Genomic DNA, 72,089 nt, shown 5'->3' on the forward strand with positions numbered 1-72,089 from the left:
TCTTTTGAGAATATATATAATTTAATATTTCGTGGAATTAGAGAATATTATTTTTTGTTTTTGACGTTTTGTATGAGAAATAAAAAATATATATTTATTAATTATTAAATAAATGAATGTTTTGATGAAATTATTTATTGGGTTGTCGTCACAGCCTCACATCCTCACATTTTATAAATAAATAAATATATTATTTCAAAGGAAACTATATATAATCAATTGAAAAATCTACTAATATTAAAGAATAAATATGAAAAGAATAATATGAAGAGAATAATTCTAATTTAGTGGAGGAATAATTCAAATTTCATTCAATAATTCAAATCTACCAATATTAAAGAATAAGTATTTGTGGTTGTTTTAAGATGAATAAGAAAGTAATGGGTGATTCAAAAAAAAACCTAATGGGTTATTGGGTTGACTCTGCCAAAAACCTATTCAACCCTTTTATTATATGGATTAAATAGCTCAACCTCTTTATAATCCAATTCATAAAAGGGTCAACCCTAACCTATTTAAATGATGGGTTAAATGGGTCAATAAATGGATGATGACTCATTTTGACGGCTCTATATTTTATACACACATAGAGACATTAGAGTTCCAAACCCCCGATTCGTGGATTTCCTCTCTCTCCCCGACTCTGAATCTCTACTCTCTCCTCCTGACATAGATTGATCATTAAATTAAAAACCTCTTCACTTCTTTCTCTCTCTAAACCAACCAACCAACTTCTTCTCCGTTTTCCTCTCTCTAGGATTTCAAAACTTTGTTCAGGTCACCACTCCTCCCATAATCCTGGGGTTTTCTACGTACACACTGTTTTATAACATGCTTTCCAACAGTCTTCTGATCGCGCTCTTTGCTCAAGTTTCCCGTTACTGAAGATTTCCATTCTCTTCCCTCCTACTTTCGCTAGGGCACGGTATTTCTTCGTTTTGGCTTGAATTTGTCTGTTGATTGTATGCTAAATGCGAGCTTTCCTCTTTTCTCGATTGTTTTCGATTCCTCTTATTTTCTTTTTAGTTTTTGTTTTCCTTGCTGGTTGTCTTTGGGTGCTTGCAGCTAGTGTGTAACATTAGTAGTTAGGGTTCCAGTTAGTGATTGATTTGCCCATATTTCGCTAAGGAAGTGCCTAATCTTAATTTTCGAGTTCATTTTGGGCTTTAAGATGGTTCAATTTACAGTTAAATGGAGATTAACTACAATCCTGTGGAAAAAAGAGGGCGGAGCTTTAAGCTCCTTATTTCAGTCCTCTTTGTTTGCTCTTGCATTAGTTTCTCAGCTTCCTAACATAACAGTTCCACTGGAGTGAAAGACAAAGGATACTTTCAATTTTATTGACATTTGTGATTTCAAGCAATGACCTAGCTCTTTGCATTGATGAATTATATTAAGCTTAAATAACAATGCTGCTTCTCTTCTGTTTGGTGTGCTGTTGAAAATTTAACCATATTCTCTTTTGGTGTCAGACTGCTAGAAGAGGGAGCAACAGACTATTTGAGATTTTCATGTTGTTAAATGCTGTGTGGTGGCTGTTGAATGGTTGTGACGATGGACTTAAATGTATCGCCATTGCCTGAAGATGAAGAAGATAATTTTGAAGATCATGGAGATGAATTCAGTCCTCCAGAAGAACGTTTTGAAAGTGCTGTTGAAACTGCACGTCGGGTAATAATTCTCCCTTTTACATGCTTCGAAGTTCGAACAATTTGCTGTGGAAGAACTCGTTCATTGTTCTTAATTTCATCATTAGTCTTTAACAAGTCACCAGAATCTGGCAGATCATTGAGTTTTCTACCTCTTTGTAATGGAAACAAGTGTAGTGGTAACTTAATATATTTGTTTGATGTTCTTTGTGATTAGGACTTCTTTCCTTATTTTTTTCTTCTAGTAGTAATACTTGGCATTTTATTTTATCTAACATAATTTGCTAGTGGAAAATATTTTGGCAATAAAATGTAGTTTTCAGTTGTTTGTTGTGACATCGTGATCTGGGCATCTATGTCTTTTTTCTTAGAGGGATCTGACAAGACCTCTTGCAATCCTAGGAAAGAAGGTAGTTCGCTTAGGGAACCTAAGGGCTTCTCTATCGGTCACAACTTAGTAGTGAGATTTACAAACCAGGAGATTAGTGGCACAAGCTAGCTAAAATGCTTACCTCCAGCTTCTATTGATTTGGACCAGCAGATCTGTTTCATACGAAAATTTTAATCTTCATAAATGGGATAGTTCATCAAGCCACTAAAATCTCGGGAGTTTGCTCCCCGATGAAAGCCCTTCCGCTTGCTAAGCTCAAGAAAGACGCTTCCCAACTCAACCCACTCTACTCTTAAAAAAATGCTCGACTGTAATCCGAGTAACGAAGACTTGCTTTCGTCCTTCTTCTTTTTCTTTACCATGAATCGCTGCTCTCTGGCTTTTGCCGGCTATATAGTCCAACCAGAGTAGCACATCAGTTCGGCTATGATATGTATCTTCCTGTAAGAAGCATCAGCAAAGGTGTCTTTTTTGGACCTGCAGCCGATAGGGCTCGTTCAAAGCGAGTCCCAACAGCCTTGTTTTGGTGACGTCTTAACACTTTAATTTTTATCTCACCTTGACCTTGGAAACTCCTATCTGTGTTCCCCTCTTTTAGTTATCTATCAATAAGCCGGGAACTGATCCCGCAGTTCACAGTGCCATTAAGTTATTGATTCATCACAGAGTCTAAGACTAGCCATAGGGAGAGTTACCCCCTGACATTAACGAATCTTAAGGTCCTAGGTAAGCAAGATCCGCTGAGGCAGCGGACGTGATAGAAAGCTTATAAGGAAAATGGAAAGTGAAAGTATGATGGACCGATAACGAAAATCAGTGCTTTCGCTAGGTGAAGAGTTAGCACAGTCTCAAAGAGGCAGACCTTAGCGGATTGAACTACATCGAAGAATGGTAGGCGTACGGCTTCTCCGATGGGGAGGATTCATTCGCTTGTTCTAACTATATAAATATACAGTAAAACCTCTATAAATTAATACTCGATAAATTAATAAACTCTTTAAAATAATAATTTCTTCTGGTCCCGACTTAAGCCAGTTCAAAAAATGATCAATTTTAATAAATTAATAAGATAATAATTTTCTGGAACAACTCTTGATAAATACATTGTATTATTACCTCTATAAATTAATAATTTCTCAAATACATATGAGAAATATATATAGATATATATACTTAGGATAATTTAGCAAAATATGAATCTATAGTATTTTGTTTTTTCTTAAAATTTAAATCTAGTTGAATTTCATCTTTAACCATTCTCGGTGCATTCAAAAGTTCCAGGGTATCATTGTCAAATTGTAACAAAAAATTGTAAAGAGTGGATGATACTATAATTGCTTCATTTCTTATGACTGGTTTTAAAGGTACCGAATCATCATCAGCTTCATCCTTAATTGAATTTTGTATAATGCTCGACACAATTTCTTCTAAACTTTGGACTTGTGAGTATTCATTATTTTCACCTGGATAATCCAATATTTGATTGACATCCATTGGATTGTGGTAACCAAGCTGAACCATCATTCCCTCAAGTTTATAAATCTCTTCTGTAGTTGCTTCCTCTAAATTCGTTGTGACAGATTCATGAGAAGCCTATTTTTGGTATGGTTTGAAACAACACTCCCTATAAATTTATACAGTAATTCATTAACTATGATACATTGAATATTTTTAACATAAATACAATGAACTTCAAAGTTCAATTAACTTATATGATGCACATTTAATTTTATTTGTTCATTGATTTTAGACAAAAACTTTATTTAAATTAGTAATTTAAAATTTATTTTTAAAAAAATTTAAAATCACTCTATAAATTAATAATTATTAATTTATCGATTAATTAATAACTCTCTAAATTAATAAAATTCTATGGTCCCAACATTATTAATTTATAGAGGTTTTACTGTATACGGCCAGGCAGAAATGCATAAAGAGAGAGATTCCTCTTCTAGCTATGTCTCCCATTGGGATCCTCCGTTTCCAGCTTGGATTATTTGAATGAGAGCTCGTGAAGTGCACTTTCCTTTCTTAAGATAACAGGATTCGACTGATGTGATCGGGAGAACCAGTCAAAGTCTTTATTATTTGTTTGTGCGTTCATCTCTCCATCTAAGAAATGGGCTCTTCCACGAAAGATGCTTGAAGGAGAATCTTCGTTAGAGGGACATTCTTCCTAGACAAGTTTTATCCATCTACTGCTGGTTTAGCTGGTAGAAAGCGGTTAGCGCCCCCCTCCCAAAGAAAAGTCGATCAGTATTATGGGCATTGTTCTTGGAGTATACATATCTGCTGACTTTTTTCTTCAAGCTGTCGTCTTGCATGCCCTCATTGTTGTAACCACGGTCTGTACCTCGGTTTTTGTGGTCTTCACCTCTGTTATTCTCTTAATTGGAGAGAATATATCCTATATTCAATAAATATCTGAAGGGAAAGGCTATGCTATGAAAGTTCGGATCAGCTTCCTAGCGTATGGAATACGGAATGGATTCCAAAGCCCCTCTGTTTTAGTTTAGACTAATGGCATCGATTCTTAGTGCTATAACAGAAACTGCCCAACATGCGCAAATGAAATCACAACATGCTCGATTCCTGCAACTGCTCCTGCTTAGGGTAGTAAATAAACAGGTGGACATGTATCTGCAGCCTCTCTGCTGGTAGATTGACTGCTTTATATGGACCTGGGACTGCATTTCTTTCTTTTACACAAATCTGTGCTAGCATTCTCATTCGCTAGCTAGATTGCAAATATCATAAGATAGCATATTTTAAAAAATGATCGATTTTCATCGAAAAAATACGGGTTATAGCAACTTTTGACAGCTGTTTTGGGGAATAAAAAGTCATGCTTAGGAAGTGATTCACCTAGATTGCTCAGTAAGCTTTCTTGACTCATATACAATATTTCTTCTTTACACAGCTATAGTACTGGCTTGGCCGTAACAGCTTCTCTTTTTGATATAACCTCCTCTCAAGGGCCGCCTGCATAGCAATCAATCGTCGTTGGCGCTTCCTACTCCTTCGGCTAACACGAGTGCTCCATTCTCCTTCAATATATATTTCATCATATTTTGATAAAGATGTGGCATTGCTGATTTGAGAGCAGTCTTATATCAAAGAGCAGATAGGCTCACAGCGGATACGACAAGACCACTTAGGAAACCCAGTAATCAGACACTAGGGGATGCGGAAAGTCCCATAGCTTCCTATCGAAGACTTTTTCTGAGCTTGAATGCCCGGCCTTTTTATTTAGCGCAGCTGTACACTTTCTTTCGATTCAATCGTCAGTCCTTGTCAGAATGAGTATAGTAGTGTGCTTGAGCAGGTAGGTCGCATTCAGGAAGCCTTATATGATGATTATATATGGCTACAGTGACGGACATTAGGGACGACGGAGCATAATCTCTGTATGTCACAGGGACCGGCCCAGGGTTTTAGTTCGTTCACGGAGGCCCTTGGTTGCCCTCATGCGATCAACTCCAAGTTCCACCTCTTTGTGGTCCGTTTGCCTTGTTCAATTGAGGGAAAAGGCGGATATTCGCCATTGTTAACTATGTTAACCAGAGGCTCTTGTATCCTATGACTGGTAGGCAAATGTTCTTCAAGGCATCAGCCAGGATGTTACGTTTAACCAAAGAGCACCTCTGGGATTAAAAGAGTGGTCCTGCGAACTACCTTCACTTTTCAGTGAGCAAACAGAGTTTGGTAGTCGGACCGGTAGCTAACGGCTAGAGAGAGGAATAAGAGAGTTTTAGAGTAGGCCAGTTAACCGACCAATTCTTTTCCCTGGCATTGGAGCACATACTGGAAATCTAATTAGTTTTCAATAGAAAAAACCATGAGAATTTTGATGCATGAGGACCTGATAGCTTTCCCCTTCATTTTGTATGTGGTTTACATGAAAATAGTTGCTTTCTTTGATGGATTTAGGCCACTGTTTAACTTATGATTCTTTGTAATTTCCCCGTGAATTTCTTCCCCTTTGCAAGTTCGTACGAGTTTAGAAGATGACTGTCGATTTTAAAACCGACTTTTTTTCGTTGAAAGTGATTTATCTTTTCTTTTTGATGCATGATGACATGTTCTTCTATGTTTTCAGTTTCCCAAATTGTGGAAAAAATAGTAGGAAATGCTTTTGAAGGTAAAATTAAACATTGTTGGGAAATGATTCACATAAGCCCGAGATATGTGCTGGTTTTCAATCTTTGTATATATTCCAAGGTTCCCAATGCGTGGATAAAAATCTTACTAAGCTATCAATTTCTTGCCAAACTACTTAAGTAAAAAAGTAAACATAGCCACAAAGAGTAAAAGAATGGAAACTATGGCTTGGTTGTGGATCTTCTGCACAGACAATTGCTAGTTGAAGTCAAATTGAAGAGTAAAACTCCACTTTTGGGAATTCAAAAGGTTAGGTAAGGACAAGGTAACCCTTAATCCATAAGATGAGATGAGAAAATAGATGACGGATTAAGAAGTCACCTGTATTTGGGAGTTTTGAAAGGATTAGAAGGGATTATGAGTACTTTCTGTCTGATAGAATTTTATTATAAGAAAGGGCATTATGCCATTTTTTCCCTTACATTGTCTCCAAAATAAAGAGAGAAGTTTTTATGTTCTCATTGGTAGATTAATATAGAATGAGAATTTGTTTAGAAGTCTAACTTTTTCTTTTGACATCTTCTATTATGTCAAATTCTTACTGAAAATATTAAGTTAGAAAATGTTAAACTCCCTTTGAGTTAAAACTTGACATTTTCAGTTATGAATTTCAATTATTCTTTTTCTTCTCATAGGCCATTATGTTTTTTCCCCTTTCCAGTATCTTTCTATTCTGCATCGCATAAGTATTTAAGGTATCACTAATATTTTCCTCGTGATTAGTTCCTAAGAGAAGTTTCTATGATGAAATATGTTAGTTTTGGACAAAAATTGACATGTGCTTGGATACCTTGTTTTTATCATATTTAATATGGATGTGCAGGTTGGACTTATACAAAGTAAGTAGAACATCAGGAGAGATGTTGTTTAATCTTGATTTAATACACAAAAGTATTGGTTTAGTTGTATGCCTATCTTGAATGTCCCAAGCATGTGTACCAATGGCTGTGGCTGTATACTGAGCTGCTTTATTTGATTGTGTTTACAGCCTTTTTTTATTTTATTTCATCTTCATAATTTCATCTTGTTTGCATCTTTGTTAGGAACGCGAGGAAAGACGCAAGCGGCTGAGGACTGAACGTCCAGATGATAGAAATGTGCATGTGTCTCGGCAGCCAGCACATGATCAGTTTTTACCACCTAAACACTTTAAAACTTATGATAAATCTAAGCTTCCTCCGGGTAAGCTTGTGATGTAATTTCTGTCATCACAGATAGTTTACTTGCTAGATTAATTTGCTCGTATTTATCTTTTCAGGTAGTAGTTATATGTGCGTATTCTTTGTTTTATAGCGGTCCTTTGATGCCACCATTCCGTTGTCACAAGTTCCTTATATCATTGCATCATTGTTTGCTCTGGTCAAACTTTTGTCCAGGTGGACCTTAAATAGAAGGAAAAATTGCAATTTTTTATGAAGTGGTTTTAGATTTTTCTCTCTCTTCGGATTGTATCTTGCACTGAAATTGATGGTGCTAGCATGAATCTATAAATGTGACATGGTTTTCTTAATTTGATCAAACTTCTGTGGTTCTGGTTCATCTTGCTGTGCCAATTGGAAGAAATGCGGGTTCAGAGAATAATTTGCAGTAGCCTTATTCATCAGGTGTTCTTATTATGTATTGGTTATCGTCATTGTATTGTGGTATGAGACCATCTTTGTCCTCTATACTGTGCACTTTTTTGAGGATGATCATGCATGGGTCAAATCAAAACTAAAGCATGAACTAAACTGCATATTGAATGATATTTTGGAGCTAACAATTCTTGCAATCACAACTCTTGACAGAATATAAAAGGGATTTTTATTCCTTGGAAGACATGTTAAATTCTCATGGATAATCTCAAATCTGAGGAAGTTCTTTCAAATAGATGTGTCATGTTGAAATGAAATTACTTTCACTCAATGCTAATCTCTTTTTGTTGAAGTTCTGAGGAAGTTCTTCTCCTTGCTGATTGCTTTTTATGGAAGTTGCCATGTTGAAATGAAATTAGTTTCACTGAAAAAAACTTTTGGCTGTATCTGGTCTGAACTAGAGGGTTAATAGTTCAGCATTTAGTATGTTCTGATATTCACAACAAAAAGAACTTCTAATAAAAGGGCGGCCCGGTCGCATTACGCGTCCCCGCTGAGCGAGGGTCCGGGGAGGGGTCCCACCACAAGGGTGTATTGGGGGCAAGCCTTCCCTTGCCAATTTAATTGGCAAGAGGCCGCTCCTAAGACTCGAACCCGTGACCTCTGGTCACACGGCAACAACGTTTTACCGTTGCGCCAAGGCTCGCCCTCTAACAAAAAGAAAAAAAAAAAAAAAAAAAAAAAAAAAACAAAAAGAACTTCTAATATGCAAAAAAAATTCAAACCACGCTGGCTAAGCTGGAGTTATTATTAAAATCAAATGATATTAAACCGCTGAAAAAAAGACCAAAATAATGCTTTGTTCTGCATTATCCTTTGAAGTATCCCTTGTTATTTGAGTGAACTAGGATTTGCAATGCCAAAATAGTTTCAATTCTATACTTAGATCTCCTGAAACTAAAAAAGCGACGAGTGCATAACTGATATGCATAGGCAAGAATAAGGTGGTTTGCAAGACAAAAATATAGTTCTGAGTCCTGCATCTGTAGTTGGTATGCCATTTGTCAGAGACCTTGTCCCCCCACAATTTCTGTACTTGCATCAGACTATATTTGTGATACCAAATTCACTGCCCTGCATCACCTGAACCCATATCGGTGCTGAAACAGTGACTTCATGGTTGATAGATGAAGCATCAGCCTTTTCTAATCACCTGCTATTACCAGTTGGAAATTTAAAATGTTTACCTGGAAGATCAAATCAGGGGATTGGTGGCTAGCATTTCTTAATTGCAGTAAATTGCTGTTGGGCTGCCACATAAATGATTGAGTCCAGAGATTGTTCAAGGAAACTTCAATTATTTATATGAATGCAGATTCCACTATTGATTCTATTTAACCATGTTTAGAAAGTGACCATTATGTGGTTTTACATTACTGTATGATAATCGGAGATGGTCTTTTCCTTTTCTCCATTTTAGTAACTTGAGGATAATTATGTTTTGTCCTCACTCATTTCTTTTCGCTTTTGAGTCTAGACATTGTGATCATATTGCATATGGGGATTTTTCTCAACTATCTCCAACCCAGTTCTCAAAATTTGTAGGCTGGTTGGATTGCCCTCCAGCGGGTCAGGAAATATATGGTATTATTCCTTCCAAAGTTCCCCTTGGTGAAGCATACCATGACTGTATTCCTCCTGGAAGAAGATACTCCTTTAAACAAGTGATTCATCAACAGAGAGTATTACAGAGAAAGGTAAATAAATACTAGGAACTAAAATCCTTGGGTGACTTTGCTTGAATTCCCCACTCGTCCACATGCACATGCATGCACGGCTCAGTAAATTAAATATGCATTGTTTCCTAATGAACTGATGTTTCTATATTTTGTAGTTAAGTTCAGTTTCACTTGTTTTTCAGCTTGGTCTGGTGATTGATTTGACGAATACTTCCCGTTATTATACTAGGAACTAAAATCCTTGGGTGACTTTGCTTGAATTCCCCACTCGTCCACATGCACATGCATGCACGGCTCAGTAAATTAAATATGCATTGTTTCCTAATGAACTGATGTTTCTATATTTTGTAGTTAAGTTCAGTTTCACTTGTTTTTCAGCTTGGTCTGGTGATTGATTTGACGAATACTTCCCGTTATTATACAACGGGGGATTTGAAAAAAGAGGGTATCAAGTATGTTAAGGTAAGTCAGGTTATTTATTTTTGTTTCTTTTGGGTATCTGATGGTAGGATCTTAATAGCGAATGACTCTGTCATTTGCTTGCGTAGATTCAATGCAGAGGGCGTGATGCTGTTCCTGATAATGCGTCTGTGAATAGCTTTGTTAATGAGGTATATGCTTCTTAATACACTTCTTTTAAGCTTTGTGTGTATAGCTTCTCATGATGATTACTTGTGTACTATGTAGACCATTACTTGAGAAACTATGTTGCATAAAAAGAAACTGAAATGGATACCCGGAAATGTCATTTCTAAAAAAATATAGCTAGGAAACCATAATGGAAACAGTAAAGAAGTGGAAATGGGGATGGGGACAGGGCACAAAACGCGGAAACACTAATGAAAAAGAGTATCCGTGCAACATAGCTTAGAAATTAGAATGATATACGTGGTAACTTACTTTGTGGTTATGTAGATGCTCACGAATCACTTAATGACCTGAACCACAATTGTACTCAGTGTAGCAGTATATTAGAGCCTGCAATGGCTGTGCATATGTGATTTCATGCTAGAATGTGATCTGTGCTTGCTTAACTTTTCAGGTTATACAGTTTACTGCTCGTCAAAAGACTAAAAAGTATATTCTTGTTCATTGTACACACGGGCATAATCGCACGGGTTATATGATTGTACACTATATTATGCGCTCGACACCTATGTCTGTGACACAGGTTTGTTTTCTAAGTTCTATTTGATCACAATTCAAACTTACTAAGTAGCTTTGCTGCAAGCTACTTAACCTAAAATCTCTGTTTGTGTAGGCAATAAAATTGTTTGCTGATGTACGCCCTCCAGGAATCTACAAACCAGACTATATTAAGGGCTTGTATGATTTTTATCACGAAACAAAGCCAGACATGGTTGTTTGTCCACCAACGCCAGAGTGGAAGAGATCTTCTGATCTAGATCTTAATGGGGAAGCTGTACCGGATGATGATGATGATGGAGGTTCAGCTGCCCCTTTGCATGTATGCATAATTTTTTAAGTAAAATTAAATCTGCTTTTAACTGTTGATATATGTGTTAATGGCACATATAAGGCATTTTGTGCATTCTTAATCTATCTATGATTGTAGGCTTTTCTTTTGGTCTGGAACTAAACTTTCATGGCATGAATGTTTAGATGCATTTTCTTTTTCCGACATCCATGAATGCAACTTCTTCCAATATGTTGGCTGAGGTACTAGATGGTAGATCATTTTTTTCTTGTCAGTTATACAAGATGGGTAATTGGATCCCTGTAGATTATAGCATAAATCATTGTTGGCATTGGCATATTGAAGAAAATGCTCTGCCTCCAACATAAGATTCTACAAATTAAGTAGCAAAAGCAATTCAAAACGAAGAGAAGACATTCACAACATAGTAATGTTCACACAATAATGTCATTCAGTTTGGTGGTAAAGTCTGGTGGTATTGTACACAGGATCTGGTTTAAGTTTATCACTGAGTTCAAAAACTTGCCTTTAGAGTTGATGAAGGCCATACAGGGTTTAAATTCAACTCTGGTATTTTCTTATGCAGTAGTCAATGGTAGAGATAGGGATATATACAATTGACAGACTGTTGACTAAATTTTTTTAGTTGGTTTTGACTATGTTGGGAACAGAATGAATTACAACAGTCATTAATAATCTTAAAAGGAAATATTGTTCATTTTAATTAGGCAGCAGCGTTTTATTTATTCAAGGACTAATGTTTTTTTAAATAGGTCTGCTAGATAGTTTCTTTAGTAATCTTTCCTTTTGCAACTTGTTTCCTGTCTCCTATAAGAGGTATCATGTTCAATAAAATTGACCATGAACTTCCAGTCAAGAAATAACATGAGATGTATATACTCCAGATTACCATTTGAAATAACATATTTCTTTCCTTGAGAAAATGTCAAGAGATTAGTTTCTAATAGTTTCTTTTTTTTATTTACAAGTTCTTAGTATTAATTTGTTTTAGCATAGGTTTTTGCAGGGAAAAAAATCTCTTGGTCCCCTATGCTCCACTAGGTGGGCGCTTTAGTTTAATATTGTTAAAATAGAAAATTTCAAATTTGATTTTAATTTGAGGGAGATGAGTTGGAGCTATGGGTAGGGGCAGAGGTTCCTCTTATTTTTTAGCTAGTGTAAAATGGCATTGTTTTGCTTGACATGATTTTTGTATTATGTTTTTATTTCTTTAGGAAAATCATGAGACAGATGCACACATGACAAATGATGATGTTCTGGGAGATGAAATACCAAATGATCAGTTGAGTGCTATGCGGCATTTTGTCTACCAAACACTTAAGCTGACTATTCCGGTAAAGATGTTTTCAACAATTTGTATCTGCTGGCAATTCTTAATACTGTTAATATAATATTGTATTTGGTAGAGGGTTCCATTCCTTGAGCAAATTTTCCGTTATTTATTAATACATGCCTCAGAAGATGTCCCTCTTTTCTTTGATGTTGTATACTATATTTTATTCTGAATATGAATGCACAAGTCATGGGTATGAGATATATGGAGATCCTTCATTTCTATCTTTATATTTTTTGTTCCTTCAATTTCAGGCAAGAGCAAACCCGCAATTCCCAGGGTCACATCCAGTATCTCTTAACAGGTTTGAATCTGAACTTTCTTTTGCATGTTCTGCGCTCTCCCAACCACCTGAACAAAGGCTGTATGCTTGCAATTCCTTGTTATTCTGTGTTGGGCTGTGATTTTGATTCATAACACTTGAAATGCTAGTAGGAAGAATAAATTTTAAACTTCCATGCCCTCCCCCAACCTTCCTACCTCAAAAGACCATATAAACTCATTGAGTTTTAATGTCTTATTGTCGCAGTATTGTGATGCAATTGATTTTATATTAGAATTGACATTGAAAAATAGCACACCTTACTAATCTGAAAAAACTTGATCAGTTACCATTAGGTTGTTGTGGCTTTTTCTTTGTTTGAACGAATGCTAGTGATTATGGAGATAATTTAGATAATTTTTATTCAAATTTTCCTGTCATCGTGGTTATATAAAAGTAGAACTTAAATATTCTGGAATTTTCTGTTGTGGTGCGCAGGGATAATCTACAGCTATTAAGGCAGCGATATTATTATGCAACATGGAAAGCTGATGGAACACGCTACATGATGCTGATTATGATGGATGGTTGTTACCTAATTGATAGGAGTTTTAATTTTAGAAGGGTACAGATGAGGTTTCCTTGCAGAAGCACTAATGAAGTATGTATCTAAGAATCTGTTCTATTATGGTGGTTTCTGACATAGAGACCTCATTAGTATAGCTTCTTGGTTAATAACTTATCAATATGATTCTTTTCCTTATTTTTATGTGTGTCAGGCTATAACTGACAAGACACACCACTATACCTTACTTGATGGGGAGATGATCATTGATACTTTGCCAGATTCCCAGAAACAGGAAAGAAGATACCTCATCTATGATATGATGGCAATCAATCAAATGTCTGTATTTGAGGTTAGATTTGTTGTGAACAATAACACCCTGTATTATGTATCTAAAAGCAAATGAATGCCGTGTCATGCTTTTGCTTATGTACATTATTATTATTACTACTATTATCATTATGATTTCAACAACTCTTTTAGCAATAAGCACATGTTTGCTTCCTGTTCAATATCAAGCACAAAGTGCCTTTATGTGTCACGTTAACTTTTTGTTGAAAGTCTATGCTCAATTTTCACCCTTCAAATGGTCATGACCTATGTTGCATGGAAACTCTTCGTCACTAGCGTTTCTGCGTTTCGTGTCCGTTTCCTGGCTATATTTTTATAGAAATTTTTCCCGTGTCTGTTTCCGTGTCAGTTTCCGTGCAACATAGGTCATTACCCTTAAGTTGGGATGAAATTCTAGAGGTGCTTTTCACTTAATAAGTTCTCAGTTCAAGACATTACCAAATTTTTTGCTTTTGGTGTATCTGTAGAATGTGTATGTTTTCCTTGCTTGACTTATTGATCAATTATCTTTATGATATTGATTTTGGTTGAATTTCAAACTTCTCTCTCACTTTTTGCCCAAGCTGAGTGCTGATTCAATCAAACTAAATCGACTGCTTTTATGGATTCCCAAAAGGTCCGAACTCTAAAATTTGAGAATGTATATGACAATGTTTTGAAAATTCCAAGCATGTCAAGCATGGAATTTATAGATGATTTTTGCAGAACTGTGAAATTTATTAGTTCCAAACAGATAGAAGGATGAGATTAGTATGTAATTTAGATGATTTTTGCAGAGCTGTGGGTCTGTTTCTTTGATTGCCCACCCCACCAGCGTTACAAATTGAGTTTTGAAAGAAAAAGGACAAATTGGACTATGAAAACACCAACATATTTAACAATTACAAGGATGAGATTACTGAGACTGCCATTCGGCTGGCTATACTTTTTGGTTTGCCATTATATCGACTGGGTTTAATGAATACTAATGATGTTAATTTTTGTGTAAAATTGCATGAATGGATTTGGTTGAGGACTTCTTTAAATTAGGGGATTGGAATTCTTTACGGGAATGCTTTCCCATAATTGTTGAATCAAAGAAGAGGTTAGTTTTCCTCTTTGCTTGGCACAGAGAGAGTTAGAACCTTGCTTCGAGTTGGTATTTTCTGTTTGCATTTGATCTTTTCATATTTACTAGGATGAGTTTTAACTATTTTTTTGAACGGCTTGAATCATCCAATTTTTGGAATTGTCTCTATTTGATGAATTATAAGGTGAATGTTATATTGGTTATGAAAATACAGGTTGTACATAGGGTAACAAATTTATGCCTTCGCAAAACCTATAAATAATCTTTCAGAATTGCTGCAGAGGCCTTTTTATGAACGATGGAAGATGCTTGAAAAAGAAGTTATCGAACCTCGCAATTCTGAGCGGCATAATATATACCAGAGCAGGAATCCTTATTACAGATATGACTTGGAACCCTTCAGGGTATGTGATTGAAAACCCCAGTATGTTGTGTCTTTCCTGGTCCCTTGGTAGCTAACTCAGTTCTAGTAATGACCTGTTGGAAGTGTTTATCAGGTTAGGAGAAAAGATTTCTGGCCGCTTACTACTGTGACCAGGCTCTTGAAGGAGTTCATTCCAAAGCTCTCACACGACGCAGATGGCCTTATTTTTCAGGTGATTAGGATCACAGAGCACTATGAGTACCCTTCATGAGTAGAATTCTGATAATGTTTCAACTTATGAATTTTTTGCACTTGTTTCCAGTAAGATTATTTTGTCTACCCCTGAGATTTGACTATAACTACAAGAGAGTCCCTGTATTTCTTAAAAGTGAATCATGATATCCTTGAGGTTTAACTTCTTTTTACTATAAAATACTTCTCAGAATTCTTTTATATTATGGATATGTTATAATTTGATTCTAAGAATATAAGAATCTGGTAGCTGTATGATCAAACCGTAGGGAGTGTAGCAATCATTTTTGTTCCATAAACTAGCTATGCACTGAATTTAACAATTCTGACAGCTTTTTTAACAAAAGAACTTAAACATCAAATGCAACTGAACTTAATAGCCATTACCCTTTCATTCTAGGAATACTAGGATCCTTGTTAATTTTGATCGCCAATCAGTGGTACGTATTAGTTTCCCTGATCGTTTAGGTGTCAAGGTCTTGCCATGGGGTTTACTTTTTATACATTCAGCTCTCTACTCGGTTTGATGGTTCTCTATGTGTTTTGTATTATAGATTGTCATTTACTGCTTGTGATCTTAGATTTTATTCTGTTTTTAAGGCATGATGCAGTGATTATTCATTGTTCTGCATGCAGGGATGGGATGATCCCTATGTTACTCGCACCCATGAAGGCCTCCTGAAGTGGAAGTATGCTAATATGAATTCAGTTGATTTTCTATTTGAGGTTATTCGATCAACTTTACCTCTTTAACTTTTCTAATATCTTTTCCTATCTAGGCCCTTCCTTGTTAGCCTCAAATTTCATTTAAATACTTCACCCTGATAGAATTGAACCTTTTGACAGGTGGATGCTGATGGTCGTCAGTTCTTGTATCTGTTTGAACGAGGAAAAAAGAAGCTGATGGAGGGGAATACAGTTGTTTTCAAAGGTTTATGTCAATTTCAGTTTCATACTTGGAAAGTTTGAACAATTTGCACGCCTATTGAGAATTTCGAATACGAACTTTTTACTCCTTGCAAACTATACTTCAAAGGAGGAAAATGTTTGTGGTTTTCAATTTGATCAGCTTCGCATGGTGCTCTTTTCTAGGTGTCGGTGATCATACTGAAAGAATAGCATTTGGATTCAAAATAATGTAATTTGCAATTTGGATTATTCGTCACGGCAACCTCTCGTTAAGGAAAGTAATTGATTGGTATCAATTGCTTTCCATCTAACAGAGTTTCAATGGGCTAGAAATTTGCATCTAGTGATGTTATTAAGTATGTAGATTGTGTAGAATTATTAATTTCTTGGTTTACCATATTGTTTTGCTTTTATAAGTTGTTCTGTATGTTCTTGCTACTATGATGTGCTTCACTTAACCAAGTAGGATTTATTTTCTTGTCCTAATACCCACTCTCATTATACTTGCAGATGATTCAGATCCCGCTTCATACTCAGGAAAAATCATAGAGTGTTCTTGGGATTCAGAGGAACAGGTTTGGGAATGTATGCGGATCAGGACAGATAAAAATACACCCAATGATTTTAACACCTACAGGAAGGTTGGTCTTGTCATTGTTTGTTTTAAATGTTTCTATCAGCTCATGAGCTGTGAACTAAATGAGATGCTTCCTGATTTATGCAGGTGATGCGAAGTATCAAGGACAACATCACAGAGGAGGTATTACTGAATGAGATCGGGGAGATTATTCGTCTCCCTATGTACGCAGATAGGATAAAAAATGATAGTAAGCCTCACCACCAGCATGCAAATTCTGGACGGCGCAGGTGATAAGAGTAACACTCTTGGCCGTTATTATTTATTCGTTTTTCGCTGCTTTGGCCAAGATATGGCCCACCAAGTATGAAGTAGTTTTCAGAGGTTAGACAGATCAAGTCAGTGATAAAATTTTTGATGCTCATATGGATGGTTGAGTTGGAAGGTGGGTGAGAGCATAGGGTGATTGAGATGTTATGTAATTAGCTAGCTGCTATATAACCAACCCCATTGTGTGTACTTTGCTGGTGAGTTGTGTGATCCAGTTGGTACACCTGAAGTAGTTTTTTACATGAGATCCAAATATCATGTCTAAATGATAGTTGTTCAGATCAATAGAGAATTAGGAATAGGATCCACCATGTATGTTATTATTATTTCCACCCCCTATTGGTAGTGATTTTACTAGTTTTTTCTTCTGTCAAGTCTTATCAAACGTGGATAACGTCTTCCTTTTTTATTTATTTATTTATTTTCGCTATCGTTTTGGCAAGTTCCATTCCTTAATTCTGTCTACACAATTCCATCTTCATTCTGGTGTATAGCGTTTCCAAGTTAATGGGTCTTTTTTTTCCTCTTTACATAGAATGACTTAGCAGATAGCATGATAATTAATTGTTTTGTTTCACCTCTTTTTATTTCCTGGCCAAAGCAATATTTCAAACTACTGAATGCCTTTGGTTTTGAAATGCCCGTTTGATGTTCAATTTTATGGGGTTTATATTAAGGACCGGGTCCTTGATGTAAATTCCCCAATTTCAGGGTAAATTCTATAGATCAGTTCATAAATTATTAATTTCTGCTTAAAAATGCATTAACTTTGTAATTTTAATGCCAAGAAATGCCATCGAAACTTTTATGGGTTTAAAATGTTTGAATCCCCACATTTTTGAAAAAATACTTGCAAGAAATAAATCCCAACGGTAATAGCATTAGGTTGGGTAGCCTCTTAAAAAGTATTGCAGTTTTGAACTTTAGAAATAATAAACTGCGACGTGTCTGTAATCCAGGTCTGTAGAAATATTTTACAGTTACATTCAGATTTTTGTGTCTCATTTATCTCTCTTATTTATTCTTCAATCAACGGTTTAGCCCATCTAATTGCTTGCTAGACATGTAAATTTCAATGCGAACGGTTTAGTTCACCTAGTTGCAAGGCATGCAAATTTCAATGCTAATGATTTTGTTATTAGAATAATGCCTAGCTTACTGATGTAATTCATAAGGATTTGAATCTTTCATTCTAATATGAATTTCTTTTCTCTATAAAAAAACAAAAATGAAAAGTATAAACATTAATAGCAACCGTGCATATAATAAGTTAACACTTATGCCCAGAAGATAGGTTCAGTCTATTTTTCGGTAAAATAATCATTATTTTTCTATTTGTTTGATATTATTAAATCCAGAAGAAATTATGTTCTATTTATTAAATTAATTCATTAATTGTAGAAAATATTACTTAATATTTGATGCTCTTAATATTCATGTACGGTGATAATGACAAAATATGTGTCAAGGAGATGAGACAAAAGACTTCTGCTACAATAAAAAATCTCTCATACACCTTATCCAGATAGAGGAATTCAGTACGTATTAAGGAATGTAGTAAGTTTTTTATCAAATAGAAAAAAGAAAAAAAATTGACATTAGTGTACAAGAAAAGATTCCTATTCGACTAAAGCTATTAAAAATTTGACGAACAATCTCACCATGTCAACAATATTTTTAAAGTATCTCTTTCATCTTTATATGCATTTGGTTTTCTTTTTCTCCTCATCCTCTCTTTCTATCCTTTTTCCATTTCAATTCTTTTATGTTCTCATGCATCAACTAAGATTTTGTCTCTTCCTCTTTATCTCTTCTTTAAAGTTGAGGTCACGCATAAAAGATCAATATTGATTCAAAATCGGATTTAATATCGAATTAGATTTATAATTGTATTATGTCATTATTTGGTTGACTCGAATTAATGAGATGACGTGGTAAATGAATAATATATATATATATATATATATATATATATATATATATATAATAAAATTAATTTAAAATTACTTTTACGAATAGGAAATTATGATAATCAAATAAGTAAATTAGTTCTTAATATTTAAACAAAATGAATTATAATAAATAGGAAGTATGTTTATATACTTTTTTTTCATTCTTTTAAGGTTTTTCATATATATTTTCTACGTATAAAGCATTAACGTCTAAAAACTAATTTGAAGTCTTATTGAATGGGGCATCGTTGGGTTCGGTAGAGGACACTCTGATACTTAAATCAGTAATGGTTCTGAGAATAAATTATAAGCACAAAAGTTGGGAATCAGAAAGTTTACCTTGAATACTTCGGAGTGGGGATATTTATATTAGATTTTGTAACCATGGAAGTGGTAAATGGACAATCCTTCGTTTAGAGCCTTTAAGGAATCATTTAATGCTACTGATTGTAATGGTTTCTTGGGAAACAGCTTAGTGACACAAAGGACGGATCTATCTTGGAATGCGTGTCCATTCCAGCTTGGCGGACTAGGTCCTTCATGGCATATAGCCTTCACAGAATGTACCCACGTGGCAAGGTCCTTTATGGCATATAGCTTCTGACATATGTCATTGCCTTGACTTGGCGGGTCTTATCCTGCGGCGGTGCTCAGTACTATTTGATCCTTTCATTTATGGGTTTTTATGGTTTCGTCTCAAGGATAATATTTGGATGCTATCAAAAGCCCCCCAAGTGTCAATGAGATGGGGACGTGTGGCAACATGGGGCACGAATCCCTAGGCCGTCATCTACCCTATAAAAGCAACTTTTTTCATTTTTATGGGTTTCATCTACTATTCTTCCTGCTCTTTAGTTTACGTCTTTGTCTTCTTGTCTCAGACTTTTTGTTAACTCTTTCATCTTCCTGGGAATTCCTTTCCTCAATCAATCCTCAGGTCATTTTCATGTAGGTGTTCTTTTTGAGTTTATAACGTTCTTTACTTCATTTTCATATTCTTCTTTGACCATGAGTTCCAGTTCTATTTCATATGAGAGGACTTTAGGCCTCGATGAAACCCAAAGAACACAGGAGAAACTTTTGGTGCCTCTTCCTGTTTCAACTCCAGTTGTCACGGTGGAGGCACCAAATCCTTTGTCTAGGGAGGGGGGAAAAGCCAGTTCTTCGACCCCCAAGAAAAAAGGGGAAAAAGTCCCTAAGATGGAAATCACCCCATCTAGGGTAGGTTTTGGGGCTTTAGTTGCCCGAGAGCCTTGTATTCTTGGTTAGAGGCGGTTGAGTGCCTAGTTTCTGAACCCTATCACCTTCTGACTATACCCTCTAATGGATATTTTGCGGTTTATCAAAGCCATGTAGAGAGGGGATTTGAATTCCACGTTCCTGAGGTGATAGGCAGTGTCTTAGAATTCTCTGAGATACCAATATGTCAGCTTCATCCTAACGGGCGACTGGATCTCATTTGCAATTCGTACTTAGCGGCGAATCTAGGAATAATTCTAGCCTCATGGGTCTTCTGCTCTTTTCATACGCTAACTAAGCGTGGGGTGGAGGATCATATAACCTTCTCCAAGTTGAAAGGTTATTCGCCTTTCCATAGTAAAATGTCGAACTTCCACAACTGGGGAAGAAAATTCTTCTTCATCAAAGTGGCGGACGACATATCTTTAAGATTTCCAACGTCTTGGAATTACAATCCTAAAGAGCGGGCGAGTTGAGTTTTTATTCTGAACTCGACGGAAGAGGGCGTCGTGGAATTGTTAAGATCAGTTAACCCAAGTCATTGGGCATATGATCAAGATCTTGAATTCATGAGGGTGAGTATTGTTGAAACGCCTTTCCACATGATTTTGATTTGACAAAATTATTTAAGTAAAATTAAATATATTCTAAACACACTAAGTTTAAATGCTTTGAATTATTATACTAATGTGTTTGTTCAATGTTGAGTTAAAATTATTTATAAGACATAAAGAGTAAAAGGCCAAAGCCCAATACGGAAGTCAAAGCCCAAGTCAAACAGATCAAGACAACTCGGCCCGCGTGTGCAAAACGCTGTCGTTATGATCAAAACGCAACTCAACAAGAGAAGGATCTAGAAGACCTTCGTTGAACAACTTCGGAGTGAAGCCGCTGAGTTGAATCGACAAAGAGTATAAGACAGCAGCTGAGCAAGAGCAACTTCCAGACAAAGTAATTCCACTTTGGGTAAAGTTCAGAAGACACAGAACGCTGTCTAGTTGACCTTACCATAAATGGAGAGACATTCTGCCGAGCTGACTAAAAACTGCTCAACACTGACCGAGGACAGAAGATACTCAAATCTGATTGGCCGAGAGCTCTGAGCAAAACTGAGTGACAACGACAGGAAGCCATTTCCCTCCAACGGTTATTTCGAAATTCGAAATGACCGATGTCTCAGACGTCTCTATAAATAGAGCCCTTCAGTTGCTTCATCACACACAGAACTTGATCAAGCCATTACGCTGACCAAAATTCTACGCAAAGTTCTGCAAGAAAAAGCAAAGAAAATTCTTACACCAAATTTCATATCTTTCGTGTAAAAGTCTAGAGTGATTATTCAATCATCTATAGTGTCTTAGCAATTGTTGTTTAGGACAAATCGTTATCATTTCTAGAGATTAGAAAGGAGAGGCTGAGTACTCGGTTATAGTACTCAGCGAGAGTTTAGGAGTGAGTAGAGGTATAGAGGAATGTACTCTTGTTATACTCAGCTTCTAAGTTGTAAAAGGTTTGATGCTCTACCGTTAAAGAGCTCAATAGAGAATTCGAAATCTCAGAACGTGTTCCGGGGACAGGACGTAGGCTTGGAGGCCGAACCTGGATAAATCTGCTGAGTAATATCTTTCTAACCTTAAACTCCTTAATATATATTGCTTGCTTAAACAAAACTGACCAAGTAAAGAACTCACGCTGAGTTGTGTGTATTGAGTATATGAGTTCAAGAATAGACTCAAAGTGCTATCTCCTGACTCAACGAAAGAAGCTGACTTAGTCACCAGTTGACTAAGCTAGTGTCTTATTGACTCAGCGCGCTGTGTAATCCTTTTTCAAAGAAAAAGAAGTCAGCCTTAACGTACTTAAATTTTAAATAGTTCCTATCCCCCCCCCCTTGGAACTAACTTGTTACGTTATAAGGGACCAACAAGTGGTATCAGAGCTTAAAAGCTCGCTGTAAAAGGTTTAACTACCTTGAGCTGATCCCCACTATGGCTGAAAACAGCACTCGGTTTCTCCCAGGAAACCAAACAACTCAGATCTTACCTGAGGGGCTATCCATTACTCGGCCTCCCCTATTCTTCGGGTCTAACTATACCTTCTGGAAGAATAGGATGAAAAACTTTATTCAGGCAACAAACATGAGTGCATCGCTTTCAATAGTCCAAGGCCCGTTTGTTCCTGTTGAAGTTGTGGCTGGCCAAACAGTTGTCAAAGCTGAGGCCAAATGGACAGAGGATGATCTCAAGAAGCTACAAAATCACGCTTCGGCTATAAATATGCTTCACTGTGCGCTTGATGCTGCAGAATATAATAAGATATCAGGTTGTGAGTCGGCGCAAGAGATCTGGAAGAAGCTGGAAGTCACCTACGAAGGAACCAACAAAGTAAAGGAGTCCAAGGTGAACCAGCAGATGAGACTATACGAGCTGTTCGAAATGAACGATGATGAAGGAATATCTGACATGAATGCAAGGTTTATAAACATCATCAATGAGCTCAAGAGACTTGGGAAGATCTTCACCGAGGAAGAATAAGTCAAGAAGATTCTTAGGAGTCTTCCTAAAAACTGGCAAGCAAAGAAGACTGCTGTTGAGGAAGCTCAAGACTTAACCACCTATAAATATGATGAACTCATCGGCTCACTGCTGACCCATGAGATCTCGATGAAGAATTTCGAGGTAAAGGAAAAGTCTGAAGACAAGAAGCAAAAGTCTCTTGTCATGAAAGCTGACTCCACTGATGGGAGCTCAACAGATGATGAGGAGATGGCTATGTTCACCAGGAAGATGAAAAGGCTGTTCAAAAAGAATGACAAATATTCTAAGAAGCCCTACAGAAAGTTTGATAAGTATAAAGTTGAGTCCAGCGACAGCAAATACAAGAAGGACAACTCAAAGGCCATTACATGCTTTGAATGTCATCAAACTGGCCATATCAAGTCAAGCTGGCCCACGCTGAGGAAAGAAAGGAAGAACGGCAAAAAGGCAATGGTGGCAACATGGAGCGACAGTGATGAGTCTTCATCATCAGAAGCTGATGCCACTGAGTCAGCAAAGATCTGTTTTATGGCTGACGAACTTGCTGAGCCGTGCGTCTCTGAGCATGCTGACCCCTCCATTGCATCTGACGATGAGGAGCAATCAAATGAGGTAATACCACTTCCCTAGCTTAGAAATGAAATGGTTAATACCCTGAGTGACCTCTACACACTTGTCAAAAAGTGTAATAAGAAAATTAGAGCACTTAGCAGGCGATGTGACGAGGTTGAGGAGGTCAAACTGAGTGACCTTCGATATCTTCTTCAGGACAACTCAGATTTGCATAGTAACATTGGAATTATGCAAAAGTTTGTCTCTGAGGTCCAATCAGATTCCAAAAAACTGAGAAAGGACGTCACATCCATTCAGAACCATCTAAAGGTTCCAAACACAAGAAATATTCCTCTGAATGCTAAGTACCGGAGTACTGGTCAGCAGAGATGGAATCCCCGGCGGAATGTCCAGTGTGACTTCTGTGGGAAGAAAGGACACACCACAAAGGTGTGCTGGCACGCTCAGCACTGGGGTGCTGACCAGTCAGTAAGAAATCCTAAACGGAAGGTCAGCTGTGACTTCTGTGGAAAGAATGGTCATACTGTCCAAGTATGCCACCATAAAATAAAAATGATGCTTTACCTGTTGAACCTAACAAGCAAGGACCCAAAAAGAATTGGGTACCTAAAAGTAATTAGTTACATTGCAGGTAAGCCTGAGATGTGCCGAGAAGTAAAAAATGTGGTATATTGACAGCGCATGCTCAAGGCATATGACTGGTGATGAAACTCAGTTCATCACATTCGAGCGTAAACGAGGAGGAAGTGTAAGTTTTGGAGACAACAAAAAGGGTAAGATAGTAGGGTCAGGAACCATTGGAGGTAATCCTACTATTGAGTCAGTCTCCCTAGTCAGCGGACTCAAATATAACTTACTCAGCGTAGCTCAGCTATGTGACAATGGGAGAAAAGTTATATTTGATGACACTGGATGTAAAATATTCGAGGGTAAAACTAATGAGTTAATTTTAACTGCCCCTCGCATTGATAATGTCTTCATGCTGAGCTTGGAGAAAAAGTTTTCAAAAACTGTATGCTTAGTTTCAAAGGAAGAAAATTCCTGGCTATGGCACAGGAGACTTGGTCATGTAAGCATGGACCTCCTGGCCAAATTAGCAAGAAAGCAATTGGTTGAGGGACTGCCAGAACTTAAATTTGAAAAAGATCAACTATGCCACGCTTGCCAAGCTGGAAAACAAACCAAACAATCTTTTCATAGTAAAAATGTTGCCTCAACTAAGCGTCCATTAGAGTTACTACACTTGGATCTCTTCGGTCCAGTCCAGCCGCTGAGTCTGGGTGGAAGAAGATTTTCCTTGGTTATTGTAGATGACTTTTCTCAGTACACTTGGGTCATCTTGCTGAGTAGCAATGATGAGACCTTTGAGACATTTTCAAATTTGGTTAGAAAACTTGAAAATGATAAAGACCTAAAATTGGCTCACATCCGAAAGTGATAATGGTGGAGAATTCAAAAACCAACAGTTTGTTGAATTCTGTGAAGCCAGCGGCATTGACCATAATTTCTCTGCTCCTAGGACGCCTCAACAAAATGGGGTTGTTGAAAGGAAGAACAGAACCTTGGTTGAAATAGCCAGGACAATGCTGAGTGAGCATAGGCTTCCAAAGTACTTTTGGGGAGAAGCTGTTAACACAGCGTGCTATATTCTTAATAGGGCTCTTGTTAGACCTATACTAAAGAAAACCCCCTATGAACTTTGGAAAGGACGAAAGCCTAACATTGGATACTTTCGTGCCTTTGGCTGCAAATGTTTTATTTTAAACACCAAAGATAGCCTAACTAAGTTTGACTCAAAAGCTGATGAAGCTATCTTTTTAGGCTACTCAACAAACAGCAAAGCATACAGAGTTTTCAATAAACGAACTCAAGTTTTAGAAGAGTCAGTACATGTCGAGTTCGACGAAACTAACCCTGCAGGAAGATATCTGTCGCTGACCGAGGATGATCCACACTCAGTACCCGCTGATCAAGATACAGCCGCTGAGTCATTCCCTCAAGGGCTGACCAAAGGTAAAAGTGAACCAAATATTGTTTTCGCTGACCAGTCTTCACCTGCAGAGATTGTTGAAACACAGACAGCACAAGACATAAATCTACCAAAGGAGATAAGGATACCAAGAGGATACTCAGAGAGTGCTATTCTTGATGCCGCTGAGAATACCCTGATGACAAGAAACCAACTTAGGAGATACCTCAGCAACGTAGCCTTCGTCTCAGTTCAAGAACCTAAGAACTTCGCTGACGCTGAGGAAGATGAATTCTGGATGAGCGCAATGCAAGAGGAACTTGACCAATTCAGAAGAAACGATGTATGGGAGTTAGTGCCACATCCAAGGAGTCAGAAGACCATTGGAACAAGATGGGTCTTCTGCAACAAGCTGGATGAGCAAGGAAACGTAGTCAGGAATAAAGCAATGCTTGTAGCTCAGGGCTACAGTCAGCAAGAAGGTATTGACTACGGTGAAACCTTTGCCCCAGTGGCAAGGCTAGAGGCTATTAGAATTTTATGCGCTTATGCAAGCTATATGAACTTTAAAATGTTTCAAATGGATGTTAAGAGTGCATTCCTTAATGGAGTTATAAACGAGGAAGTTTATGTTAATCAACCTCCAGGGTTTGAGGATCCTAAATTCCCAAACCACGTTTATAAACTCAAAAAGGCTCTATATGGCCTCAAGCAAGCACCACGTGCTTGGTATGAGAGGCTGACCAGTTTCCTGCTGACTACAAACTATGTCAGGGGCAAAGCTGATACAACCTTATTCATTAAGAGAAAGGGTAAAGATACCCTGCTGGCTCAAATATATGTTGATGATATTATTTTCGTTGCTACTAATGAGTCAATGTGCAAGGAATTTAGCAAGCAAATGCAGACTGAGTTTGAAATGTCGATGATGGGAGAACTCAACTTCTTCCTTGGACTTCAAATCAAACAAGGGAAAAATGGCATCTTCATCAGTCAAGCTAAATATGCCAAGGAGATATTGAAGAAATATGATCTTGAAAATTGCAAGCCAATATCCACTCCTATGGGCACTGACACTGTCCTCTGCGTTGATGAGAATGGTAAGTCGGTAGACAGCAAATTGTATCGAGGTATGATAGGCTCTCTACTTTACTTAACAGCAAGTAGACCAGACATTCAGTTCTCAGTATGCTACTGTGCTAGATATCAATCTAACCCTAAGGAATCTCATTACATAGCTGTAAAAAGAATCCTTAGATATTTGCAAAGCTCAGTGAACGCAGGTTTATGGTATCCCAACACTCATGGCTTTACACTCGTTGGATACACTGACGCTGACTATGGACGAGACAAGCTAGAACGGAAAAGCACCTCTGGAGGATGTCATTTCTTAGGAAGCTGTCTTATATCCTGGTTCAGCAAGAAGCAGACGTCAGTAGCCTTGTCTACCACTGAAGCTGAGTACATTGCTGCTGGACACTGTGTTGCTCAAATCCTATGGATTAAGCAACAGCTTGAAGACTATGGTGTTCAAACAAAGACAATTGAGGTCAAATGTGACAACAAAAGTGCAATTGATCTATCAAAGAACACAATTCAACACAGCAGGATGAAGCATGTCAGCATAAGACATCACTTCATTAGAGACCATGTACTCAAGGGTGAGATAAAGCTGACCTACGTCCCAACGGATGAGCAGCTTGCGGATATCTTCACAAAGCCACTGGCTAGTGAACAGTTCAGTATACTGAAAGAAGCCATTGGTATGTTTAATCCTCTTCAGTAAATTCCAGCTCCTAATATAGACTCATGCTGAGTGAATTAACATGCTGAATGATCTATTGTTTGCTGAGTGAATAAATGTATGCTGAGTGTTTAATGCTAAATGAATGAATATCACATACTGAGCAAACATTGGCACCGAGTAGTTATCTCAAACTGAGAATTCATCCGTATGTATAAAACTGACCACTCAGAATATAAAACGCTTAGTATTCTAAACATTGAGTATAAGATCCGGTGCATTTAATGCTAGAGCACGCGAATAGCCACCTAGGATGACGTATGCGCCGAATGTGTCATAAAAGCCAGGATCATTATCGGTTCACAATCCCAAGGCAAAACTGACACATGGATTCGATAAGATCCACTTTTCACCGCTATAAATAATGGGCAAATCCCCATTGTTATCTCTTTACACTTACCGAATTCTCTGGCAAAGCATTCTCTCTCTAAAACTCTCAAAACTTCCAAGTTTTTCTCTGAAACTATGACTAAGGTTTCCGTTAATATCTCCGGTGCCGGTCACCCTAAGACCAGTTTCGATGAACCTTCCAGGCAAACTACCTCGCCTGAAACTACAAAGGTCACCACGCCGAGCAAAGGCAAAGCTGGCCAAGCCACCTCCTCCAAGAGAAAGCCGACCAAAGTCAGAACCTACACCAAAGTCTTTGCAGACGTTAGAGAGTGCAAAATAGACTTCTCACGATGGTTTTCTGAGGCCTTCGTAACATCCGAGCAACCATTCTGTGAATGGATATCGAAGAATGGCTGGACCGAGCTGTTTTCAATTAGAGATCCCACTTACCCTGACCTAGTAAGGGAATTTTATCACAATCTGCGGGTTGTTGATGACAACCAGGACTATCTGGTAACCGTGGTAAAGGAGAAGACAATCTTTATCAACCCTACCTACCTTGCCAACTTGCTGAAATTGAAGAATGGGGGAACAAAGCTGAGAAGGAAGGGTGATCATGAAGGAACTAGGTACGTTGCCACCTTCTGCAAGCCCGCTGGCCATTCTGGAGAGATCTCAAGTTCGTCAATGGGCCATCACCAAAAGATGGCACACTATCTGCTGACCAATTACATCTACCCCAAGATTAATTGCACCAGCTCAGCGACAAATTTCGAGCAATACTTTATATGGCATATGCTGACCTACAAGCCCATCAACATGCCAGTTTTCTTAATAGCCGGCTTCCAGAGGAGTACTGGAACTTTAAGGCTAGGCTCACTCATAACCAGAATCCTCAAAGACCATCAAATTGATCTCTTCGAGGAAACTGAGGCCCAAGGCTCTGAGATCACAGCTGCTTCACTGCGTGCCTTGAAGTATGACCAACCAATTAAGAAGGGCAAAAATGCTGATGAGGCTGATGAGGAGACAACTGTCCCAAAGAAGGGCAAAAGGACAAAGGCTCCAGCTGCCCGAAAAAGGAAAGCTGTTGGGACTCCTTCAAAGAAGGCTGAGCCTCAAACTAAGAAGCTAAAGTCAGCTTCTCAAAAAGGTCAGGAGAGACCTAAGTCAGCTGAGAAGAGAAGCAGGCAAGATGAGCCTGATACAGAGGAAAGACTGGAAGCTGAGCAACCTCAAAAGAAGCAGAAGTCTTCTACGCTGACCCCTATTGATGCTATCCCCACGGACATCATTGTTCCTGGTGATTCTCACTACACACAGTGTCAAGGAACTGAAGCTGAGCATCAAGAAGATGATGTGGAACTGGATGATCATTTCATCACTCAAGTGGAGGAAGAATTAGATAACTCAGATCAGGATGCTGAGGAAGAAGAAGAAGAAGACAGTGGTCAGGATAACACTAAGGAAACAACGAGTGAAGAGGAAGCTGCTGACCCAACTAACACTGAGTTAGCTGCAGATAAAGTACAAGTACAAGCTAATTAGCTTAATGCTGATCAAGAAGAGACTTCTCCTTCTCACTCAGGAGAGTCTATCCAAGCTGACACTCCTCCCCGCAGAAGAAGATTAGTAAAGGCAAGTCAGAAACCTGTCATTAACCTCCCTATTCAAAAGCCGACTAAAGATCCTTCTTCTCTTAAGTTCAAGTTTTTTAGTAAGCAAACACCTTCTTCTCAACAAGCTTCTCTTGAAAAGCAAGCCTCTGTTTCTTCACCAAAGGAACAAGCCTACTTGAATGCTTCCGCTAACTCAACAAGCCAAATCGAGCAAGTTCTCGTCAATACTGCTGCTCCAAGCACTGTGCTGACTCAGAATATTCCTGCACCAATCATCACTGACAACATTAGGATTACTACCTCACCGACCATCACTACTGCCGATCAATCCTCTCTTCCAGAAAATCAAGTACAGCTTGAAAACACACTTCCAGTCACTGACCCTGTCATAACACTGATTCCTCCATAAACTGGTCATACTGAGGAAACTAGGCAACATGATGATGAATCCCTCAACTATCTACATGCCACCGAGACTGGTAGAAAACTCATCAGCTCGGTGCAGTCATTCATTAAGGACATTCATCAATCTGCTGAACCTACTGCTGGGTCGAGTAACAATGCATCCACTCAGCTGTCCCAAGTCACTCAACTCTTAAATGAGGTTAAAGGACTGAAGGATCTGCTAAGTGATATGATTTCAATTCAATCACATCAGCCCAAGCAGGACTCAATAACCAAGCTGGCTGAGCTCCAACTGACAACGGTTCAACATCTTAACACTCTTCAAGGCCAATTCCAGACCTTGTCAGCTGCGAACACTCATTATGCAACTTCTGGTGAAGTTAAGATGCTCTTCGCCCAGCTTCACACTGAGCAAATCAAGACCAACAATCAGCTGGCCTCCTACTCTCAATGCTCGGTGGAGCAAATAAGCGAAGCAGTTCGTCTGCTGAACTTAAATAAACAAGAGATGAACACTGACCAAATGAAGCAAAATGAGATATTAGTCAACTCTCAAAGGATCTTCACCCATGTGCGTCATAACAATCTCCAGCGTCAATATTATGACACAGCCTTGCTGAAGACCTTTCATCAAGTTTTTGCTGCCTTGACAGATTCAATTACTTAGGTAGGTAAGTCACAAGCTTACATACTGAGCCTGCTCAGCGCCGCTAAAATCGGCATACCCAAAGAGGTCTTGAATAGGGATGGCAACGGGTACTCTACCCGAGGGTACCCGGCACTACCCGACCCTAATGGGACTACCCGTACCCTGTATAAAAGGGTATGGGATGGGTATGGGATCAAAACCATTACCCGTTAGGGTAATGGGACGGGTATGGGAAGACCCCCCAGGGTACCCGGTACCCGTTACCCGCCATAAATTTTTATATATTAAAAAATATTATTGTGTTTTAGATGTAAGATGTGAAATTTGAACACCAACCTTTTGTTTTTTGACTATTAAGTGATACAACTAAACTACTTTATTTTTATTGATTAAGGTTCAATTTGTTAAGTTTTTAGATGGATGATTTATTAAATTTATACTTTATTAAATTTGTAATATTTTTTGTTTTATTTATTGATTCTTAACGGGTAAGGGTACCCGCGGGTACCCGTGAATTAAATGGGACGGGTATGGGATGCAAAACATATACCCGTTAGGGTAATGGGAAGGGTACGGGTAATGAAAAAATAAACGGGTAAGGGTTTGGGATTGGCACTACCCGCGGGTACCCTACCCGTTGCCATCCCTAGTCTTGAATGAAGATGTTACTGTCTTTGACGGCATAAATGAAAGTGCCGACAAACTTAAGGAGTTGTCCACCGTGCTAACCGCCGCTGTCTTAACCGACTCTTTTAGAATTCCTGCTCCTCCCGATGCTGACAAAACGGGGGAGAAAGAACAGGCTAGAACTCAGCAGGAGGCTCCTAGAAGCAGTCAGTCTAAGCAAAAGAAAAAGAAGTAGAAATAGGCTAGCTCAGTTTTGTTTAACTTAGTCTGTAGTCTATATGCTCTTTTATGATCATCTTTTTTCTATGTATGCTGACTACTTCACTTAAATACTATACTTGCATCTTTTATTCTAACTTGAGTTATTTCATATGATGCTGAGTATTATGTTATTATGTATCTTCAATTACATCAACTGTGTTTACCGTCTATAATACTTGTTGTTTGTATCCCATGCTGATCATATGTTTGACATTGTCTTGTATGTTTATAAAACACTGTCTCATAAAACCCATTGAACAAAATGATTACTCAGTGCTCTCTGAATGTTACACCTTCCGCCTAATACTGAGTAAAATAGAATATGTTCCATGAGCTGACCTATATCTGAAAACTGACCTTAGACTTACTCGATTAAACCTTAAAATGTTTAGAGTTAAAACTAAGTCAGTAGCTCAACCCTGACGGGGGAGTTTGCTAAGTAATAATAGGTTAACTATCATGGGGGAGCTCAACACTGAGTTCCTCGCTGAATAGTTTTGCCAATATCAAAATGGGGGAGTTTGTTGAAACACCTTTCCACATGATTTTGATTTGACAAAATTATTTAAGTAAAATTAAATATATTCTAAACACACTAAGTTTAAATGCTTTGAATTATTATACTAATGTGTTTGTTCAATGTTGAGTTAAAATTATTTATAAGACATAAAGAGTAAAAGGCCAAAGCCCAATACGGAAGTCAAAGCCCAAGTCAAACAGATCAAGACAACTCGGCCCGCGTGTGCAAAACGCTGTCGTTATGATCAAAACGCAACTCAGCAAGAGAAGGATCTAGAAGACCTTCATTGAACAACTTCGGAGTGAAGCCGCTGAGTTGAATCGACAAAGAGTACAAGACAACAGCTGAGCAAGAGCAACTTCCAGACAAAGTAATTCCACTTTGGGTAAAGTTCAGAAGACACAGAACGTTGTCTAGTTGACCTTACCATAAATGGAGAGACATTCTGCCGAGCTGATTAAAAGCTGCTCAACACTGACCGAGGACAGAAGATACTCAAATCTGATTGGCCGAGAGCTCTGAGCAAAACTGAGTGACAACGACAGGAAGCCATTTCCCTCCAACAGTTATTTCGAAATTCGAAATGACCGATGTCTCAAACGTCTCTATAAATAGAGCCCTTCAGTTGCTTCATCACACACAGAACTTGATCAAGCCATTACGCTGACCAAAATTCTACGCAAAGTTCTGCAAGAAAAAGCAAAGCAAATTCTTACACCAAATTTCATATCTTTCGTGTAAAAGTCTAGAGTGATTATTCAATCATCTAAAGTGTCTTTGCAATTGTTGTTTAGGACAAATCGTTATCATTTCTAGAGATTAGAAAGGAGAGGCTGAGTACTCGGTTATAGTACTCAGCGAGAGTTTAGGAGTGAGTAGAGGTATAGAGGAAGGTAATCTTGTTATACTCAGCTTCTAAGTTGTAAAAGGTTTGATGCTCTACCGTTAAAGAGCTCAGTAGAGAATTCGAAATCTCGGAACGTGTTTCGGGGACAGGACATAGGCTTGGAGGCCGAACCTGGATAAATCTGCTGAGTAATATCTTTCTAACCTTAAACTCCTTAATATATATATTGCTTGCTTAAACAAAACTGACCAAGTAAAGAAGTCACGCCGAGTTGTGTGTATTGAGTATATGAGTTCAGGAATAGACTCAAAGTGTTATCTCCTGACTCAACGAAAGAAGCTGACTTAGTCACCAGTTGACTAAGCTAGTGTCTTATTGACTCAGCGCGTTGTGTAATCCTTTTTCAAAGAAAAAGAAGTCAGCCTTAACGTACTTAAATTTTAAATAGTTCCTATCCCCCCCTTGGAACTAACTTGTTACGTTATAAGGGACCAACAAGTATGCCCTTAGTAGAGATCCGCAACAGAGAGATCCACTATAACTCCTACCAAGACCGTTGTGAATGTATTTTTGTCTTCTTTGTATCTGATATTTTTTTTATCCTTTTGACAGAGGGAAGCCTAATGCAGCGACTGTGATTGTAGAATGGACAGAAAACCAAAGATAAGGTGGATGTTGTCTTAAGCAAAAAGGACGTAAAATGTCATGTAGCTGAGCTGACGGCTGTCTCTTATGCCTACTCTAGTTCAGCTATGAGGTGACAACCTTGGGGTTATTTATCTCACGAAAAACTCGGTGTTCCATGTTAGGATCAACCACATTGAACTTGGTTATCACTTGGTCTACGAACAAGTTGCTCATGGCTTCATCTATGTTCGATTTATTTTCATGGATGATCAAATAGTAGATATTTTGACCAAACTCCTCGATTACATGTTCTCATTACTTTGCTCTTTACGATATGTTCTCGACATGAGTTTGAGAGGGCGTGGAGGTGATAGCCGAGTAATACATGTGGTATTATCCAAATACAATATGATTCTGATGTTTGTGTCATTCTTATCTCTTTTGTCTAGATTTTTTTTTGTAACTATGAGTACAACTCTTGGGTTCAATGTTCAACAAAAGAAAAAAAGCAATTACAATATATTCATACTCTATCCTCCTTATTTAATATTTTATATTCTTCTCGTATAATACAGAGTAACGTTACACAATTTTATAGATGGAGTCTGAATATGTTTATCCAGGGTCGATTCCAATATTCTAAAGGCTCTAGGCAGGACCGGTCCTGATACTTTTATGGGGTTTAGGCGAAAAAAGAGATAAAGAAACTATTAATAAAAAAAATTGTACTTAAAAGTTTACAATATAAATTTGGGCATATTTAAGATCTAAAATATCATATTATTTGGTCATTTTCTAGTCATGAATGGGTATTATAACTACCTTTGAAAAATATATTATATATATAGTAAAAAACAATTTGGACCCCTTTTGGCTTAGGCTCTACGCGGTCGCACTCCTGGCCTATGCTCAGGGCCGGTCCATAAACATTTGGGCCTTCTTATGAATTATTGTCCTACTAAATTATAATTTTCATTTTGAATTTGTAAAAATACTCAGTATAAGAAATTTGATCCGTATAAATTGTTATGTAATTAACTCAATATGTTATATTACAAAAAAAATAATTTTTTATTAAATCACATCATAAAACTCATATATCGAGCATAACCCATATAAGCCCATAAAAAATACATATATTATTTTTAATGATAAGAAATGGTTTGCAGCGGTCCATAAATATTCAGACCTTCTTGTAAATTGTTGTCCTACTAGATTATAATTTTTATTTTAATTTTGTAAAAATACTCACCATTAAAATTTTGATCGATGCTGGTTCTTATGCAATTAACTCAATATTATGAGTAAATTAGTGAAAATTAATTGTGTCCTAAAATATATTATAACAAGTAAATCAATATATAATATATTAATCGTTTTAGATTGAATATATATTAACATTTTGGTTTAAGGAAACAATTATGATTATAAAAAATAATTATTAAAATTATATAAGAATAAAAATAAAAATAAAAATAAAACATATATGAAAAATAAAGAGAACGGAACTTTATATAATAATCATATAAGAATAATAATTATAATAATAAAAAGAACTATAAATAATAATAATAAGAAACATATTTTTCTTATTAGGAAGAAAATTAGGAATTAAAGAAAATGAGAACCAAAAAACATACATATATTATTTTTAAGGATAAGAAATAGTTTGTGGCGGTCCATAAATATTCGGACCTTCTTATAAATTGTTGTCCTACTAGATTATAATTTTCATTTTAATTTTGTAAAAATACTCACCATTAAAATTTTGATTGATACCGGTTGTTATGCAATTAACTCAATAGTATGGGTAAATTAGTGAAAATTAATTGTGTCCTAAAATATATTATAACAAGTAAATCAATATATAATATATTAATCATTTTAGATTGAATATATATTAACATTTTGGTTTAAGGAAAAAATTATGATTATAAAAAATAATTATTAAAATTATATAAGAATAATAATAAAAATAAAAACAAAAACATATATGAAAAATAAAGTGAACAGAACTTTATATTATTAAAGAATCAAACATACATGTCCAAGAATCAAACTCACACCCTCACAAACAACTTTACCATGTCTTTACCATTTAGCCTAGCACTACATTTTGTTATAAATCTAAGTCTACATACTTTTTAACCATAGTAATTTTAATAATTATTAAATTTGAAACAAATTCCGATCGGAAATCCCCGTAAATCGAAAGTCCTAGGCGACCGTCTATGCAGCTCACCCCTAGAGCCGACCCTGTGTTTATCTAATGATTAAATTTCTATCATGCGAGTCAAATCAATAGAAAAATGACTTATGTTTGAATTATTATTTTTTTTTGTTAATGGAGTATAAAATTGATTTATCTTTAACACAGTAGTGCTAACATTGCATGATTTTACTCGTGGATTTTAAATTTATTCACCTAATAATCATGAGTTGATTGCACCGATAACCAATGAAGTCATTTTAGACAGAAAATTTACCTAAAAAATGACATCACAACCGTATTGAAAATGATTGATTTTTATATATGATAGGGAATCAGATGATAAAAAAATATTTATTATTAACTTAATTCAACTGTTTCAAACTGTGGTTTGCTTCGTCTCTTTCTTTAAAAAATTGGACAAGACACCTTTCATCACTCACAGTAGTGACCGCTCTTGCTGGAATAAACGGTCTTTGAAAGAAGACTTATCTCGAATCCCTATCCCTAGAATCAGCTCTTAGTCTGAGTCTCGGGTTTTCAGGAATTGAATTCTTAACTGTGGCACTTACTTTTGGAATAGAGGAAGCTATAAATAAGATCTTCTCTAACACCCTATACGTATAAATTTTTTTTTAAAACTAAGCTATTCATTAGATAAAAGCATATATTAACAACTTATACTCGTAGGCATATCAAACATATACACGTTAATATATACATATATATATCCTTATACATACAGTTTACAAACTTATATAGTCCAAAAGTTTACTTATTCTACATGTTTATAATGAGAGGAGAGAGTGTGAGACGGAACCCAGAAGCCCGACCTTTCATCCATGGAATCTACAGTTCTTTAAGCGTCTAAAGTCCAGTCTAACCTTCACTTCAACTAGTTGGAAAATTTAGCGATTTATATGAGTTGCAACTCAGTGAATATAAACAATCAATGAATACCAATCACACACAATCACGTAAACAAAGTCTCTCACCCAAGTCATACAAATGCAAATGAATGAACCGTTTTATTAATGTTGTGACACTACCAGCCAGTCAATACCCGGGATCAAATAACAGGTAACAGGTATAACATAATCTTGTTTCGGTCCATGTAATCAAGTAGTCCACGTATTGGCTGTATAGGTCCAAGTAGTCCAAATATTGACCGTATAGGTCCAAGTAGTCCATATAAATTCAAGTAGTCATAACAGTGACTGAACTGGTATGTTACAACGTCATCCATTTATGTTTCATGCAATCGTGTACATATGTTCTATATCAATGAAATCACATTTAACATACACACATACTCCTCATTCCAATCCAACTATCACAAATAATATTCAACACGTATCACATTTAACATATACACATACTCATTTAAATCCAACTATCATAAATAATGTTCAACATGTATCAATTCATATCTATTCAAGTTAATTACAACAATTCACATCAATATGTATCCAATCAAACACCACAATTTTCAAATCACAAACACAATTAAAAATTAACTTCACATCATGTTTATACTCACTTCTAAGCCGCTAATTTTCTCGATGACGACTTGTACCCTCCTCCGGAATATCTTCAATATTACGAGCACCTATAATATAATTTAGCATATGATTAAATATAATTTACACCCTCTTTAAACCCAAAAACTATTTACTTATTACTTTTTATTTTCCATTTCATTACACTTGTTTCCACCAAATGATATTTGTACCTATACTAGTATGACCTCTTAACCTTAAAAGCTTTATAACTCCTCTTTCACTTATCTTAATGAACTAATTATAATTTTATTTTATCCTAGACTCATATATTCATATCATACTAAAGTTTTATAGAATGTCCAAATATACATAATTTATTACAACATTTCTCTTTAGGTCTTGTTTTAATCACAATTTGCCTGTACCAATTCCACGAAATCACTCATAACTCAAAAGATATAACTCCAAATGGTCTGATTCCTTTTTTTACTTAAACTAGACAAATAGGAGTATACTATATCCAAAATTCAGAATTTTCTAAGCTCTGTACAATTTATAACCGAATTTATAATCTGACCCTATGTCAACACATAGGCAACATAGCACATATGAACTTCTTTCCTATTTATATCTTAACATACAAATACAATAGGGTCAATTACATGAATATTATAACTAAGTACAAAATTACAACTAAGTCAAATCACCAAACTTAATTCTTAATTTGTCATTATTCTCTATATATTATGATTTTACACTATAATTTAAACATTGTAGACTCCAATTCATAAATCATAAACCCTAAAAAATATATTCTAGACTTTTAATTTATAAATTCTAATCCTTAAAATATATTAAAAGTACTGAATTTACTAGTTTGACATAATTCAAAATTATAACTTGACATAGTTGTAAATAGTTGTTAGAATATGAATTTCTGTGTAATTTTCCCAATACAATACCAACCAAACTTTCCAGATCACTAATTAAGACATATATGAATATTTCCTATTTTTAACACCTCTCCAAATGAAGTCTTTAAAGGCTTCAAAAACATACCATAAGAACAGCTTCATGTATAAGATTCAACTTAGAGCTAGTCTAAGAGATTATACCTTATCTCCTAAAATAATTAACCAAATTGCATGCAACAAATTTTGGGGTTTACCTAAGACATAGAATAAAAAATTTCCCTTCTTCAACTTCCTCCAAATCAGCTTCCAAAATTATGAAATAATTTGTGCAAGGTGGTGTATAAACATACATTGCTCTTCTTCTTCTTCTCATTCTTCTTCTTCTTCTTCTCTTTTTCTTCACTTTCTCATTCTTAAAGGTGTTTCTCTCTCTAAATTTTCTGGAGAATTTGAGATGAATGACTCACCTAATCTTTCCACAAGATTATCTTAAGGGTTTGGATACAATTCCTTATTTACCCATGAGTTTATACTCTTATTACCACTATTCTTGTTCTTATCATTATTATTATTATTATGATGATTATTGTTAATAATAATAATTTTGATCTGAAATTGTATGATATATTATTTAGATTACAATTTTAACAAATTACATTTAAATCCATATACTTTTAAGATCATTCAATTCAGTCCCTATACTTTAAAACACACTTACACATCTATTTCATATACTTTCACTTATCCTAATATTATTATCTATATGTATTCAATGACATAATGCCATGTAAAATACAAATATTATTTTCTAATGTCCCTAATAATGTCATGTAATGCATATGTCTATATGAAATGAAATGCATAAAATTGAGATGTTACATCTTCAGTCAATGCTGATTCATGAAGATCAAATAAAGACAGTGAAATTGTTTTTGTACGAGGAGCGGGAGATCGACTATTCCTAGTGCCAGACTCAGAAAATAAAGATAAGTACACGAAAAGGGATGAAAGACAGGACAAGACCGGCAGCTATTGGGTCTCCCCATCTCTCTTAAACTTCCCCCGATCTTCGGCCCAGACTGTATGAGACAGAAACTCATCTCATATACGGTTCGGAGGCCGAGCCCCACCCCAGCAGTAATGGTGCGACTTAGGCCAACTAACACCAAGCAGATACAGTTCACTCAACGATTGCTTTGGGTTTCAAACTCCATATTGGGAAGGAGCGTTGTTGTTTGTGAGGTATCGATCGTTTACATGGACTCACTTTTCATTTCATCTGTGGGAATTTTATGATCTATAAACCGTCCCTAACGAACGACCGGCTCATGTTTGAGCATAATGAATCACTTAGTGCCGACCTCTTGCTAATAAACTATCCGACCTCATATGAGAATGGAAAACTGGAGCTTTTTCTGCATCGGTGGATGAAGGATCACGAACATAATAATTTCTAGTTGACCATGTTCCCAGAAAAAAGATACTTTCGAGAAAGAACGAGCACGACTGAAGTGGCTATACATACAAATCTATTTACGGGTCTATATGCTTCAATTGGAACTGGAAGTTCCAGAACAGACTGCTGGTATACCATCATAATGAAACTGCCTTTTATTTTTTTTATTCGGATGGGATTTATGTTGGCTTCGTTAGGAGGCTCACGTAGTTTGTTACGTAAGGATAAATTGCATTGGCATCGAGAAAGTTCCGTGGATTTTGTAATTACATAAAAGGAGTCAAGTAGTGATTGCGGCGCGTTTAGGCCGACATGCAGGCTTGTGATAGAAAAAAACAAAAAAAACAAAGTAAATATGGGTGTTGGTGGTGCAATACCGCAATGTACCCCAATCACCATATATAGAGAGTTACCTAAAAGTTGGGTGAGTTTGTAGTAATTTCCCCTAATGTGAGACGGGAAAAAAATGGAATTGAAATCGTAGCATACGGTGTGTCGTTTGTGCTCAAGAAATGTCTTCGTCTCTGACTGTGTGTGTGTTCATCCACTCCAGCTCCAAACTCCAAATGCAAAATTTCAGAAATACGACATAGACAGATCCACACAAATAGAACCCTGTCAGGGTTTATCATCTCCTTCCTAATTCCTGCTTTTCACTATTCAACTAACCACAACAATCGTCTTCATCTTGCTCCAATACTTAACCTCATTCTCATTCTGCACAAGATCACATGAAATCCTCTGCGACGACTTGGGGTTTCTTGATTTCTTTGCTTTTGGCCGCTTCTTTATGTCCTGTTCATGGGCAGGAATCTGAGACGAATAAATTTCGGGAGCGGACTGCGACCGACGATGCCATTGGGCATATTGAAATGTGAGTTCACTTCCCCTTTCGATCTCCATTTTAATTGATTGGGCATTGATTCTAGCGGGTTGGAGGGAAATTTTCAAATTTTTGCTGAAAATATTGTTCTAGTTTAGGATACTGGTGTCTTTGGATGATGTTATGTTTGTGGATGTTGGTGTGTAGAGACGAGGATGCATTATTGAATACGCAGTGCCCTAAAAATTTGGAGCTGAGATGGCAGACGGAAGTTAGCTCTAGCATTTATGCTTCTCCTTTGATCGCTGATATTAACAGGTAATGCGCAGATATTCTCATTTGTTTCTTTGTAGCATTTTCTGTTATTGTTAGTCTATGGATTTTAGCTTTCCTTTAGGTCGTTTACTGGATGTATATGTACTTAATAACTATATTTTTGGTTTATTTTAGTGATGGAAAGCTTGATATAGTAGTTCCTTCTTTCGTTCACTACCTTGAAGTTTTAGAAGGTTCTGATGGAGACAAAATGCCCGGTAATTATTATCTTCTATTTTAACAGGCTCTCTCAATGATTTTCTGTTTGAATTGAATTAATTACATTCATGATTCACTGATATTTATGTAGAGATAGTTAATAAACTGGATATTTGATAATCAAGCTTTAGAGATTGCTTTTATTGATTTTGGTTTTCCAAGCCAAACTGCTGTACATGCTTGTCGAATAATATATCAGGTTGGCCTGCTTTCCACCAGTCAACAGTGCATGCCAGTCCTCTCCTTTATGATATTGACAAAGATGGAGTAAGAGAAATAGCTATGGCTACCTACAACGGTGAAGTTCTCTTTTTCAGGTAATTGAGAAGAATTTATATTATTCTGCTGATTTTTGTTATTAAACTGTAAGGGATTGACTTTGATGTTCCTAAACTCACACCTTTAGATCTGACATTGATTTTAGGGTGTCAGGCTACATGATGACAGAGAAATTGGTGGTACCTCGCAGGAAGATTAAAAAAGATTGGTATGTTGGTTTGAATCCTGACCCTGTGGATCGATCTCATCCTGACGTTCATGATGACCAAATTATCTTGGAGGCTGCTGAGAGGATATCAGCATCTCGTAAGTTCAACTTCTGCACAATGCAAACTTTTTGTACCTCACACCAATCACCATTTCTGCTAATTTATATTGTACTTATTGTGGCTTTCATCTTTCACTTGAATGAACTACTTGACTGTTGCCCAAAATACTAAATTTCTAGAAGCTGTCTTTAATAGGTTAAATAGTCTTTGTTTTTTTATTAGTTTCAAGTATGCTTAAGCACAGCGCTCATCCTGTCTTGATGGTGACAGAATTGATGTTAAAAAATAAGCTACTGTCTGGAGTTTGTAATCCTTATATTTAACTAAATCAACTACTAGAGCCTAGGTGGAGTTTCAATTGGATGTATACTGCGCCCTTCTACCAATTGTGCCTATTGCAGGCATGGTCAGTTAATATAATTGCCAAATTATATGTTTCTCTGCTATAACTTTGAATAGAATTTGAAAATTTGTTTTCTAATTATGTATCATTGCAAAAGTTGGATGTCTTTTACAAGAATTGAGCATATCACCAAAGGTTGGCCATTTTGCAGAAGAAGCTCAAAGTACGCATGGAAGTATACCACCAACAAACAATTCAGTTTCTGAATCAAAAGAAAGTCACCTTGTACCAAATTTATCCATTCCTGTGAATGAAACGAACCTGAACGAGCTCCAAACTGACCCACTCATCACACTGCCCACAAGTGCGAATGATTCTCCGATGAGTACTGGGTCAGTTGGAACCAATGATACTGAGAATGTAAAAATTACTGGGTCAGATGGAAACAGTAGTGCAGAGGATAGGAAGATTATTGGGACAGATGGAATAGAAAATGCTGAGAATGTAAAAATTACTGGGTCAGATGGAAACAGTGGTGCAGAGGATAGGAAGATTATTGGGACAGATGGAATAGAAAATGCTGAGAATGGGAAAACTACCGGGTTAGATGGGATTGATAACACTGTGACAGGTACAAATACTGGAAGGCGACTGCTACAAGATGACCATTCCAAGAGTTCCCAGGAAGGTAGGTCAGAGTCCACGGAGAATAATAATGAGGATGTCCAAAAAGCAACTGTGGAGAATGATCAAGGTTTGGAAGCAGATGCAGATTCTTCTTTTGAGTTATTCCGCGATAATGATGAACTTGCTGATGAGTATAACTACGACTACGATGATTATGTTGATGAATCCTTGTGGGGCGATGAGGAGTGGACTGAAGAGAAGCATGAGAATTTGGCGGATTATGTTAATGTTGATTCACATATCTTGTGCACACCTGTGAGTATATACCATATAAACAGATGAAATCTCTTGATAAATGGCACCAAGATGAAAATTTGTTTTCTCATTTTTCTCCAGGTCATAGCAGACATTGATAATGATGGGGTAGTAGAAATGGTTGTTGCAGTTTCATACTTCTTTGATCATGAGTGAGTTTCTCAAATGGTTCACCATGACATAAATTTGCTGCTTTGAGTGTTTTTATTCTTTTCCTCCCTAAATGACCCTGGGAAGCATCAGATGTGCTGTGCTTTGCCTTGGAATTGATACTAGGGCAAATGTTTGTTGCAAAGTGTAAGACTAATGTTTATATTTTTTATTTATTTAACAACTAACAGGTATTATGACAATCCAGAACATTTAAAAGAATTGGGTGGCATAGATATTGGGAAATATGTTGGTGGTTCTGTTGTTGTATTTAACCTTGATACAAAGCAAGTTAAGTGGACCAAAGAATTGGATCAAAGCACAGATACTGGAAACTATCGAGCCTATATATATTCTTCTCCCACAGTGGCTGATTTAGACGGTGATGGAAATTTGGACATTCTTGTTGGTACTTCATTTGGCTTGTTCTATGTCCTGGATCATCATGGTAACATCTTAACTTGCATTTATTTCTTTTTCCCCTGCCCCTTTATAAAATGCTATCTGTCATATTTAAAGCTGCTTTAAGTTTTAAATGCCAATAATTGTAACAAATGTCTTCAATAGTTATATTTTTTCATCTTTATATCTGCTTGGAAATGACTGCACTTGTTGAGTCATCATATTATAATATCATGCTTTGAGTTGCAACTATTCCTATTTTGTCCGTGCATTTTCTCTTTTCTGGGCTACTTTTGTTCATTTTCTCTTTTATTATGTACTCTGCATTTCTTTTCTCCTTAGTCATATTGAGTGGCCCGCTGTACTTGGAAAATGAAGAGAATAAGCTATTCTGTTACTATGGAAAAGATGGAAAAAAATTTGGCCCATTTTTTACTGAATTTAATTTATCCTAAGGACTTTGAAAAACACTTGAAAGTCTGGGAGGGAATGGTTGAAAAAGGTAATACTACAGACCCTAGGTCCTTTAGAAGTTCTAGCTCTGAATGACGTAAGTAGGAAAAGACTTCTGTAACTGAACTCAACTAGACGGGGAATGGAAAATAATCGAATGCAGGGACATAATGGGACTATTAGGGAGCCAAAATTTGAAGTCTAGTAGTACTGATGATAGTCAATAAAAATTTGTATAGTACATTTTTTTTAAAAGGCAATTTGTATGGTACATTAAACAGTGAATAATATACACATTTCATATTTAAATAAATTTTACATACATCTTTGTCGGCCATAATCTATTAAAATCGACAATCAAGTTAAAATATTATCTTTAAATTGATTCAGTGAGGTTTTCTTCAATATGTATGAATAGAAGTTATGAAAAAAAGCTTTGGGTAGCATATATAAGAAATAAAATGAAAAAATATAATTACTTGGAGTTGGTATGAGAATTTATTTTGAAATTTCATACATGAACTGAACTGCTTTATACATTATTAGTTACTACAAAAAAAAAAAAATCAGTTGAAAGAACTTATTTATTCTTTTCTTGGAAAAATGAAAAAGGAGACCTCAGTATTGTGGGCTAGTGGATGAGGACCAACAGGGTGCAAACAATGCATGCAAGAAATAAAAAAGAGAAGAATGTTTTTCACCTCTGGGCCCAACTGAGTTCTGTTAATTATAATATGCGTAGGCTACTTAATTTTAATTCTCCAGCAGAAACTGGGGGCTAAATTTTGTTTTCTCATCCAGGAAATGTTAGACAAAATTTTCCTCTTGAGATGGCTGAAATTCAAGGATCCGTAGTTGCAGCTGATATCAATGATGATGGCAAAATAGAATTAGTGACAACTGATACACATGGAAATGTGGCTGCATGGACTTCACAAGGAAAGGAAATTTGGGAGAGGCATCTCAAAAGTCTTGTTTCCCAGGTCAGTTGCAATCTCAGTTTCTCTGAGCATTATATCTTTGATACCTATACAGTTTCAGACTACATTACAACCAATTATGTTTCATAGTCATTCCTCCATTTTGAGTGGTTTTCTGACCTATAATAATTGCTGTAGTAGAACTTCTTTTGAATCTAAACTCTTGCAGCTATTAAAAAAATAGGAACATGTCACCTGATTTTTGTTGACCTAAACTCTACTGTATTAAGAAATGAATTGGAAGCTGTGATTCATTTTTCAAAAATGGAGTTTGATACAAGATTTGGAGTCCACTTTTCTAGTAAATTAGTAAAAATTGTGAATAAGTGGATTCTGTAAATGGCTAGTCAATTTTACCTTGATTTCTTTTATTAGTCATGATCAGAACTGCCCTGGTTGTTAGTTCTTATCCTTCAATATATATAGGGATAAGGTCTATATTTAATTAAACTGATGAGTACCTTTCCTAGCTAGTAATGTAATATTTAATTTGCTGAAGTTGAGGATAATATGTAATATCTCCATCCTTTTCCATTCACAGATTGTATTGGTTTGCTTTGTTGACTGGTGTAACATCACATTTTACACCCTTCGCGCAACGTGCAATCAAGAATGCCATTTTCTCGTTATATACAGAGGATTACTTGGAGGGCGAGCCTTGGCGCAACGGTAAACGTTGTTGCGTGTGTCCGAGAGGTCACGGGTTCGAGTCTTAGGAGCGGCCTCTTGCCAAAATATTGGCAGGGGAAGGCTTGCCCCCAGTACACCCTTGTGGTGGGACCCCTCCCCGGACCCTCGCTTAGCGGGGACGCGTAGTGCACCGGGCCGCCCTTTTATATAGAGGATTACTTATGTAGCTTAAAACTTTGCATGGTTATGGTAACATCACATTTTAGTTGAAAAATTGTATTTCAAAAGAGTGATAGAATAGACATCATCATGTTTTTCAGGGCCCATCAGTTGGCGATGTGGATGGGGATGGTCGTACTGATGTTGTAGTCCCTACTCTTTCTGGGAATATATATGTTCTGAGTGGCAAGGATGGCTCGGACGTTCGACCGTACCCATACAGAACTCATGGGAGAGTTATGAATCAAGTTCTCCTTGTTGATTTAAGTAAACGTGGGGAGAAAAGCAAGGGACTCAGCCTTGTAACAACTTCATTTGATGGATACTTGTACCTTATAGATGGGCCTACATCTTGCGCTGATGTTGTTGATATTGGTGAAACTTCGTAAGTTATATCGTATGGGTTTTGTGATTTTACTGCTGGTTCCTTGTATTTGTGTAATTAATCTTAACTGTATTTCTTAAATACAGATATAGCATGGTCTTAGCAGACAATGTTGATGGAGGAGATGACCTTGACCTTGTTGTCACAACAATGAATGGCAATGTCTTTTGCTTCTCGACTCCTGTTCCGCATCATCCCCTTAAGGCAGGATACATTCCGATCCTATCTACAGCCTGTTTCCTAACACATCTCTCCTTGTGTTTAAAACATATTATCTGTGGATTTTCAGGCGTGGAGATCAGCTAATCAAGGAAGAAATAATGTTGCAAACAGATTCAACCGTGAGGGGGTCTACGTTACACCTTCATCAAGAGCCTTTCGTGACGAGGAGGGGAAGAATTTCTGGGTGGAAATTGAGATTGTAGATAAATACAGATACCCGTCTGGTTCTCAGGCACCTTATAAAGTCACTGTAAGTGCCTTCTTCTCATTCATTGTTATATTTTCCAAAAACCAATCTAATTTCCATTATTGCGAAAATGCAGACAACCCTGTTAGTTCCAGGTAATTACCAAGGCGAGAGAAGAATAAAGCACAATCAAACCTTTGATAGTCCAGGAAAATACCGAATCAAACTTCCAACGGTTAGTGTAAGGACAACAGGAACTGTTTTAGTGGAGATGGTTGATAGGAATGGAGTTTATTTCTCGGATGAGTTCTCACTTACATTCCATATGTATTATTATAAATTACTCAAGTGGCTTCTCGTACTCCCAATGCTTGGGATGTTTGGTGTGCTAGTCATAATGAGGCCGCAAGAGGCCATGCCATTGCCGTCTTTTTCACGGAACACAGACCTGTGATGCCAAATTGAGTGAAGGTGAAAAGATAGATAGAGGCGGCTAAGGTCATGAGCTTCCGGTGGTAAAAATGGTTGGACCTCAGGAGGAGCATCTGGTGGCCAGACAATGTGAAAACATCTACTACAGAATTTCATGTTGAAGTGTAAAAACTTGAGATGAGTAAATCTTATTATACCAAATTGGGGAAGATAAATTTTCTTTACCATTATCAGATTTTAGTTTCAAAAATCCTTTTATGAACAGTATAGGGACTCGTCATTATATTTTCTATAGCTAACGAATTTTTGACTATGACCTCATGATTATGCATTTCCACTAGATTTATGTAAATGCTGATATAATCCAGAATTGCTCTATTGGTACTTTTTTTGTCATTAATCTTGGGATAATTTTAGAATTAGAATTTCAGACTGCCATTTTAAGATTAACTTTATGTTCAAATTCAGCATTCTTGAACCCTGAAAGAAAAAATAATAATTTATTTTGGAATTAAGGATTAAATGGTTCTAAATTGACAGTCAATATCAATTTAGTCCAAATTTATCAACCCACTCCTTAAATTGGTAAACTTTAAGCTTTAAAAATGATTCTATTTGGCCAGTTTATCAAAATTTGCCAATTTGATGCTTAAAATTCTATTTGAATTTAATTGATTATGGTTACCAACTATAGATCCCGTTTTGACCCTTAATTCATTAATTTTGAGTTACTTGTTATGCTTATTCAGCTATGATAGCCACACAAATAAACAAAGGAGGCAAGTTTATGTAATTCTACTATCCTAAGCTTGAAGCCTTACAATTTTTACGGGTGTCAAAATGAATTCTCATATTATAATCTTATAATCGTGTTATATAGACTATATAAATCCACATGATTATATAGGATAAAAATACAACAAAAATGATAAATCTCGAATTGATTCGTGTCAAGCATATTATCTCTATAAACCTGATGCGAAATTTGAATCATACATGGTTACCAATATGGTATAAGATTCTGACATGCCATAACAATTTATCTAATCCAATCCAATTCCAGAAAAAAGCACAGAAATAGAGTTGAATCCCTACTCAACGTCTCCCACTTTTCAGGAAATAAACACACAAATCAGAAATTGAATTGAAGCATCTTGGTATCATAATATTTATTTTGACAAGGAAAGAAAGTAAAAAGGAAAGTTAAAATCCCTGCAAAACAGGTCTCTTGCCAAGCCTCTTGATCTCTCTATCCATTTGACCAGTAAGCATCAAACCAAACATCTTATAATCACATAAAAGAGACCAAATAGGATGTCCAAAAGTAGCAGGAACATTCCTTTCCACAAAAAAATGGCTATACCAAGCACAACCATACCCAACCAATGGCACTACCAAAACAAACCACCAATTGAAACACAACCCATATAACAACGTTATTATACTTGCTAATGTCCCCACAAAATGCCATCTTCTCGTTCCTGCTTTTGAGTGCTGGCTCACATAAAATGGCCAAAATTCATCAAAGTTCCTGAAATTCATATCTTAACAAAAAAAAAAACCCCAATTCAGATTCAACAAACAAAGCCTCTGATTTCAATACCCAATTAAGAAAAACTGTTAAAAATTGAAACTTTAATACCTGGGATGTGAAAAAAGTAGCAAAAAACAGAGAATCTATGTCTGGGTTTGACTGTAATTGTTGAATTTGGTGGATTCTTATTATAACTCTTGACCTAAAGTCAAGGGTCTCTCTTTATCTCTGCTGCTTGTTGATGTAACTGAGGATCCAATCCAAAACCAAGGTAGGTTTGGGTTGGGTATCAAGCCATCCCCTGTTTTTCTTTTCTTTTCTTTTCTTTAAGGAGAATAATACAAGGAAATTATTTGATATTAGTTGTTTGTTAAGATTTTTTAGATAATCATTAAAGTATTTTGTAGTTATGATATACTGTATTTTATTTAGATATTATTTTTTTCAGAAAGACTAGTATTAAAGACTTTTTAAATATTTCCAGTAAATGTTTTTTTGAAAAAAAAAATAATGTAGAGCCACAACATCATATTGGACAAAAGAAAGTTTAAATTTATTGGTTGTAACAAGGTGATAGGTTGGAGCGTTGTTATCCATGGAACACACAAACACCACATCTCTATTTTATTTTTATTTTTTTATTTATCTCAATTAGGATAATAATATTGTACATTCCAATTCTAATGACATTATGCAATTACAAAATCCATTTTCTCCAATTTCTCGCCTTAAAACGCGGTGACAGAGTCAGGATTTTAGATTAAGAGCGGTAATGGAGTCGGGATTTCAGATTAAGAAGACTAATTTTAGTAACATTATTTAAAAGTTGTACATATCTACCTTCGTGTTATTGTATCATTTGGGTGCAAGATATCCGGTTGTTCCTCTGATTCAAGCGATGGGGAAATCCGTTTATCAGTCCAAAATAACAGTTTTGAATCCGCACCAATCAACTAGAGTGAATTTTCCTGAACAACAACGTAAGTTCTCTTGATGGAGTGCCAAACTGAAGGTGACAGGCTCCAATATTCGTATAATCGGATCATATATACTTTTACCACCTTTAATTCCAAGTCTATTAGATCCATTTTGTCACATTTTGAACTATTTTTCAAAAGTCAACTATCCTTATATTTTGAAAATGTCTTATTTACCTCCTAAAGTTAAATTGACCTGTTAAATCTCTCAACTTTTATAAATGACCGTAAACTTGCTTACAATAATCTTCTCTTACTCTAGCACACATAGACTTTAAATGGATCAATAAATCACTTACAGCAATTAAGAGAATAAATAATACGTTTTTAAAGTACAATGAGACAATTAATTTTTCTAGCTCAAATACAAGGTAGGTAGAAATGTAGGCCAAATTAATAATTTTTCTATTTTTCATTGAAATCAAATTAAAAATAAATAAATCTGAATAAAGGACAGAAAATAATTTGATAAGTCTTGATAATATCCATGTTACTTGGTCCTCTTTTCCGCAAGTTTCGTTTCTTGTTAGTCTCTAGTGCCAATTTAAGGACAGAAATTTATATATATATATATATATATATATATATATATATATATAAGTTTTGATGTTAAAATGAGGGTTTCAACATTTATTCCTAGAAAACAAAATGTCCATAGTAACATATCTATATAATACATGTTAGCTTCAGTTAAGAATTCGCTGAAAAAATAATGAAATATAACACAACATAATGTTAACATTACATGATTACAATTTCATTTCCTATTACTTGAAATGTTGTATCGGGTACTATCGGATCTTCTCACTCCAAAATCTAATGCAAAAAGATGAGCCGGGGACATTGTAACCATAAGCTCTGATACTAGTATCAAATGCTATTGGGCCTCTTCACCGCAAAAGCTACCTCAAAGAATGGAAGTGTTGAAAAGAATCAAAAAAAATTTCAATCCCGAAGTTTAGAAAACTCGTTCTCCTGTTGCAAACAGATTCCAAAAAATGGCTGAAAGGAAGTATAGGCCTGCTGTCAGTGTAAGGAATGCCTGAAAAGAACCCAGACGTTCAACGAAATAACCCGTTCCAATTGTACTTATTATTGCTGCTAATGTCCCTGCTGAATTTGCAATTCCTGTTTCATACATTTTCAGCAATTTATCAACTGTGACAAAATGAGTTATAAATTGTGAAAAATCAACAACTTACCATGAAGTAATCCAGCATATTGAGGTGCTATATCCTGATAAAATCCATGAAGAGATCAATCAATTCAGCTAAATAATAGATGCAGTTACTTGTATATTTTGTACTCAACGTTTCGAACCAAGAGCAGAGCAGCATGGATAACAAAACCCATAAAAGGGACCATTAACCATGTTCAAAGTTGCTTCAAGCCTGGAAACGTCAAGTACAAAATTTTAGGCTTAAACTATTATTTGGCCCTAGATTCATAAAAAAAAAATTGTGTTTGTCCTCTGGTGTATTATTTTGTGATATTGACTCCTAACGTATAAGAATTGATCATATTTTATCACTGAGCTGTAGCAATTAATTACATTTAGTCCAATTTAGATGGAAATTAGGGCGTATGTAAGGAGAACTGTTGCACTTGAGATGATTGCTAAACAGGGGGAAAAGGACTGATGTTCTCTAAGGTTGTAGAAGCCGAGAAACAAGTGTTTTTCAGGTGTTAAATATAATATGAAAAATTAGACAACTAAGCATGTTGGCTAAATATTACAACAGATGTGTTACGATTAGCAATCATCAAAGCAAAACATTTAACAGGTCTTTTTGTATACGCGTTAATTTTCGTCTACATTTGACCAGATATGATTGGCTGCTATAAGTTAGGGGGGAATGTCATAAAAAAAAGGGTTCCGATATTTACAGCCCTTAGGGCTGTAAATAAAATCGAAAAATTCCTATTATTAGTGTTCATTTAGTTTTTCAATACATAAAATTTATTGATACTTAAATGCTTAAATATTTAAATGCATATATTCATAATAGATTGTTATATTTTCAATACAAATAAATACTTGTTTTAGAATTAAAATTCTCTTTTTTATTGTTATACGTGAATAATTAATGCTTATATACAACCCTAAGGGTTGTATATATCATTTGCCTAAAAAAAAATAGGTTACGGGCAAACACAAACACTTTTGATAGGTAAGAGAGTCAACATTACAAAATAATAGGCCAGGGAGCAAACACAAACATTTTTTATAGGTTGGGGGTTAAACAGTTGCTTTAAGCCTTGTATATTTTGGACTTAACGTTTTCGAACCAGGAACAATGTTAGGCTCAGGTAATGGAACCCATAAACATTTATTACTTGGACTCGAAATTGCTCCGAGTTGGAAATGTTAAGAGCAAAATTTTACCATTTTTTACATTAGCGGTATATATGCATTTCTAAAAAAAGTTGGATGCAAATTTGGAACTTACTTGCATATTAAGAAGAAAGCCTGCTTGGCTGAAAGAACTCGTACTCAGGGCTGCTGTGATGACTATAGCTGCAACTACAGGCGTCTGTGCGTAATTTAAACATAGCAATGACACCCCTGGTCCTATGAAACCAATAGACTGCAATTTTCATAGTTACAGGTTAAGTTAGGTAATGATAATATGACAAATTATGCAATCTAAATCTAATATGCACGAAAACTTTAATTTTAAAGCGTTTCATGTTTCTAAGATAGAAACTCTCAGTAAATTGAGGAATTACCTGCATGATTTTTCGGACTAATGTAATAGAGTAGCCTGCTTTAATTAGGGAATCCGAAGCAGCTCCTGCAACATAACCTGATGCTGCCATTGTTCCCCATGGAACTGCGCAAAACCAAGCTGCTTGCTTCAAGTTCACATTAAATACCTGTATGTATCCACCAAAACTTATATTCTTCACTAATTATTAACCAAACTGGAGTAGAAACGTGTCATTTAACTCAAAAATTTAAGTTTAACGCTCAAAAATAGCTTTTCACATTATCTCCAACACGCAAATGCCATTTGGACCTGTTCGACTTCTTTTGATCCGACCTTTTATCATTAAAATATATTCCAACTCCTTTTCAGCTCGAACCTTGTTTGCTTTTACGGATCAATTGTTACTTTTTCTTGTTAATTCTTTGATGCTAATTACTCGCTGCACGAGAGACACCTTTAAGGTGCATGATCAACCTAAAACTGATTAATCGGATTAAATTACAAGAGAAACTAATCCTATAGTGATTTAGGAGTCACTAGACTGGTTTGAACAAATACTTAGTGACATGAGAAAAATACATGTTGAGGAAATATGGACTTACAGTCTTGAAATAGACAGGCATCCATGAGAGAAGAACAAAGTAACCCTGCAATTTAGAACAAGTTTATCATCAGAAATAGATGCATCAAAGCAAAGAAATGACTTAGCATAAGCCGGTAAAATGTATCGATATTCATTGAAGTTTGAAGTTTGTTTCACAAAAGTCATGGATCTTTATTTTCATTCAATAAAATCAATGAATTTCACCTTTGATTTCAATAAAGTCATTCCAACTAATTTGGATACAAAAACTCCCTCGAATATTTGCGTGCCACACTAAGAAAGTTGACTATATGTCAACTAAGTGCTATGTCAGACATGTCTAACATTTACTGTTGATGTGACACATCCTAAAACACAAAAACAATGTTTTAAAAATTACACCACTGTCCGACATATGGCATGTAGTCAGCTGATTTTGAAATCAAATGCGAATTTCAGTGATTTTATTGGAAGAAAATGAAGTTGAGTAACTTTTTTGTGAAACAGATTCTAAACTCGAGCATAACTCACCCAATTGTTAGTTATATTAGCGACAATAATTGCCCAAGTCGGTAGTTTAGAGAAGAGAAGGCGTAGAGGCGGAAGGTCGCCTTTGTTTGCAGGAGAATCAGTTTTACCGGCTTGAATAAGTCGTAGCTCTGATTTGGTGATAAAAGAGCTGTCTCGTGGATCATTAGTGACACCATTTGCCCATGTTGATAGCCATAACATTCCAAGGGCTGAGAACAGAATAAAGGGACCTGAAATTCCAACCGTTGATAGCATCATTGGAGTTAACAGCAAACCTGCTACGTTTCCGAGATGAAATCCTGCCATGGATACCCCAACTGCACTTGCTCTTTCTTGGGTTGGAAACCACCTAAACAAGCATTCATATAAGCAAAACAAATCTTCAGCTAAAGTTGACTTAGATGAGATGTTTAAAAGTAGCTAATTTCAAATCAATAGAGGAAAAAACAAAATCATTCTTGGATTAGCCAGCTATCAACTTTCTTCTAACCTTAACATTTCCGTGTGTTTTATACGCAATGTAGCAGAAATAATTTTATTGATATTAAATATGAAGTTCATTGATTTTGTTGAAAGAAAATGAAATTCAATGACTTTGAAATAGACCTTAACCTTCAGGTGACAATCTGTGCAATTTACTCGGAAAAAATCCCAAACTTAATACAAGATTTGGCCACTGCAGTTGACATAATTTTTCTTACTTTCAGTTATTGTAGTTTTGGCTCTGCCTAAGGGCTAAAGATATTGTTTTAGAGAGCAACCACCTTCATCGTTTGCTCTTACTCATTATTGTCAATTTTCAAGAAATTTCGTCAGTAAATTCATCGGAAATTACTGGTTGAATTGAAATTTGTTTGTAAATTTCGTCAGTATTCACTTGAAAAATGAAAAACCTGAGCTAAGTCAAAACAATAAGGGTGAAATTGCACTGTAGAAAATGTTTAAGGTATAATTGAGTCCGTAAATACGTTAAGAGTACTTTTGACCCTTAATCATTTCCACTCTTTTACTTCACTTTTATATAATTCACCCTTATACTTTTTGTAACAGACCATGTAATACACTAGAATACATGGGATACCATGTAGATTAAGAGCCTACATAAATATATTTTACTTAAGAACAATACACATATATATACAAGGTTCTCCTTCAATCAAGGTGACATAGTAAGCCCACAGCAGCCTCTAACAATGCTTTAGTTGACTTAGGCATGCTTTGGTTGACTTAGCCATGCTTACATTTATTACATTGACTTATGCTCTAACACTCCCCCTCAAGCTGAAGCATGGATTTTAATCATGCTCAGCTTGCTAGAGATACTTATAATATAGTCTTAAAAGACAAAACAATACAACTCAAAACAATGCAACTCAAAACAAGAAACTCAAGATACTTTGGAATATAAAATCTAATCCCGAGATGCAACTAGAAGAACAAATCGGACAGGAGAGACAACCAAGGAACATCAAGCTTCATCAGAAACGGACAAGAAAAACTCAGTCGAAGCAACACGCAAGAGGCTGCCAGCAACGTAATTGCACAAAAGGAGATTCACTGGCAAACTAACCGGACAGACAGAGGCGATGTCGGCGGAAGGGGAACAGCGACAATCCGTTGAGGTGAAATCAGACTCTGCTCACAAGACAGACAGAATGCTGAAAGAAACAGCCCAAAAATACAAACCTAGAAATTCTGCTCACAAGGCAGAAAACAAATTCTGGAATCTCAGTCCAGAAACCCAAGACAGAAGCCAAAACAAGGTTCTGATCCCATGTAAGGAGGAATTTTCTTACAGCGACGACGACACAGGGTGGCTGGAATGAGAGGAAACGCCGATCGGAGGCGGAGAGGATGAACCAAAAGGGTGGTGAGATAAAATGACGTCCCAAGAGTGAGTATTCAAGAGACCCAAGCTCTTGACAGAAATAGAACCCTGGGAAATACTACCCAGAAAATATTGAACCCTCGCAGAAACACAACTCTGGAAATACTTCACAACTCTGGAAATACTATCCAGAAAAAAGAATTCAGAAACCTTAGACCTTAGGCTTTGATACCATGTAACAGACCATGTAATACACTAGAATACATGTGATACCATGTAGATTAAGAGCCTACATGAATATATTTTACTTAAGAACAATACACATATATATACAAGGTTCTCCTTCAATCAAGGTGACATAGTAAGCCCACAGCAGCCTCTAACAATGCTTTAGTTGACTTAGGCATGCTTTGGTTGACTTAGCCATGCTTACATTTATTACATTGACTTATGCTCTAACACTTTTAACTTTTCATCGTTACAAAACATAATATCAGTTTGGTTCTCCTTTTTTTATAGTTCATTCTTGTTGTTTTACTCCAAACACTATATATACTAAAGTGTTTAGTTATAATTGAAAAAGAGATAGCTATTTTGGAAAGAAAACCAGCTAATATCCATCAGTTACCGCCAGCAACGGTAAACAATAACAACTAAATCAAACATGTACTTTCTTTAATTCACCTATAGTTTGGTGTAGGGGATATAAATACCGGGATAAGAGAGTGGTCATAGCAGGTAAAGCAACGCCTTCAGCAAGACCAAAGAAGGCTCGAACGGCCAATAAGCAGGCTGTGGAGTGGTTAGCAGCCCATGGAGTGAGAAGAGTAGCAAATGACCATAGCCCCACTCCCCATGCCATCACTCTTTTTCCTCCATATTTATCTACCAATGCTCCTCCGATTACCGACGAAAATATGTATCCCCATAGAAACGATGACTGCATATACATCAATTATAACCAAACATTAATTACTCTTCTAATTTATAATTTAATTTAAAGTTATCTCCGAACTTCTTAAATTTATTTAAAGTGAGCTTATTATTCTCCTAAATTTGTTTAAACTAACTTATTGAATTTGTTTAAAATTATCTATTAATTTTTTAGAATTGGTTAGAGTGATACACGCATTTATATTTTCGGACCACTATTTTACCAGTAGGACTTACAAAATTAATTATGTAATTTCAAACAAGTTCAAAAACTAGTGACGTCTAAAATTGAATTATTTGACAAAAAAATAGGTCACAAAATTCAAATTGTAACTCCCAGACAGCTGCCCAACCACAATTAAAAAACAAAGGAAAAATTCATTACTTAACAAACACTTGAATTCTTTTCAAAAAGAAAATGGCTTAAAGCATTTTTGGCCCCTGACCTATCTAAAATTTGTACATTTGGCCCCTGACCTATTATTTAGTCATATTTGGCCCATGACCTATCAAATTAGATAAAATTCAACCCATATTGAATGGAAAATTAACTTTGTTGGAAAATTAACAGCAGTCACCAATACAAAAACGACACATGACACATAAATAAAATTAATTTTCAACTGGAGATGGCAACAGTAACTATTTTACATAGTAAAAAAATCCTAAAAACTTTTTCTAGTGTTCCGATAGAGTGAAATTAATTTTATTTATGTGTCATGTGTCATTTTTGTATTGGTTACTGCCGTTAATTTTTCAACAGAGTTAATTTTTCATTCAATATGGGTTGGATTTTATCTAATTCGATAGGTTAGGGGCCAAATATAACCAAATAATAGGTCAGGGATCAAATGCATAAATTTTGGATAGATCAGGGGCCAAAATGTGCTTTAACAAACACTTGAATAGAGACTTATCAAGTCAAAATTAACAATTAACGATGGATATAGGTTTTCATAAAAGTAAAAGACGTCGCTTTTCCCTTCCCAATTAAGGGTGGGCCTAATCCAGGAATTTGATATAAATTGAGGTCTATATTTGTTATCTCTGACCTAAAACTTTAAATGGTCCTAATGGAAGTGCTCTGATGATGAATGTGTGAGATGGATGAATGTTTGGAATAGTGTTATAAGGGATGCTTTTGCCACCTTTGACATCTTTATTTTGTCAATAAAAAAAATATAATTTTAAACAACAAAATAATGATTTATAAAATTATAATGACTTCATTTAGAGTTGCATTTTTTCTAATAAACATCGCTAAAATTAATATGAAACAAGAGAGAAAATAAAATTTTAAATTGTAGGATGATATTAACTGCAGTTTTTTTTCTGAAAAATCCATTTATTAACTCTCGTTATTTCTCTTTCTTTTATGCTCATGTTAAATTTTATTCAAAATAATATTATAATGAAATTGTCATTCAACAGAACCCAAAACTATTTGGCAGACTCTTACACAAGATCTGGAACAAAAGAAATTCAAATTCGCCCCTAATCTATAGTACCATAAAAGTAAATTACCTTCCCAAAGTATCATATTGAAACTATCAATTAAATGTTCATCAAAAAAAAAAAAAAAAAAAAACTATCAATTAAATACCTCCCTTAACTAAAATTTTATTTTAATTTGATTATTCTATAATTTCTATTTGGGTCAATTTTAATATAAAAAATCGATTAAACTACATCAAAATTAATATAAATTATATCATTTTCTTTTCTGCTTTTCGGAACAACATTTAACGCAATAAACACATTTAGCGCTTTATTGCGGTTAAATTTAGAAAACAACAGCTTTCAGACAGAGTTTCGAAGCTTTGAAACTTTTCATATTATCTTTCTTATTTGGCTTAAAACACTGTTTGGCCTCTGACTTATCCAAAATTTTGTTATTTGGCTCCTAACCTGTTATTTGGCTCCTAACCTATTATTTGGTTACATTTGGCCTCTAATCTATCCCAATTGGTGAAATTTCACTCAATTTATATTAAAACTTAACCGAATTGTTATCTCATTGATAAGTAATAACATTTTGACACTTGAACTTAATAGATTTTAGTTTAAAAATTGTTTTTATTTTTATTTTTTAATCTAATTAATTATTTCTGTATAATGTGGCAAAAAAAACTTTAAGAAATATCACGTGTCAAGTTCAAGTATCAAAATATCGTTATTTGTCAATGAGATAACAATTCCGTTAAATATTCATATAAATTGGATCAAATTTCACCAATTGGGATAGGTTATGGGCCAAATATGACCAACTAATAGGTCAGAAGCTAAATAATAAAATTTTGGATAAATCAATGGTCAAATAATTCTTTAAGCCTTCTTATTTCTATAAATATATATTTTTTTTGTTTAAAAAAATATATTTCTTTTTTAACATTATTTCTATAACATCATTGGATAAAAGAATGAACCCGAGTATAAATAATGAAATTAAAAGTTATTTTAATAAAAGAATGGATCTAATTGGTAGTTTTAGCAGGATCTATTGATGATTTTAAAACATTAACTTTAATTGACTTCGAAAGTATATGATAATGTAACAGAATATTCTCAAGTTTATCGGGATAGCTAATTTAATTACAATTTCATTTTTTTTTTGAAAGAATTTTAATATTAATTTTTATTTTCAACATTTGTCAAATGATATAATTAAAGGTTTTGTTAGTTAAAATTTTAGTTGTACAATTTGACAAATGTGAAATTTTTCTATTTTATATATGAAAAAAAAGAAAAAAAAAATAGTTTGCAGAAAATATTGAATAAAAAGAGTTTGTTGGAAAATAAAATATTGTCTGCTATGTCAATACAAAGAAATTATGTTGTTGTCATTAAGAGCAATAAAAAATAAAGTAAGCTTTTTTAAAATGGTTAGAAAAATATTTACCTTTTGTTATTAACCTAAAAGATTATACATTGACTTATTTATAAAAAATTAGAAAACTATTTTACTACGGAATATTTTCCCATAAAACAAACTAGGCCTGCTTTTCCTAATAAACCTTAAGAATGTATCACTAAAAAATTGATTTAGGGACAATTTGAGTTTTCGCTTTAAAATTAAAAAAAAAGAAGCAAGAAATTAGTTGAATAAAATAAGAGGAAATTGGCTCAAGGACTGGACTTTAGCGGTGGACATGAAAAGATACAATTTGCAATTTTAGAAAGAAATTGATTGCCGCTTACCACTCTAAGCGGAAGAGGCGGCGAACCGTTTCAATTGTCTCACATGTAAATCGAACCTCTATCCATTTAGAATTAATTTATCAAATTTTGTTTTTAGAACTAAATTAATCTCTAAAATTCAAATTCACTTTACCCCTCCCTCCCTGTTTTAGGTTCATTAATGACAAATGACAAAACAGCCCCCAAGCAAACAAAACCGATTCAAGGGTGCACGACAAAAACATACTAACAAATAAAATAAATAAATAATAAAATAATAAAATACTCCATTAATTCAAAACCTGCAAAAGCATATTACCTGAACGATACCGAGAAAAGAGCTGGACCATCCATATTTAGCAGCAAGCGGAACAACAGCCACAGACATAACAACTCGATCAGCATTACAGAGACACATCACGCAAGCCGTCAACGCCACCACTTTATATCTCTCCGGTATACTCACCGCCGTTTCACCGGCCGATCCTTTTCCACCCATAAACATTCCTCTTCCTATCCCTTCCGCGCTACACCTAATTACACATTTACTCCGCTTTTCCAATCCATTTCCCCTAATTTTGATTACGCCTTCTAATTTCGAGATTCCTGGCGGTTCTATTCTAAATCGGGCATTTCTATGAGTGATTGAATTTGATTGGCGGTGGTTGAAGAATCGAGTGGAATTAGGCGAGTATGGATTGTTATTCAGCAGAGATTTAGCCGCCATGGGAGAAATTTCAGAGAGAAATTTATTTGATTATGGAGTAAATGTATGTATGTGTTTGAAGGGGAGATTAATAAATGTGTGTGTATATATATAGAAGATTTTGAAAGTGTTGATGGGGATAGCTGTAGGGTTTTGGATGATACTTGGAGGGAGGGTGAATCTAGGAGAAGAGGGTTGGGTTTGTTGTTAAAGAGAGAAAACAGAGAGTTGTTGTTGATTTTGCGAGGTTGGTGAGAATAGTATGCACTAAACATTTGGTTTACTTTTATTTTTATATATGAACTAGTAAACAACCCTTGCTTCGCTGGTGGAGAAATTAATTTAAATGGTATCAGATTAAAAATAGAAATTTAATTTGGATTATTTAAGTTATTTAGTAAGGTAAAGAATAAATTAAGAGGTGTTGTGAAACTAAGGCTCTGTTCTTTATCGTTGAAAAAAACTGAATTGAATTGAACTGAACTGAATACTGCTGAATACTGAACTGAATTTAACTGAATACTACTGAATACTGAACTTAACTGAATGCTACTGAATTTAACTGAATGCTACCGAATTTAACCGAACTTAACAATAATGATGATATTAGACTTTAAAATAATTTTCATGATAATATTGGACATTAATGAACTTATGATAATAATAATGGTTCTAATAAATTTAATAATATCAATAATAAATAAATATATTATTAAAGATAAAACTAAATTGAATATCAAATAAAAGCCCGGGATGATAAAATCTTGACTCGATAAAAGCCTATGAAATTAAATAAAAATAAGTCTAATTTAAATTAAAAATATAAATTACATACAAACACAAATTTATATATAATTTAAAGCCTATGAAATTAAATACAAATCTTCATATGAATACAAACTCTTAACTTTTTATTTTAATTAAGGGTTAAAGTGCAAAAATAACGTTTTGGGTCAGAAGTAATTTTACCTCTAACGTCTAAAATGGTGGAATTTTATCCCTAACATTGATAAATTGGATAAATTTGAGAAATAATTCATAATATGGATGCAATTCCTAATTTTTAAATATGGATGCATACTTTAGTTTTATTTTTTTTATTAAACCATATATACTTTAATAAACTATCATTTCTTGACTTTTATCTAATTTATAGATAATGATAAACTATAAATAATAATAATAATAAATAATGATAAATAATAATAATTATTATAATAAATTATATATAAATAATGATAATATAATAAATAATGATAAATTACTGAATACTGAAACTGAATGCTGAAACTGGATGCTGAAACTGACTGCTGAACTGAACTGAACTGAACTGATTGTTACTGAAATTAAGTGATAAAGAACAGGGCCTAACTCGGGACACAATCTCTTCCTCCTCCCGTTTCACTCACTTCAAACCCTGAAATCGATTTATTAAACGGCACAAATGCTCCTCGTTTGCTTCTGTAATTATTGCCCAATTTAATTTGACTCTCACAGGTATTCTTCACTTCTCTGAACACAAAAACTCCATCTTTATAAAAAAAATCTCAAAAAGAAATAAAATTGTAGTTTTTAACCAAATAAAAGATTCAATTCAATTAGCATACATGTTTGGCCTCTGATTTTGAGTCTTGTCTGTTGGAATTAGAGTTGATTTTGTTAGTATTTCAAAGCTGAACAGAGCTCATCCAGTTCTTTTTATCACTGATACCATTTCCAACTTTTCCGTCTCCATCTCCATCTCCGCCGGAATTTTCCTTCTCCGATACAATCTCCTCCTCTAACTCCTTATTACACTGCATTGCCTCTTCCTTCAATCGCATAACAACTTCAAACCCACAAAACAAAACCCAAAAATTCAACGACCCAATTCCCCAAACCCCTAAATTAATCAAAGGAAAAGAAAACACATCCAAAGAGGGAGCTCACCTTAAAAAGCATCAATCTTGCTTATGAGAAGGATGTGGAAAGCAAGTGAAAAAGAGAGGAGAAAGGCTTGGAATGGGGAAAGAGCAGGAAACCAATCAAAGAAGAAGCCTAAAACGACGACGTTTTGCTGCTAGCTTGATAGGGGCAATCTGGAAAATAAATTAGAATAGAAAGGATAGAAAAGGAAGCCAAATTTAAGGGTACAATTGGAAAAAATTGGAAAAATAATGAAATTGATACTGTTCACTTGATTCACTTTTATATATATAGATAATTTAAATGATCTCAAATTGAAACTCTTTAATTTATCATGCTTAATATATGTTAATAGTTAATTTTTATTTAAAATTTATTAATTTTATAATTAATGCTTAGATATTAACATAACAATTTTGAGGAGATATATGTTTTTTCTTTTAAAAATTAAAGGGAAAAGTTAAGTAAATATTATGGTTCTTGTTTAGCAAATAGCTCATACTAGATTACATTAGTTGATTAGTAAAGTTATTTGCTAAAACTTAGCTGATTTATTTGGGATTAAATGGTATTAATTATGGGTAAAAATGTCATTAAAAAAAGTTTAAGTAATAAGTTAATTGAAAAAACTTTTAAACCTAGTTTTTTTCAAAATTAGTTTTTTGGACCCAATAAACTCTTTCAAATCTCTTTTCATCCAATACCACTATTAGAGATTTGACTAGTTAAAACCTTTAAAGTGGCTCAAACCATTAATATCAGGCAAATGTGTTCTCACTAAGAGTTGAGAGAGTTGATGTGAGACGTTTTTTAAGGCATCTTTTACCGCATTCTAAGGTTTTGGTTTCTGTTTTTGATATGGAAAAGGGTTTTGCTAGACTGGCTCTAGGTTTGGAGGAAGATGATGCACCCTCACTTGAACAAGGAGGAACTGAAGGCAGCTTTAATGAGTTTTGTTTGGTTGTTCGATCCTAACTGACAAGGGGATAAAATTTCTGGTGATGAAGCATCAGATGACGGGTTTATGCATCCGGGAATAGGAATTACAATTCGGAACCATGTTAGTGAGACTTTTCTATTCCAACTTTATCACACTTTGGATTCGAAACCAATTGTTGAGCGGGAAGCATGGACATTTGATGGTCATCTCCTCCTTGTCCACCATTTGAAGTTAGAGGAGGTTCATATTAATATTTTTCTGGATTATTTAGTACTATGGATTTAGATTCATAATATTTTGATTGGCTATATATCCATCACTGTAGGCAAATAACTGGACCAATTCCTAGGAAAGGTCATTGAATATGACGCGAAGAATAATCCGGGTGGATGGAAATGTTATATGAGAGTTAGGGTGGCAATTGATGTCCGAGTTTCTCTAAAATGGTGGAAGAGAATTCAACTACAGTCAGGCTCTTGGGGGCTTGTCCAATTCAAGTATAAAGTCCCACCAGCGAGTCTGATATGTTGTATGTGTGGATTGATAGGACATGATAAAGCAATTATCTCAGTCAAGTGTTTTAATTGAGCCACTGATCCAGACAAAATACTATCATTATCGTTTGGACAAGTAGACATCCAACCCGTTAATTTGGTCCTTATATTTATTTATTTTATAAATTAACACCCCTAATTATCTAATTATCACAAATAAACCCCAAAATCAAAAATAAAAATAAAAAATACCATCTTCTCCATCTCTTTTTAATTTTTTATTTTCCTTCTTCTTCTTCTTCTTTCTCTACAAGCTAGATTTTAAATACAGATTAAAAAATTATCAGTACTGGAGCTGCTGCTTCTGGCGTTGATCATCAGAGATAGGAGGACTAAAAGCATCAGAGATAGGAGGAGTAATAGGCGTAGAAGGTTGAGATTTCTTTTTCTGAAGAGAGTGAAGTTCGTCAATGGTCTGAGCCTTCACAGTCGGTGCAGCCATATTATACCATCATGTTTATCGCTCGTCGTGATCTTCCGTAGCCCAGCCTTGGGCGGCGTTCCGTTCATCTCATTCCCGTTGTTCGACATCCATCTATCGATCGATCTCAGCTCTTTAGTATGTCCAAACACAATGAGGATTAATCAATTCTCAGCCAAACAAGAAAAAAAAAAGAATTGGAATGAAAGTAGAGGATACGTATATGAGGAGGAGTGAGAGTAAGGAAGTGGATAGGAGTGAGAGCAAGGAAAAAGAAGAAGAAGAATAATAAAAAATTAAGAAGAAGAAGAATGAAAATCAAAATTTAAAAAGGGATGGGGAAGATGGTATTTTTTATTATTATTTTTTATTTTGGGGTTTATTGTGATAATTAGATAATTAGGGGGGTTAATTTATAAAATAAATAAATATAAGGACCAAATTAACTCTTTTCTCTTTGAATTTTAACACCGTTAGTCAATTTTGCTTATGTTTGCTAACGGCGTTTAGCACAGACTTCTGTTTGCCAAAAAAAAAAAACCACAGGTTCGAGTTCGCAAAAAGTGTATACCACAGGCTTTTTTTTTTGTACTTATCCCTTTACTTAAAGTGTCATGATTAAGTCCCTAAGTCTATAAAAATACCATAAGAGTGTAAAAAAATAGAAAGTTCGCTTGTTTTAAAAATTTAGAATCACGAATTAGACTTTTACCTTTAAGTTTTTGAATTTTTTTTACAGGTTTAGACAAATTGAAATGTATATCATTTTAAACAAGTTTAGGGGGGAAATGAAACCGCCGTAAGCAAATTTATGGGTCAATTGGTCACTTTAAACAAATCTAGGTGATAAATATGTTATTTTAACCAAGTTATATACTTTTATGGGTTAAGGTGCAAAAATACCTCTAACGTTTTGGGTCAGGAGCAATTTTACCCCCTAACGTTTAAAATGGTGCAATTTTGCCCCTAATGTTTGTAGTCAAGAGCAATTTTATCCCTAACGTTGGTAATTTGAGTCAATTTCAGACACTGTTATAAAACACATATATTTTTATTCATTATTTTGCACCAATTGCGTATCAATTTATTCTAAAAAAATAATTTCATGTTTTTTGTAATGTAATAATAGAATTGGAGATTAATATTTATAAATTCGGTGAATTTTTTGATTTTTTTTTGTCTAATTCGTACAAAAGAAAGTATATTTTTTTATTTATTTTTTTCACATCCCAACATATATTTATGATTTGTTACTGATAAAATGACGCACATGTGAAGTGTAGATGATAAGATTCATAACCGAGAAGACAGTTTGATGAATTATTTCTGAAATTGACCCAATTTATCAACGTTGGGGTAAAATTGCTCTTGGCTACAAATGTTAGGGGTAAAATTGCATCATTTTAAATGTTAGAGGTAAAATTACTCCTGACCCAAAACGTTAGGGGTATTTTTACACTTTAATCCTACTTTTATAAATTTAAGACGCGAATCAAACTTTTGAAACAAATAACCTATATGTATAAACTAGGGGTGCACACAAAAATCCGAAAAACCGAAAAACCAAACCGAAACCGAACCGAAAATAAGGTTAACCGAAACCGATGGACTAGTGTACGGTTTTTAATTTTAAAAATAGTGGTTAATGGTTACGGTTACGGTTTCGGCATTTCAAAAACCGCGGTTAACCGAAACCGACCGAATGTCAATTAAATATTTAAAAAATATAAAAATATATTTATTTATATTTATATATATAATTATATTTTATCCAACTATACTAATTAGTAATTAGTTACATTTATCCAATTAAGTAGTTAGCTAAATATATATTGATTATATTTATCCAAATTTTTTTATAAGATTTAATTACTCTAATTTAACTAATAAATATTACTAATTTATTTCGCAAATTATAAATCATTTGTTAAAATTTCACTCTAATGGTCGTCTGTCAAATTTCTTAACTATACCATTGAAATTAAAAATCAATTTCATTTAAAATGTAGCAAAATAGGATTCATACACTTATTAGTTATAACCGGTATCAATTGATTAGTTATATATATTGATTATTAGGAAATTTGATCCTGGAGAAAGTAAACTACATTAGTTCAAAATAAAGCTCTAAAATATGAACCACTTATTATATTAAATTTAAAAATTTATTTGAATTTAAATTTATGAAGAAGTTATTGTAATTGAATAATGAGTTGGAAGTCATAGATTAAAGTGCTTGATGTTTTTTCATTGTTAATCTCTTCAACTCGTTATTGATCCGTTATTAGAAATTTTTTATTATTTTTATTTACTAATGGTTAGAAACCGAAATAAAAGGTTAACCGACCGAAATAATTGGTTAACCGATTAGTGGTTAACCAAATTTTATGGACTAGTGTATGGTTAGTGTTTTTAAAAAACCGATTAAATGGTTAACCGACCGAATTAACCTTAATGGACTGGTTAACCGACCACGTGCACCCCTAGTATAAACTATCATGTAACATTAAAAAAATATTTTTTTTTTGTTGTCCTATAAATATCATATTATATATATAAATTATTTTCAACGTGTTTTCCACATGATTATTTTAGTAATTTTTTTTTTAATTTGCTGACATAACTTTGTTGAAATTAAAAGAAAAGTTGAATAACTATAATTAAGTAAAATGAAATTTAAAAAATAGGTTTAATAGGCACCCAGCCTTCTAAACTTGTAACTTCTTTTCACCTGGCTCTTTCAACTTAGGAGACAACCTCTCAACCCACTCAACTCTCCAAAAACATCACATACAACCCCTTACACCCCTATGTTCGGTCAAAATATTGACTCGTGTAGAAAACGTGCTTGACTGTTGACCACACTAATGTCACGTGTCACTTTTTTATTAAAATTTTCCATTCTGGCATAAGAATTCTGATCGAAATCCATCTCTGGTAGTTGCTCGCCGAGCACAAATAGGCTTGCTCGCCGAGCAGGGGTCTCAATGGAAAAATTTAATAAAAAATGACATGTGGTAGTATTGATGTGGTCAACAGTCAAGCGCGTTTTCTACACGGGTCAATATTTTGACCGAACATAAGGATGTAAGGGGTTGTATGTGATGTTTTTGAAGAGTTGAGGGGGTTGAGAGGTTGTCCCCTAAGTTGAGAGGACCAAGTGAAAAAAAAGTTACAAATTTAAAGAGTTGGATGGCTATTAAACTTAAAAAATATACCTCAAACTTAAATATGACCATATCAGTATAATTTGTCTATAGTCAACAGTCATGAAATGATAAATCCCCATTAAGAAAACATGTAAAGAACTAACGGGATTGATGTCAATTTATTAGCAATATGTCCCAATAAACTTTAGATCAATATAGAACTTTTTTATTTTTTGAAGATGATATTAATCTCTTAATAAGTGGTACTAGAGCATCGAGTTTCTTTTGTGAATTAATTATTTATTAGGCATGAGATATTAGAAAGTTCGATAAATTGATGAACTTTGGTTTACGGAAATTGAAGATGTGCGTTATATCATTCAAAACGGATGCTAGGAGATGGGTTAAAAGAGATTAAAAAGAAGTATGTTTCTATGACGAATGAGCAATAGAAGTAGTGAGATAAAAAAAAAAACTTTTAACGTTATTTTTCTATCTCTCGAATAAGGTTTTAAAAGGTCTCGCAAGGAGACCAGAAATCTATATCTCTGGATGGAGGGCTAATTTTAGCTTTGTTATTGAGAGTAATTTTTCGATGGGTAAAAATTTCTAGCCTCCAACACATTAAAATTTTATGATTTTGGTATGTTGGCTAATATTTTTTTTATTATTTTTAGCTATAATTTTTTTATAATTTTCATAAAATTTAATTCATAAATTAAGTCATTTGAGTCTTAAAAGTAAGAATTTAATTTTTTTTTTATGGAAAAGAAATATAATAAATTCTAAAAATAAAAGTTAAAATAAAAATAAGGCATAATGCTCATCCAGCCCCCTTAACTTGTCTAAATTAGTCATTTTACCCCTTCAACTCATTGAATGTCTTATTTACCCCCTTAACTCCATAAAATGGTATTTCTCACCCTTTTAATTTGTCCAAATTGGTCATTTTACCCCTTCCCAACTCATCGAATGTTCTATTTACCCCCTTAACTCCATAAAAGTAGCATTTCTCACCTTTTATGATCCTATTTACCCTATTAACTCCATAAAAGTAGTATTTCTTACATTTTTATAATGCACAATTAATAGGACTTATTCAAATGGGTTTGAAAATATATTTCTTTAATATGAACTTTTTTATTTTGTTTTAATTTGATAATTATAATGATCCTTCATGTGTTTATTACAATAATATTGTATTACAATAATTAGATAATCAAATTTAACTAGCCAAAAAAGTTGAAAGAGAAGGAATGAATAAAAGAAATAAATAACAAGAACATTAATATAAACAAGTTAAACACATTATATGCAGGGATAATGTACCAAAATAGGCTTATGGTTTTTGGGGAAGTATCAATTTAGGTTCCACGTACAAAATAGCATCAATGTAGGTTTAACGTTTAAAAAAAAGTATCAATTTAGTTCGATAATGAATTGTAAAGGGTGAGAAATACCACTTTTGTGGAGTTAATGGGGGAAATAAGACATTCTATGAGTTAGGGGGTAAATGGACAAGTTGAAGGGGTGAAAAATAACACTTTTATGGAGTTAATGGGGTAAATAGGACATTTGATGAGTTGAGGGGGTAAAATGACCAATTTGGACAAGTTAAAGTGGTTGGGAGAGTATTAAGCCTAAAAATAAGTTCAATAGTGTTACGTTAATAAAGAGCCTATTTGGAAAAATAAAGTTTAAATAAATAAAGCTTTATTTAAACAAAATGAATACAATGGGGATTAGAATTTATGAAATATCTTAAATCAATTTAACTATCTTCAACTATTTTTTTTTTTTTATTAAAAGGGAGGCTAATACAACCTAAAAGACTATTCGTTTCGAATGACAGTTCTGTTCTAGAACTGTAAGGGGTTCCTCAACCCTAACACTCAGAGGTACCTTCCTGATTTATGTAGACAACATAAACCTGATCTTCTTTGTTTAGCAGAACCAATGGTTGATTTTGAGGCAATCCGTCCTTCGTTTAGGGCCAACATTGGTATGAGACTGATCTCTGTTAATCTGCGTGATAAGCCAACTCTTTGGATTCTTCAAAGGATTGCTATGACTGATGAAATCTCTGTAATTCTTCAGCATGAACAGTTTGTGGTTTCGCAACAGGATGTGTAGGGCATTAAGCTAATGGAATTGTGTATGGCAGTATTTGGGCAAACAAACGTGTTGAGCTCTTTTTGACTCTAAATGCTCTCAAATTGAATTTACAAGGTAGATGGTTGTTAATTGGGGACTTCAATGCAATCCTTGGGGCTCATGAGAAAACTGGACGGCCTCCGACTACGAGACCTTGTCGTGACTTCATGAATTTTGTGGATGATGGGGATTGGCTGGATATTCCCTCTACTGGTTGTTTCTTCACTTGGTGTAATGGGAGAACTGGTGAGGCACGTGTCAATTCTCGGCTTGACATGGCTTTAGTTTCGGCTGATTTTGCGGAAACTTGGAATTCATGCTGTGGGGCTGACGCGTCATCACTCGGACCACCACCCCCTTCTGTTCAAATTTTCGACTACTTCTGGTAGGATTTCTCGGTTCAGGTTTCAAAAAATGTGGGTTAGTAATCCTGAGCTTTATGGGATAATAAAAAATCATTGGGATGGCCCTGCCCCTGCTCTTCTGCCGGCTCCTTTGTTGTGTCATAAGTTACGTGGTCTGAGGACTATTTTGAGAAATTGGAATATTAATATTTTTGGTAACTTCAATACTAACATTGATGAGGCGCGCATCTCCCTTGCAGATATTCAGCAGATTATTCAATCTGTTGGATGGTCATTGAATCTTCAGGAACGTGAGTTGGCCGCTCATGAGAAGTTGGACCTTCACTTGCTTCAGCAAGAAACATATTTGAAAGAAAAAAGCCGGGTGCGGTGGCTTACTGAGGGTGACCGTAATACAAGCTACTTTCAACGTGTCTCTGCGATGCGAAAATCGTATATGGGAATTTCTGCCTTAACAATTGATGGGGTTTCTCACACTGACCCAAATATTATTTCTAATCATATTATCTCTTACTATGATAACCTGTTCGCCAGCACAGGTGGGAATCCGGTGGATTTGTCTCTGGTTTCTGATATGGTTCCTCGGGTTGTGACGGATTTTGAGAACACTTCTCTAACCGTCTACCCTGATGAGGATTGCATCCGTCATACGGTTTTTTCCATGGATCCTTCTATCTCTCCTGGCCCTAACGGCTTCACCGGTCATTTCTTTCAGTCCTATTGGAGCATTGTGGGTAGTGACGTGTGTAAAATGGTTCAGTGGTTCTTTCAGCATGGGAAAATCTCTGGTGGGCTGAATTCAAGCTTTATGGCACTTATCCCCAAAGTCCATAGTGCATCGACAATTAAACAGTATAGGCCGATTGTTATGAGCAATTTCACATTCAAAATCATCTCAAAGATCTTAGCTGGTAGGCTCGCCATTATTGCTAGCCGAATTGTTACAGAGAATCAATTTGGATTCATAAAAGGGCGCCAAATCCATCAGTGCATTGCAATCGCTTCTGAAGGTGTCAATCTCTTGAATAAAAAATGTTTTGGTGGTAACATGTGCTTGAAGGTGGACATTAGGAAAGCCTTTGATACGTTAAACTAGCAATTTCTGCTTGAAGTTCTTAAGTCGTTTGGTTTTTCCTCTCAATTCATTGATTGGATTCATGCGATACTCTCTTCGGCTCATATCTCGATTCTCACTGCTAATGGATCTGCTGGGTATTTCTCTTGCTCTCGAGGAGTAAGACAAGGAGATCCTCTTTCTCCTCTTCTATTTGGTTTAGCGGAGGATTTCCTTAGCCGTTTTATCAATGCTCATACCCTGCGTGGGTCGCTGTCTCTGATGGGTTATTCTACTTCTTCTGTAATGCCTTCGCACTTGTTTTATGCAGATGATATTTTAGTTTTCTGCAGGGCAAGCATCTCGAACATGCATGCTCTCATGGATATTTTTTATTTATATGGCTCTCTATCTAGACAATTAGTGAATTGGCAAAAGTCTGAGATTTTCTTCGGGGATTCGATCTTACTCAGAAGTCGGAACAGATTGGCGGGTCTAATTGGAATCAAAATTGGATCTCTCCCATTTAATTACTTGGGCATTCCTCTTTTTCAAGGGATCCCAAGAGCTAAATACATTGCGGCGACTGCGGATAGAATTATTCTCTCTTTCTCGCGCTGGGCGGGGACGTCTCTCTCTATGGCTGGTAGGCTGACACTTGTTAATTCAGTTATCACTAGCTCTCTGATCCACACCTTTATGGTTTACAAATGGCCTGTGAGTTTGCTAAATAAACTCAATAGACACATGAGGAATTTCATTTGGACGGGTTCAGTTTTGTCCAAAAAGCTTGTTACTGTTCCCTGGAAGGTTTGCTTAAAGTCCTTAAAGGAATGAGGGTTGGGTATTAAACACCTCTCGACCCTTAACTTGGCTATGAGTGGTAAATTGGCGTGGGACTTTATTTCCTCTAATTCTTTATGCTTTAATTGGTTGAGGATGCGCTTTCTAAACAGGGCTGGTTTGCCAAAGTTTCGGTTGCAGCGATCGTCTGTTTGGTGGTCTGTCAAGGCCGCCTATCTCAAGTTATGGGAGAATTGTTTTTGGTCATTTGGATCATCTTCTGAGTTGCCATTCTAGAATTCGGAATGGATTTTTCCACCCCTGGCTGAACAACTTGGGATTTCTATGTCAGACCGTTTGAAGCTCACTGATAAAATCTCAGATTTTTATGAAAATGACAACTGGCGAGATCTTTCGATGCTGGCTAGTCCGTTGCACCAGCGCATCCGGAATATGCATGGAAATGGCTCTGAATATGATTTATGTTTTTAGAGACCTACGAGCAATGGCCTCTTCACGGTAAAGTTATTCTATCACTGGCTACGTGCTCCTCCGACTTTGCCTTTGGTTTTTCAGTCAATTTGGAAACCTTTTATTCAGCCGTCGCACTCCATGGTTTGCTGCCGTGCATACTGGGGCGCTTTACCAACTCATGATGCACTCCGTGCTAGAGGTCTGCCTCTAATATCTCGTTGTCCGGCCTGTTTAATGGCTTATGAGACGAGTGACCATTTGCTTGTTCATTGCCCCTTTGCTTCCCAAATCTGGTTCAGCATATCGGCTTTATTTGGTAGAAGACTTGTACTTGATTCTTCTCTACAGACCCTCTTACAACACGCCTTCTCACACAAGTTCAGTTCGCAAGTCCTTTCCCTTTGGCAGGTCGCGCTTGTCAACGCTGTTTGGTTGATCTGGTCTGTAAGAAATGCTGCTATTTTTTAGAGCAAGCCACCAAACATTTATGAGGCATTACGTTGTCTTTGGTCTGCAATTCGTAGCTCTGATAGAATCAGCAACAGATTGGTATGATTCTATTGTGGAGTTATCTATTCTCCACAATCTCGGGTTAAACGCTCGTCGTCATAGGGCCCCTCGAATCATTGAAGTTAGATGGCAGCCCCCTCCGTCTGATTGGATTAAAGCTAACATTGATGCCTCCGTGATCTCGGGTAGAGCTGGTTGCGGTGTGGTTTTTCAAAATAGTCAGGGGCATCTCCTTGGGTCATTTGCCTTCCTCTTGATTGTGCTTTGGTACACATGGCGAAATTGCAAGCCGTTATTTTTGCAGTTTCGATTGTGAGGTCACGTGGATGGACTCGTCTCTGGATTGAAAGTGACTCGACTTACGTTATTCGAATTTTCCGTGCCCGTGCACAGATCATTCCCTGGACAATGCGTGTGGATTGGTTGAATTGTTTAGATTCAATGACGCATATTCAGGTGGTTGTCTCTCATGTGTTCCATGAGGGAAATCAAGTGGCGGACGCTCTTGCTAATTACGGACGT

General features: G+C 35.4%; 4 protein-coding genes, 1 long non-coding RNA gene and 1 pseudogene across 5 annotated transcripts; 3 read left to right on the forward strand and 3 right to left on the reverse strand.

Annotated features, from left to right (window-relative positions):
- Positions 1–602: 602 nt before the first annotated feature.
- LOC136205519 (uncharacterized) lies at positions 603–17,353 on the forward strand. The gene is made up of 18 exons (XM_065996153.1): positions 603–925; positions 1,473–1,671; positions 7,245–7,383; positions 9,381–9,532; positions 9,893–9,976; positions 10,063–10,125; positions 10,557–10,685; positions 10,776–10,982; positions 12,188–12,307; positions 12,561–12,610; positions 13,067–13,229; positions 13,348–13,485; positions 14,835–14,957; positions 15,051–15,149; positions 15,806–15,895; positions 16,016–16,100; positions 16,589–16,719; positions 16,803–17,353. The coding sequence occupies exons 2-18, from the start codon at positions 1,543–1,545 to the stop codon at positions 16,947–16,949; spliced, it is 2,049 nt and encodes a 682-aa protein (XP_065852225.1). The 5' UTR covers positions 603–925; positions 1,473–1,542; the 3' UTR covers positions 16,950–17,353.
- Positions 17,354–35,942: 18,589 nt separating this feature from the next.
- Positions 35,943–37,989, reverse strand: LOC136205486 (uncharacterized). The gene is made up of 3 exons (XR_010675973.1): positions 37,827–37,989; positions 36,697–36,765; positions 35,943–36,051 (listed from the first exon to the last, which is right to left on the reverse strand). It is a non-coding gene; the product is annotated as an uncharacterized lncRNA (long non-coding RNA).
- A 723-nt stretch (positions 37,990–38,712) lies between these two features.
- Positions 38,713–39,302, forward strand: LOC136207396 (cytochrome c biogenesis CcmF C-terminal-like mitochondrial protein; annotated as a pseudogene).
- A 157-nt stretch (positions 39,303–39,459) lies between these two features.
- LOC136205622 (protein DEFECTIVE IN EXINE FORMATION 1) lies at positions 39,460–46,662 on the forward strand. Its single transcript, XM_065996300.1, has 13 exons — positions 39,460–39,902; positions 40,059–40,169; positions 40,302–40,384; positions 40,585–40,702; positions 40,810–40,970; positions 41,488–42,218; positions 42,300–42,370; positions 42,560–42,816; positions 44,025–44,206; positions 45,154–45,437; positions 45,524–45,641; positions 45,727–45,909; positions 45,983–46,662. Exons 1-13 carry the CDS (start codon positions 39,760–39,762, stop codon positions 46,298–46,300), a joined length of 2,760 nt encoding a protein of 919 aa, XP_065852372.1. The 5' UTR covers positions 39,460–39,759; the 3' UTR covers positions 46,301–46,662.
- Positions 46,663–47,310: 648 nt separating this feature from the next.
- LOC136206277 (uncharacterized) lies at positions 47,311–48,191 on the reverse strand. The gene is made up of 2 exons (XM_065997272.1): positions 47,921–48,191; positions 47,311–47,822 (listed from the first exon to the last, which is right to left on the reverse strand). Exon 2 carries the CDS (start codon positions 47,818–47,820, stop codon positions 47,482–47,484), a length of 339 nt encoding a protein of 112 aa, XP_065853344.1. The 5' UTR covers positions 47,821–47,822; positions 47,921–48,191; the 3' UTR covers positions 47,311–47,481.
- A 1,211-nt stretch (positions 48,192–49,402) lies between these two features.
- LOC136207028 (probable anion transporter 3, chloroplastic) lies at positions 49,403–59,504 on the reverse strand. The gene is made up of 8 exons (XM_065998273.1): positions 58,872–59,504; positions 55,156–55,382; positions 52,615–52,963; positions 52,103–52,147; positions 51,520–51,666; positions 51,240–51,377; positions 49,992–50,025; positions 49,403–49,917 (listed from the first exon to the last, which is right to left on the reverse strand). Exons 1-8 carry the CDS (start codon positions 59,277–59,279, stop codon positions 49,748–49,750), a joined length of 1,518 nt encoding a protein of 505 aa, XP_065854345.1. The 5' UTR covers positions 59,280–59,504; the 3' UTR covers positions 49,403–49,747.
- Between the last annotated feature and the right edge of the window lie 12,585 nt (positions 59,505–72,089).

This window comes from Euphorbia lathyris, chromosome 9, assembly GCF_963576675.1.
Source record: "Euphorbia lathyris chromosome 9, ddEupLath1.1, whole genome shotgun sequence".
In the NCBI taxonomy this organism is placed as follows: Eukaryota; Viridiplantae; Streptophyta; class Magnoliopsida; order Malpighiales; family Euphorbiaceae; genus Euphorbia; species Euphorbia lathyris.

Excerpts from the sequence above, each read along its gene's own strand:
- LOC136205519 (XM_065996153.1), top strand. The coding sequence starts at position 1,543 with ATGGTTGTGACGATGGACTTAAATGTATCGCCATTGCCTGAAGATGAA. Across the intron at positions 1,672-7,244 it reads CTGTTGAAACTGCACGTCGG|GAACGCGAGGAAAGACGCAA; the intron begins GTAATAATTCTC and ends CATCTTTGTTAG. Across the intron at positions 16,101-16,588 it reads GAATACAGTTGTTTTCAAAG|ATGATTCAGATCCCGCTTCA; the intron begins GTTTATGTCAAT and ends TTATACTTGCAG.
- LOC136205622 (XM_065996300.1), top strand. The coding sequence starts at position 39,760 with ATGAAATCCTCTGCGACGACTTGGGGTTTCTTGATTTCTTTGCTTTTG. Across the intron at positions 39,903-40,058 it reads GCCATTGGGCATATTGAAAT|AGACGAGGATGCATTATTGA; the intron begins GTGAGTTCACTT and ends GTTGGTGTGTAG. Across the intron at positions 40,170-40,301 it reads TTGATCGCTGATATTAACAG|TGATGGAAAGCTTGATATAG; the intron begins GTAATGCGCAGA and ends GGTTTATTTTAG.
- LOC136206277 (XM_065997272.1), bottom strand. The coding sequence starts at position 47,820 with ATGAATTTCAGGAACTTTGATGAATTTTGGCCATTTTATGTGAGCCAG.
- LOC136207028 (XM_065998273.1), bottom strand. The coding sequence starts at position 59,279 with ATGGCGGCTAAATCTCTGCTGAATAACAATCCATACTCGCCTAATTCC. Across the intron at positions 51,378-51,519 it reads TAGTCCGAAAAATCATGCAG|TCTATTGGTTTCATAGGACC; the intron begins GTAATTCCTCAA and ends TGAAAATTGCAG. Across the intron at positions 50,026-51,239 it reads GCTTTCTTCTTAATATGCAA|GATATAGCACCTCAATATGC; the intron begins GTAAGTTCCAAA and ends GGATTTTATCAG.